This window comes from Lampetra fluviatilis, chromosome 53, assembly GCF_964198595.1.
Source record: "Lampetra fluviatilis chromosome 53, kcLamFluv1.1, whole genome shotgun sequence".
NCBI lineage: Eukaryota > Metazoa > Chordata > Hyperoartia > Petromyzontiformes > Petromyzontidae > Lampetra > Lampetra fluviatilis.
Window position 1 is genome coordinate 1,131,092 of NC_136327.1, and position 70,529 is coordinate 1,201,620.

General features: G+C 55.4%; 4 protein-coding genes and 1 non-coding gene across 5 annotated transcripts in view; 2 read left to right on the forward strand and 3 right to left on the reverse strand.

Moving 5' to 3' along the window:
• Positions 1-6,602: 6,602 nt before the first annotated feature.
• On the forward strand, positions 6,603-11,680 carry PPCDC (phosphopantothenoylcysteine decarboxylase). The gene is made up of 5 exons (XM_078879048.1): positions 6,603-6,729; positions 7,382-7,477; positions 8,706-8,834; positions 9,245-9,413; positions 11,026-11,680. Exons 1-5 carry the CDS (start codon positions 6,610-6,612, stop codon positions 11,505-11,507), a joined length of 996 nt encoding a protein of 331 aa, XP_078735174.1. The 5' UTR covers positions 6,603-6,609; the 3' UTR covers positions 11,508-11,680.
• Positions 11,681-12,882: 1,202 nt separating this feature from the next.
• LOC144949198 (uncharacterized) lies at positions 12,883-27,140 on the reverse strand. Its single transcript, XM_078879086.1, has 11 exons — positions 27,069-27,140; positions 26,528-26,602; positions 24,367-24,520; positions 23,079-23,242; positions 22,209-22,323; positions 20,821-20,926; positions 20,268-20,343; positions 19,513-19,533; positions 18,253-18,598; positions 13,530-13,763; positions 12,883-13,049 (listed from the first exon to the last, which is right to left on the reverse strand). The coding sequence occupies exons 1-11, from the start codon at positions 27,114-27,116 to the stop codon at positions 12,883-12,885; spliced, it is 1,506 nt and encodes a 501-aa protein (XP_078735212.1). The 5' UTR covers positions 27,117-27,140.
• Positions 27,141-30,014: 2,874 nt separating this feature from the next.
• On the reverse strand, positions 30,015-30,086 carry TRNAM-CAU (transfer RNA methionine (anticodon CAU)). The gene has a single exon. It is a non-coding gene; the product is annotated as a tRNA-Met (tRNA).
• An 873-nt stretch (positions 30,087-30,959) lies between these two features.
• On the forward strand, positions 30,960-37,232 carry SKA1 (spindle and kinetochore associated complex subunit 1). Its single transcript, XM_078879049.1, is given in 8 exon segments — positions 30,960-31,046; positions 32,368-32,478; positions 32,895-33,019; positions 33,670-33,770; positions 34,551-34,671; positions 34,673-34,731; positions 35,838-36,007; positions 37,057-37,232. Coding segments are annotated over 8 exon segments (843 nt in total). The 5' UTR covers positions 30,960-31,039; the 3' UTR covers positions 37,206-37,232.
• A 27,054-nt stretch (positions 37,233-64,286) lies between these two features.
• Positions 64,287-70,529, reverse strand: part of LOC144949243 (induced myeloid leukemia cell differentiation protein Mcl-1 homolog) — a 7,096-nt gene continuing 853 nt past the window's right edge. The window contains exon 2 of the mRNA XM_078879146.1: positions 64,287-66,636. Within this exon, the coding sequence (XP_078735272.1) occupies positions 66,499-66,636 (138 nt within the window). The 3' untranslated portion in view covers positions 64,287-66,498. The remainder of the gene's footprint in view (positions 66,637-70,529) is intronic.

Genomic DNA, 70,529 nt, shown 5'->3' on the forward strand with positions numbered 1-70,529 from the left:
CCATCATACACCATCATCCCATCACACACCCCAAACCCACAGCTCCCATCATACACCACCATCCCATCACACACCCCAAACCCACAGCTCCCATCATACACCACCATCCCATCACACACCCCAAACCCACAGCTCCCATCATACACCATCATCCCATCACACACCCCAAACCCACAGCTCCCACCATACACCATCATCCCATCACACACCCCAAACCCACAGCTCCCATCATACACAACCATCCCATCACACACCCCAAACCCACAGCGTCCATCATACACCATCATCCCATCACACACCCCAAACCCACAGCTCCCACCATACACCATCATCCCATCACACACCCCAAACCCACAGCTTCCATCATACACCACCATCCCATCACACACCCCAAACCCACAGCTCCCATCATACACCACCATCCCACACCCCAAACCCACAGCTCCCATCATACACGATCATCCCATCACACACCCCAAACCCACAGCTCCCATCATACACCATCATCCCATCACACACCCCAAACCCACAGCTCCCATCATACACCATCATCCCATCACACACCCCAAACCCACAGCTTCCATCATACACCACCATCCCATCACACACCCCAAACCCACAGCTCCCATCATACACCACCATCCCATCACACACCCCAAACCCACAGCTCCCATCATACACCATCATCCCATCACACACCCCAAACCCACAGCTCCCACCATACACCATCAGCCCATCACACACCCCAAACCCACAGCTCCTACATGGGGTGAGTGAGGGCGTGAATGAGAGGGTGGGTGAGTGGGTGAATTGATAAGTGGGCGAGTGAATGCGTGGTGAATGAGTAAGTGATATGAGCGAGTTAAGGCGAGACCTCAAGACAAAGGGATAGAGTCTCACTTGCAATCGGGACCTGGGCTGTCACCATAAATATCACGTACTGTACAGCAATTAAGCAAAACGAATTCAGAGCAGCAACAACAACGACGACTAAATAGTCGCCACCACGGGCCCAAGTGCGAGGGCCCCTCCTGGCCAATCTCCTCCCTCGCCTCGTAGTCCAGCGACTGGGCCCCTGCCGCCTGAGGGCCGCGATGCAGTTGCACCGCCTGCACCCTGGATAGTTGAGCAGCCGCTGTCACCCATCACCTGTTACACATCACCTGCCCTCACCCACCAATAACTCTCACCAATCATCTCCCCTCACCCATCATCCCACCCATCACCTGCCCTCACCCCTCACCCTTCACCCCTCACCCACCACCTCCCCTCACCCCTCATCCACCACCTCCCCTCACCCACCACCTCCCCTCACCCACCACCTCCCCTCACCCACCCTCACCCACCACCTCCCCTCACCCACCACCTCCCCTCACCCACCCTCATCCACCACCTCCCCTCACCCACCACCTCCCCTCACCCACCCTCACCCACCACCTCCCCTCACCCCTCACCCACCACCTCCCCTCACCCACCACCTCCCCTCACCCACCATCACCCACCACATCCCCTCACCCACCACCTCCCCTCACCCACCACCTCCCCTCACCCACCCTCACCCACCACCTCCCCTCACCCACCACCTCCCCTCACCCACCACCTCCCCTCACCCACCCTCACCCTCCACCTCCCCTCACCCACCACCCACCCTCACCTACCCTCACCCCTCACCCACCGTCTCCCGAGTCACAAGGACGAGTGTCTGCGATGGCCAATGGCTGCGAGGTGGCTTAATGAGAGGTGGAACAGCACGGAGCGAGGAGTGGTCGTGATGGAGGAGGAGGAGGGTTACAGGAGGGAGGAAAGGGAGGAGGGAGATATCCCCAGGATAAGAGGCCCTTGGAGATTTATTAAATGTCCATGAGGGAAGGCAGGGGCGTAGAGTGGGTGGTAGGCTGACACACTCACACACTGACACAACTCACACTCACACAACTTACATCCACACTGCACTGACGCATACTGAATCACTGACACGCCGATACAGACACTGATAGACTCAACAACAGCCGCAGTTCACCGCTAAGTGGCGGTGATGTCACAACGGCGCCTGTGCCAGGCTAGGTGCACACTCACGCACACACTGACACTCGTACTGACACTCGCAGACACATTAAAAACACAACACACTGACCACACACACACAACAACAACCGCCATTCGCCGCTAAGTGGTGGTGACGTCACCACGACGCCTGTGCCAGGCTATGTGCACCTTGACGCCACGTGAAGTGTCGAACGCCCGCTGGCAGGAGGTCACGGGGCAGACCCAGGTGCCACGGGTCGACTGAGATGACCGAGATGACTGGCTGATGCACCACCTGTGCCCCCTACTCTGCCAACTTGCTGTGCTTTAGCCACCCGGCGCTCCGGTCGTTGTTGTGAGCGTCGCTCCTCCACCCTCCGTTGTTGTTGGAGGGCGACTGCCTCCAACTGCCCAGTAGCGTCCTTCACGAGCCTCCTCCACAGAGGCCGATCTTGACACAGCTGGTACCGGTCATCGGCAAGTCCACTCAGCTCCACATTCTTCTGTACCATATCACTCCATCTCCTCTCTAGCCCGTACCGCACCCGTTTAGCCCCCTCTATCCGGCCGAACAAAAGCTGTTTAGGCATGCGGTGGCTGGGCATGCGGGCTACATGACCCAGCCAACGCAGCCTTGCCTGCCGGAGGAGCTCACCGATGGGGCTTTGCCCAGATCTTTCAAGGATATGTGAGCTTCTCACACAATCCAGCCTGGTTAAACCCAAGATGGATCGTAGGCAGGCCAGCCTAAATGTTTCTAACCGGCGAAGATGTTCCATTAGGGGGGTCCACGTTTCGCAAGCGTAGAGAAGGGAGGAAATTACTATGGCCGAGAAGACCTGAAGCTTCGTGCAGAGCGACAGACCAGGTAGCTTCCACACAGCGTTACACAACCAATTAAAAGATAATGCCGCTCGACTGATTCGGAGTGCGACCTCTGCTGTCAAACCGGAGCCGGTCATGAGCATACTGCCCAGGTATGGGAAACTCTCCACTCTCTCCACTACTGCCCCATCACCCATTGGGAGTTGTGGGGGTGGAGTGTCCGATGGTACAAAATACCCAGGCAGGCGCTTAGTTTTGGTGGGGCTGATGGTAAGTCCCCACCTCTTCGTGGCAAGCTCCAGGTTCAGCAGCAGCGTCTCCAACTCCTCCTCTGAGTAAGCAGCAATTGCCAAATCATCCGCATACATAACGTGATTGACCAATAGGGAGCCATCCCTTGACCGCACCCGGACATCGATCAGCCTCCCATTGTTTCTCTACCAGATGGAGATTCCCCCGGTACAGTTATTGAAGGCTTCACGAACTACGTGGTCAAAATAGATGTTAAATAATGTGGGAGCCAGAGAACATCCCTGTCGCACCCCAAGGTGTACAGGGAATGGCTCCGACTCCCGGCCACGTAGTTTTACCTGGGCCCGCTCACCATCATGAAGGTCCTTAATGATCGTGAGCAGAGGGTCAGGGACTCCGAAAGCACGAAGAACAACCCAGAGCCCAGGCCTACTGATGGTATCATAGACACTGACACACGCTGACACAACAACAACAACCGCCATTCGCCACTAAGTGGCAGTGACGTCACCACGACGCTTGTGCCAGGCAATGTGCACCTTGAGGCCACGTTAAGTGTCGAACGCCCGCTGGCAGGAGGTCACGGGTCAGACCCAGGTGCCACGGGTCGACTGACTGAGATGACCGAGATGACTGGCTGATGCACCACCTGTGCCCCCTACTCTGCCAACTTGTTGTGCTTTAGCCACCCGGCGCTCCGCTCGTTGTTGTGAGCGTCGCTCCTCCGCCCTAGGTTGCTGTTGGAGGGCGACTGCCTCCAACTGCCCAGTAGCGTCCTTCACGAGCCTCCTCCACAGAGGCCGATCGTGACACCGCTGGTACCGGTCATCGGCAAGTCCACTCAGCTCCACGTCCTCCTGTACCACATCACTCCATCTCTTCTCTAGCCCGTGCCGCGCCCGTTTAGCCCCCTCGATCCGGCTGAACAAAAGCTGTTTAGGCATGCGGTGGCTGGGCATGCGGGCTACATGGCCACACACACTGACACACACACTGACCACGCACACTGACACACACACTGACACACACGCTGACCCACACACAATGACCACGCACACTGACACACACGCTGACACACACACTGATACACACACTGACCACGCACACTGACACACACTGACACACACGCTGACACACACACTGACACACACACTGACACACACACTGACACACACGCTGACACACGTACTGACACACACGCTGACACACACACTGACATACACGCTGACACACACACTCAGCTCTTGTCACATACCCCGCGATGACGCAATGACACCGACACACAATGGCACGGAGATATAAGGAGATCACAATCACACTCACACGTCACTCAGAGACACGCGGACACGTTGACATTCACACAGCGACATAAACTTACACTCCTCACAAAAGACAAAGATCCCCCGTATATATTATAGCCTTAAAGGGCCGCTGGGGCAAGTGCTGTTATGGAGCAGCTGAAGGCCGACACGGCGCAGCATGGAAGGGGCAGGTGGCCAGCCCCACCCCCGGCCGCCTTTGTCTCCCCAACGCTGATGTTTACACCGCACCGAGTTTGACCTCGTGGAGGCCCGGGACGGGTTCAGATAGAATCAGTCAACGGTGTTGGCCGGGAGCGGGAATCGAATTCGGGTGGCCGGGTTCGTAGCGCAGCGTAGCGCTAACTGCTGCGCCACCGCTCCCCAAAGACCCCCCCCCCCCCGTGTCGCCTTAACAGACTGTTGGGGGGAGGGGCCCAAGTGCTGTGAGCGAGCAGCAAGCGGCACGTGCTGAAGGCCGGCACGGCACACGAAGGCCCGTGGGTGGCCAGCACCACAGCACGCCTCAACCCGTACCCATCCAGACTAACAAATACAATCCGTCCTGGGAGACGATCTTGAATCCATAGCTTGGATAGACACCCCCCAGGGGAGGGGTTTCGGGGGTCTCCGCACGGCGGCCCCGCGTGGAGGCGGCAGCAGCAGCAGCGACCCCTAGCGGCCGCCTCCCCTCACGCCTCACCCCAATCACTCTCTCCTCGTCGCTATTAGGGGACGTCCATAAATGACGTTACGCACCTAGGGGGGGGGGGGGGTCAGACATTTGTGACGATGTGTGACGAGGGGGGGGGTGAGAAATGTGACGTCACATCAAAATGCGCAACTTTAAATAAATATAGACAACACGTTCTACTTAATTATATAGACTTTTCAATAAATGTTTTCTCCTACAACACATTAAATACGCACTACAATGACAATAGTTTAAAGCAAAATGAAGCATGTTTTATTTGGGGGGGGCAGAGCTTTGTGACGTCATATTTGAAGGGGGGGTCTGACTTTTTGTGACGCCGTGTGACGAGAGGGGGGGGGGGGTCAAAATCGTCCAAAATCGCGTGACGTCATTTATGGACGGCCCCTTATAATCCCCCATCTCTCAACACAATGAGTACACCACCTGGACTCGAGTGTGGATGTAACACGGCGGCAGCAGGCTTACCGTACACTTCTACCAATGACTCGTGCCGTCTGTTGGTGGCATCTGTGCAAAAGAGCTTCATAGCTCATCGGATTCCTCCTGAAGTCTCAATGAAGACTCCGACTCCGCGGGGTTGCCCAGCCCCTCGGTTTGGCCGGGAGTCTCGATCGGAATTGGTGACCGATCTCCCGGTGACGATCGAAAGCAATCCGGGGCATTTTAAACGTAGAGGATATTTTAATGAAACTACTTGATGGCAATTTAGAACGTCTCCCGGAATAGCTGCAGCTGAGAGTTGTTGACAACCCGCCTCAAGCTCCTCCTCCTCCCCCCACGATGTTTGAAAAAGTGAAAGATTTTGTGTGGAGATCCTAGAATCAGAACGTGTAATGACGCTGGGTCAATCTTTTGAGCGGAGATCCCATTAGAGGGACACAGCTTTTCAAACCTATGATCTCTGTCTCTCTTCTGGGCCTCTCTGTTCACAGTGTGTGTGTGTGCCCATGCAGAAGGGACATTGCCCGAAACGTTGACCGGCGTCACGGTTTCTGCAACCCTGATGGAATCGCCGGGTGGGTGAATCGCGAGCGCGACTACCTGGTCGCGATTCCGCGATTCACGGAAAGTGTCCAGCACCCCGTTGAACGGCACGTTGAGAATCGACGAAATTAATCGCGAATGTGGATCGCCAGCAGCCGGATCGTTACATATTCCCGAACAGCCAGAATGATTACAACATCCGCTACAAAAACTATCGATCGATGTATCGAGTCGCAACTCAGACTTCCACCATGGTTCAACACGCCTCAACCACCAACACAAAACAACACGCGTAATGCCAATCGCGATGGGTGATTAGAATCGATCTGCAGTGAATCGGTATAACTTTAACGTCGCTCACGATTCGATTCTAAAGGGGACGCGTGCTCTGCACTGCAGCCCGACACGGGCGGACTCTGTGTGCCGCGACATCGGGGGGCTCTCAGGGGGAGCTCGAGGGGGGCTCGAGGGGGGTCCGAGGGGGGCCCGAGGGGGGCCCGAGGGGGGCCCATGGCGCAGGGAGGAGGGGGGGCGGGGAGGCGGCCCCGCGTGCTGCTGGGAGCCACCGGCAGCGTGGCGTCGGTGAAGCTGCCGCTGCTGGTGGCTCGCATCCTCGCTCTTCCACAGCAGGTGCAGCGGCAAGTCGTCATCGTCTCTGAAACTTTGTCATCACTGAGACTTCATCATCATCGCGCTTTGCTTGAGAGGGTGCACGATAAAGGTGCAGCCCTACAATCGTTCGTGGTGAAAGAGCCCCCCCCCCAACTATCTCACTATAGGGAGCTCTCGTCGAGGGGTATTTGGCCTACTCTTCCACTGGTCCTATCTGAGTCCATTGTAACGATGCAATTCTGACCCTTGTGTGCGTCTATGATTTCTGTGTTAGTCTACGGGTCATATGGTCGTCTATGAGTCCCTATGCGAGCCTAAACAGATAAAGGTGCAGCCCTGCAATTGCTCGCTTGCGCCCCTTGCTGGCAGATGGGCGCCACGTGTCTGAACCCCCGCCTGTGTGTGCGGCTGAAGGGGGGCGGTCGCGTAGCGGCCAACACCGGTGATGACTATCTGAACCGGTCCTTGGCTTTCCTTAGGTCGACTCAGCCTTAAATGAGTGCCTGGTCTGATGTGTAAAAACATCGCCACTCGGAAGACAAAGGCGGTCGGGCGTGGTGCTGGCCGCCCACCCCCTCGTGTGCCGTGCCGGCCTTCATAGGCGCTCGCTAACAGCACTTGCCCCTATATTCCTGTTAAAACTATACGGGGGATCTTTGTCTTTGTGTAGCCGGAGGTGCGTGTGGTGTGCACGGAGCACGCGAAGCACTTCTTCGCAGCCGAGTCGCTGCCCGTTCCCGTCTACAGCGACGCCGACGAGTGGCAGGTGAGAGTCCACGACGCCTGTGCCCGGCTAGGTGCACCGAGCGAGGAAGGCTCGCTGCTGGACGGTGACGGGACAGACCCCAGGTGTTACGGGGTCCACCACCTGTGCCCCCCACTGTGCCCCCCACTGTGCCCCCCACTGTGCCCCCCACTGTGCCCCCCACTGTGCCCCCCACTGTGCCCCCCACTGTGCCCCCCACTGTGCCGATTTGCTCGCTCCCCTGTCCTCCATTGTGGTTAGAGGGCGACTGCCTCCCAACTGCCCAGCAGCAGCATCCTTCACGAGCCTATTCCTCCACAGAGGCCGATCTTGACACCGCTGGTGCCACACACACACATATACACGCGCGCACTATACAAGGACAAAGATCCCATTTAGCATTTAACACCGACTGTTGGGAGCAAGTGCTATATTAGCGAGCACTGATGAAGGCAGGCACATGGCACGCGTAACCGTCTTTGTCTGCCCGGCGCTGATGTTTAAACACCGCAGCAGGTGCTCGCGTGAGGCAGGATACAACGTCAGTGTGACCGTCACGTGACAAGCGTTACTCCCATGTGGCAGAGCCGCCCTCTGCACTGTGCACAGAGCGGAGCTCGCTCGAAGAAGAGGAAGAAGGCCTCTCAGATGTAGCTCTGTGACATCCGCCTCCGCGGGCCGTTCTCTACGGAGCACGAAGGGGTCTCGCCGCCCTGCGAGTTTTCCGAAACGAACCTTGGCATCTCGAGACGCAACGCCGCCGATAATAGCGCAATCGGGATGGAACATTGGTGGGGGGGGGATATTTATTTCCTATGCTGACCCCACCCCATCCCCCACCCCCATCCCCCATCCCCCCCATCCCTCACCCCCACCCCTCACCCCCATCCCCCACCCCCCCCATCCCCCACCCCCCCCACATCCCCCCCCCATCCCCCCCCCATCCCCCCCCATCCCCCCCCCATCCCCCCCCATCCCCCCCCCATCCCCCACCCCATCCCCCCCACCCCTCCCATCCCCCATCCTCCACCCCCCCCATCCCCCACCCCCCCACATCCCCTCCCCATCCCCCCCCATCCCCCCCCCCATCCCCCACCCCATCCCCCCCATCCTCCACCCCCCCCATCCCCCCCCATCCCCCACCCCTACCCCCCCCATCCCCCATCCCCCACCCCTATCCCCCACCTCCCACCCCCATCCCCCACCCCCCACCTTCCATCCCCCACCCCCCACCCTGTGTGTCTCCCAGACATGGAGGCGTCTGGGTGACCCGGTGCTCCACGTGGAGCTGCGCCGCTGGGCCGACCTCCTGCTGCTCGCGCCGCTCGACGCCAACTCGCTCGCCAAGGTGGCCGGCGGCCTCTGTGACAACCTGCTGGTGAGCGGGCGGCGGTGACGTGTGGGGAGCTGCGGGCAGCGTGGGGGTGGGCGGGGGGGGGGGGTGGTGCGGGGGGGGCACAGGTGTGGATGTCTTTAGGATTCCCATTTTCACTTTTTGGTGTGTGTGAGAGACTCTGTGGGTCTCTATTGGTCTCTATGGGAGCCTGTGTTATCTTGATGTAAACCTCTGGGTTTCTACGTTAGCCTATGGGTCTTTGTGTGAGTCAGTGGGTCTCTACAATACCCTATGGGTCTCTCTGTGAGTCTATGGGTCTCTCTATAAGTCTATGAGTCCCTGTGCGAGTGTCTTTGTCTCTATGGGAAGCCATCTCACATATTCCCCTTGTGCACCTAACCCCCCTTCCATGTACACCTCCCACACCCCCCCCCCCTTCCCCGCACACGTAGATGTGTGTGGTGCGAGCCTGGGACCGAGACCGCCCGCTGCTCTTCTGCCCGGCGATGAACACGCACATGTGGGATCACCCGCTCACGGGCGCCCACACGCGCACGCTGCGCCAGCTCGGCTACGAGGAGGTGGCGTGCGTGAGCAAGACCCTCGCGTGCGGAGACACGGGTACGCTCGCGTGCAGAGACACGGGTACGCTCGCGTGCGGAGACACGGGTACGCTCGCGTGCGGAGACACGGGTACGCTCGCGTGCAGAGACACGGGTACGCTCGCGTGCGGAGAGACGGGTACGCTCGCGTGCGGAGACACGGGTACGCTCGCGTGCGGAGACACGGGTACGCTCGCGTGCAGAGACACGGGTACGCTCGCGTGCAGAGACACGGGTACGCTCGCGTGCAGAGACACGGGTACGCTCGCGTGCAGAGACACGGGTACGCTCGCGTGCGGAGACACGGGTACGCTCGCGTGCGGAGACACGGGTACGCTCGCGTGCGGAGACACGGGTACGCTCGCGTGCGGAGAGACGGGTACGCTTGCGTGCGGAGACACGGGTACGCTCGCGTGCGGAGAGACGGGAACGCTCGCGTGCAGAGACACGGGTACGCTCGCGTGCAGAGACACGGGTACGCTCGCGTGCAGAGACACGGGTACGCTCGCGTGCAGAGACACGGGTACGCTCGCGTGCAGAGACACGGGTACGCTCGCGTGCGGAGAGACGGGAACGCTCGCGTGCGGAGAGACGGGTACGCTCGCGTGCGGAGAGACGGGAACGCTCGCGTGCGGAGACACGGGTACGCTCGCGTGCGGAGAGACGGGAACGCTCGCGTGCGGAGAGACGGGTACGCTCGCGTGCGGAGAGACGGGAACGCTCGCGTGCGGAGAGACGGGTACGCTCGCGTGCGGAGAGACGGGAACGCTCGCGTGCGGAGACACGGGTACGCTCGCGTGCGGAGACACGGGTACGCTCGCGTGCAGAGACACGGGTACGCTCGCGTGCAGAGACACGGGTACGCTCGCGTGCAGAGACACGGGTACGCTCGCGTGCGGAGACACGGGTACGCTCGCGTGCGGAGACACGGGTACGCTCGCGTGCGGAGAGACGGGAACACTCGCGTGCAGAGACACGGGTACGCTCGCGTGCGGAGAGACGGGAACACTCGCGTGCGGAGACACGGGTACGCTCGCGTGCGGAGAGACGGGAACACTCGCGTGCGGAGACACGGGTACGCTCGCGTGCAGAGACACGGGTACGCTCGCGTGCAGAGACACGGGTACGCTCGCGTGCAGAGACACGGGTACGCTCGCGTGCGGAGACACGGGTACACTCGCGTGCGGAGAGACATCGCCACCCTGTGTTCAGCTAGCACCACATCGCAGGTCACGACAACGCTCACCCACCCACCAGCTCACTCATTCATTGACTCGCTCACCCTCTCAGCACTCCGCAGGTAACTACAACGCTCACCCACCCACCAGCTCACTCATTCATTGGCTCGCTCACCGCACTGCAGGTGACAACTCATTCATTCACAAATATATCCACTCACTAACTCAACTAACTCACCACACTGTAGGTCAACACAACAACACTCACCCACTCATTCCGATTGGTCCCAGCAATAGAACCGACCAGCGGTAATGGATGATTTCTAATCGCACTTCCCAGCTCGACTCACCACACTGCTCACCGACCCTCACCACCCCCCCCCAACCCCCCCTCACGACCCTCACCACCCCCCCTCACGACCCTCACCACCCCCCTCACGACCCTCACTGCAGGTCTGGGTGCCATGGCGGAGGTGGACACGATTGTGCGGGCAGTGCAGACTCACCTGAGAGCCTCCCTCACCACACCTGAGCCCAGCTCCACGCGGGAACCTGGGTCTGCACTGGAACCTGGATCCATACAGGAACCTGGGTCTACACGGGAACCTGGGTCTACACTGGAACTTGGGTCTACACAGGGACCTGGGTCTACACGGGAACCTGGGTCTACACATGAACCTGGGTCTGCACTGGAACCTGGGTCTACACAGGAACCTGGGTCTACAAGGGAACCTGGGTCTACACAGGAACCTGGCTCTACAAGGGAACCCAGCTCCACACGGGAACCTGGGTCTACACAGGAACTTGAGCCCAGCTCCACACGGGAACCTGGGTCTACACAGGAACCTGGGTCTACACAGGAACCTGGGTCTACACAGGAACCCAGCTCCACACGGGAACCTGGATCCATCCATGATTCTGTATCCAATACCTGAACTGCTTATAACCGAAGATTGCTTGTATCTTAAAATTAAAACTGATTAGGGATGAAACCTCTGATCCGCGTGGCAAAGACCCAACGCCTCATCTTCACGCAGCAGTCCCCTTCGTCAGCACGGCATTGTTTAATTAATAAACCAGCCATTACAGAAGGCAGCAGCCTTCAGGGCTAAACTGCGTGTGTTTGTTTGCACGTGGTTCATACTTGCTCTGGTCCAGTGTCCCAAATTTTGGTAAACTCCTTGCAATGAAATTGTCCGATTTTCTGGGCGAAGTGCCGAGCAGCGTCTTCACGGGCATTGCGATCACCCAATCCTCCACCCCCCACTCCACCATTCTTCTCTCGCAGGCTTCTTCTATGTCCACCCTCCCTCCTTAAATATATTAACGCACCGCCCCCCCCCTCGATGACGGTGGCAGCGGTGACTCCGCACTTGGCTGCCTGTAATCCAGCGCTGTGTTGGAGGCAGCAGCAGCAGCAGCAGCAGCGAGGGTTGGTGGATCGCGTGGAACTCTCTTCCCGTGGGCGTCGAGGAGGTGTCCCCTGCCTGGCTCGCCAGAAGGCAGAACAGCAAACGCGTGTTCTATCCGTATGGGATAGAGTGTTTCCCCCTCACATGCAGGCACACATGCTTGGGTTTTCTCCCCAATGCTCTGACTTCCACACATATAAACGCTCATAAATTGGGCCAATAACACCTTGATATATAGAGGACCGCAGAGCTGGGGCAATTGTTGGTAGCGCCGGCTCCTCGCAGCCCGGATGCCGCCCCGCGTCTCCGAGTCCGTCCGCTCTCTCTCCGACAGCGCCGAGCGAATACCGCGCGGAGCAGTGTCACAAGTTGACACCGTCGTTAATGAACTCTGCAGTATTCCAATGACGTCGAGGATTTTTACTTATTTATTTAGCAAAGACAAAGCCGCGTGTTTCACAGGGCCCGCCACCTGTCGTCACAGGCGCAAGTGCACGTACATTATAAATTACAACAACAACCACACCAACAACAAACGTCAACAACGACAAACGCAGTGCGGTCACGCCGAGCCGGCTCCGAGCTGATTGGCCGACGGCCGCGCGTCGGCAAGCGGCGGCGTCGGCAGCCGGAGGAGGAACGCGGTGCCCGGGCGCGCGTCCCGCCGCGGAGACGGAGCTACGAAATGGCCTCGTGTGCCAGGTGCCAGGTGCCAGGTAGATTGTTTTACGTCGCAGGGGAGGGGGTCTCCATCGTCCAGCAGTGGATCGATCACGGCTGACGGTGAGCGAGGGGGGTGCGAGCGTGACCCCCCCCCCCACCCCAGCTCCCCTCTCGCTATACCCCCCAATTCCCTTCTCTCCCAGCCTTGTAGCCCCCTCTGCCCCCCCCCCCCCCATCACGCGTGCCCGCAGGTTGCGCAGCGCCCCCGCGCGGCGTCGCCGCCCCCGCCGCGTAGCCGCATGTGCAGCGCGAGCCCCGTCAGCAGCAGCACGGCGAGCGCCGCGAGGCAGAGCGCCGGGGCGAACCACGGCGCCCGCACCACGTCCCTGGGGCCCAGCAGCACTGCGGGGGGGGTGCAGGGAGAGAGGAGAAGGGGAGAGAAGGGATCGGGGGGGGGGGGGATAGAAGGTGGTGGGGTCGAATAGGAGAGTGGGGGTATGGGGAAGGGAGGGGGTCAGAGAGAAAGGGGGGGGGGGGGGTGAAGAGGATTACAATGGTGATTTGTGCGTTGGTGTGGGGTGTGTGGGGTGTCCACTCGCCCAAGCACTCGCCCAGTCGCTCACCCACTCCCTCCAATCGCTCACTCATTTACTCCAAACGCCCACCTACCGACTCGCTCACCGGCTCTCACCCCATTCAACAATCACTCGCCCACTCCAACCTCAAAAACAAAACCTCGCTCCTGCTACGTGGCGACGGCGCGTGGTGACGGTGAGCGATGACGTGATGACCGTGGTAACCGCTCCTCGCGGCAGCGATGCGTGGCAGGTGGGATGACGGCACGCGCGCGATGCCCTCCGCCACCCAGCCTCGCCGACTCACCCTCGATGACCTGCTCCGTGATGTTGTCGACGCGCCGCGTGCTGGAGGCCGCGGCGGGCTCGTGCCCCCCGCGCTGCTGGTGCTCCCCGTCGGGGACGCACGCCAGCACGCGGGCGTCGTAGCGCGCGCCGGGCCGGGCGCAGCCCCCGCACACCGCGTCCCGCGCCCGCGAGCACCCCGCCAGCATCACGCGGCCCCCCCAGTGCGCAGTCCCGACACCGCCTGCAGTAGTACCTGTGGGGGGGGGGGGGGGGGGGGGGGGGGGGGGAACGGTGGCACGGTGGTGAGCGCTGCACTCGCGCGACGGAGACCGGCGACACCTCCAGGTTCGATTCCCCCTCGCGGCTGCCGGCCTCGGTGACGAGCAATCTGACCCGGTCCTGGCGCTCCGCTCGGGTTGACGCGGCCTTCCTAAACGGGTGGCGTGTGAACATCGCCTTTTGGGGAGACAAAGGCGGCCAGGTGTGGCGCTGGTCACGTCCACCCCGTCGTGTGCCATTCAAGCCCTAATAGGTGCTCGCAAACAGCACTTGCCCCAACAGTCTGTTCAAGGCTATACGGAGGATCTTTGGGAGCGTAACGAGCGCGGGGGCAGGCACGGGGCGCCTTGGCCCCCCGCTGGTGGCCAAAGCTACGAGTTGGGGCCCCCTTGACAATCACCATAGGATTTGTTTTTAACAACAGTGTCATAGAACAACAACATTTATGTAACGATGTGATCAAGCAAGAGGAGCCGCGATGTACAGGGTGCTTAAAAACACACATTCCTGCGGAGGGAGCTGGTAGGAACGTTGGGTTGCTCGGTCAATGGCCAGGGTCAACGACGGCGTGGTGTATTCCGCAAATATGCCCGACTGTGAGGGCGGGCACAAGCCGGCGTGAGTAGGTTAAACGTTGAGTTTTATAAGGGCACCACGGGGTGACCAGCCCCTCCCCACCCAGCCCCAGCCCTCCCACCCCCCACCCAGCCCCATCCTCCCCTCCCAGCCCCTCCCCATCCAGCCCCTCCCTACCCAACCCCTCTCCACCCAGCCCCTCCCCACCCTCCCCACTCAGCCCCTCCCCACCCTCCCCACCCAGCCCCTCCCCACCCAGCCCCTCGCTGCACGACGGACACAATAATCCGCTGTGGGCTGGTGTAACCAGGAGGTTCCTACCAGTAAAACGTGCAACAGCACCACGAGAAATGTGCCGCGCTCGGGGCTCTGGAGACCACCTGGAGAAGATCCCAGGCACGTGTCGCCAATGATGGTGAACAAGTGGAGACTTTGACTTTTTGAAGCTATTAACATTATCACGTTACAGTATACGTATTCGTTCGTTTTCCATTAAAAACGATAGTCTCATGTAAGTGTTAACATGGTTTGAAGCAGCCTGTGTGATAGCCTCGGTGCGACTGTGCGAGAAGAATCGAATATTGGGGCCCCATTACCGATTGCGGCCCTCCCTGAGCTGATGGTTTAAGATGATTTGATTTCACGGGGTGAGTCGGAGTGTTGGACGATGGTCACCAACAATGAATGACTTGTCTGGCGACGCTCAGGCACAGACGACAACAATTCAACGCGTTCCGCACGGCCTTCAAAGGGGACATACACACACATAGACGTATATACACGTAACAGGCAACGTTCTTGGCAATGCCCCTTCAGAGCGCGTACGATAATGAAATAGGGTCACAGCGCGAAACGTCGCCTAAGCAACGGGACGCGTCCGAGAGGAGCTTCCGTCGAGAAGATGGAGCGCTGACGAGATGGGTGACGAGCTGGGTGACGAGGTGGGTGACGTGATGGGTGACGAGGTGGGTGACGAGATGGGTGACGAGGTGGGTGACGAGCTGGGTGACGAGGTGGGTGACGAGGTGGGTGACGAGGTGGGTGACGAGACGGGTGACGATACGGGTGACGAGGTGGGTGACGAGGTGGGTGACGAGATGCGTGACGAGGTGGGTGATGAGATGGTAACAATGTTATAAACATAGCCGGCATCAGCCACCATCAATCCACTGCTGGATGAAGGCCTCTTCGATGTGGCTGCTGTGTCTCTCAGCTCTGCGATGTCGCTCTCTGTTCGCGAATAGCGCCTCTGAAGAATGCCGGTGGGGGGGGGGCAACACCACGCCCGGCTGCCTTCGTCTCCCCAGTGCTGATGTCTCAAACACCGCACAAGGTACTCGGGGAGACCCAGGACCGCTTCAAATAATCGCCACTGCCGTGAGCTGGAATCGAACTCAGGTGGCCGGGTTATGAGCGCAGTGCAGCGCCGAACACCCCCACTCCACGCGATCATACAGAGCAGCACTTATAGACTGTATGACATACAGTACTTATAGACTGTATGACATACAGTACTTATAGACTGTAGTGGCAAGCAAGGTCGACATGGTCTCCTTGCTCATATTAGCTGTGGGGTGGAGCTCACCTACCATTGGCTGCACTGAAACGAGCCTGGGAAATTCCACATTCCCATGGCGGGTGTCGGGTTTCCTTTACGGAACACCGCCGCCTTCCCACGGAGTTGACGGTGCCGAGTTTACCGGCCCCCAGGGGGATGATGGGACGCGCGGTCTCTGTCCGTGTGGGTAGCGACATGCGGTGACATCACGGTTATGAATAGCGTCGTGACGTGAGGGGGGGGGGCATTAGCTCATACAATGACAAAGAACCCCCGTATAGCATCAACAGGCTGTTAGGGCAAGTGCTGTTAGCGAGCACCTATGAAGACCGTCACGGCACGCGAGGGGTGGGTGGCCAGCAACCGCGCCCAACCGCCTTTGTCTCCCTAGTGGGGATGTTTTACACTGCGCACTCGTTTGAGGCTGAGTCGACCTAGGGGGTTTAGATAATCGGGTCACCGGGTTCGTAGCGCAGCGCGCTAACCACTACACTACCGCACACCACGCAAACACACTCACACATACACACACACACCACACACACCACACACCCACACACCACACACACCACACACACCACACACACCAAGGCCGTAGCCATGGTGTCAACATTGGGGGGGGGGCAAATCTTTCAGGGGGTCTGGGGGTCCCCCCCCAGAAAAAAATCTAAATTTGAAAACGATTTTCCTGCCTAATATATAAAAAAATTCACTAACACATGAGATTGACTTTTTATTTATTTTTCACAATGTCTAAGAGTGTATTGTATTATATTGCTATGTTTTTTTCTACCTTATTTCATTGTATGTAATGGCATACTGTAAGTACAACCATAACCACAATCATATAAACATAAATCTATTTCATAGCAATATATTGGGGGGACATTTTGAGCATATTTGAATATTATAATTACGGCCTTGCCAGACACACAAGTGCACACACCACACACACCAGACACACCAGACACACACACCACACTCACATTCACCACACACACACACGGACACACACGCACGTGCACACGCCACCGCGCCATTCATAAAGTGTGACTCAGTGAGTGACGTCACCGAGGTCCGTGTCCGCCCCCCCCGTAACCTGAGCCCCCGGGCCCCATCCCTGACCCCCCCCCACGTCACACCCCTAATTATAATTAGTGAGCTCATTATAATTAGTGAGCTAATTATAATTAGTTAGCTAATTATAATTAGTTAGCTAATTAAGCCAATTTCTCACGGCGAGGTGGGGGGGATGTCCCCTCCTCATCGGTCCCCACGCCCCCCCACCAGGTTGCCCATCGAGGATTTGCGCTAAAAAGTCTTCCGAAGCGAAGGCTCAAAACGTCAAGCGGCCAGCGACAAACAGCACCGTTAACGTTGTGAGCGATACCAGTTGCTAACACGTGTTTTTTATGCTTTGAGCGAGATGAGTATTATTGTTGTTGTTGTAAGAGCTTGGGGGATAGAGACGACGACGATGATGGTAGTGGTGGTGATGGGAGGAGGGAAATCGACAGTGGAACGATGCGAGGGAATAAGCGGAGAAGTGAGAGGGTGACTTGCGGCGTGGTGGGTGACGGTGTTGTTGTGATCTGCAGTGTGGCGAGTGGGTTGATGAGTGAGTGGGTGGGAGAGTCGGTGAGTGAGTAGATGGGTGAGTGAGTGGGTGAGTGCGTGGGTGAGTAGATGAGTGGGTGAGTACGTAGATGGGTGGGTGGGTGAGTGTGTGGGATAGTCGGTGAGTGTGTGGGATAGTCGGTGAGTGAGTGGTTGGGTGAGTGTGTTGGATAGTCGGTGAGTGAGTGGGATAGTTGGTGAGTGGGTGGGTGTGTTGTTGTGACCTGCAGTGCGATGCTTGAACACAGCAGGGTCGATGAGATTAAACCCTCGGTCTGGTGGTTCGAGTCCTCAACACGGACGTGGAGGGGGGCGGTGGGGGGGGTGCCCGGGCGGGGGGGTCTCGCCAGGGGGGCTGTGGGGGGGGGCTCGCTTCGCGACTCAAACTCTGATTTTATGAACTTTGCGCCTTCCCTGTAACTTTGGAACGGTGGAACGTGTCAACGTTGGGTCAACGTTGACATGCACACTGGTGCCCATATCCCCTTTTTGGGGTCCCCAATCTGCTTTGTTGAATGTTCCATTCTCTCCTTTCTGGGGGTCCCCGATTTGCTCAGTGAATGTCCCTCTGTGCCCCTATCTGATGATCCCCCTATCCCCTTGCTGGTGCGTGTGTCGCCCTATCCCCTGGCTGGGTGCGTGTGTCCCCCTATCCCCTTGCTGGGTGCGTGTGTCGCCCTATCCCCTTGCCGGGTGCGTGTGTCGCCCTTACCAGCCCCCGGCCTCGTCACGGTGGTACCCCTGCTCGCGGCGACTCGCGGGGTCCGCGGGGAGAATCTCCTCGGGCAGGGGTCGCGCGAACTCCACCCCGCAGCGGCACGCGGGGTAGCGGACCCCCTCGGCGGGGGTCTCCTCTCCAAGGGGGCAGCTCGGGTGGCCCCCCGCTTCCTGAGCCTCGGCCCGGCCCGAGGAGAGCGCAACGGCGCTCGCGGCGAGGAGGAGGAGCAGCAGAGGAGGTGGTGGAGGAAGAGGATGATGGTGGTGATGGTGGTGGTGATGATGAGGTCGGTGATGTGGCGATGGAGCTGGGCTGAGATGGAGAGCCATGACAACAACGACTACGACTCCGACTGCTACCAAACTACGAGGACTTCCCTGGTCCTCGACTCTTACTCGGAGAGAGAGCGACTTGTCGGAGATGCGGCCGCACGGGTGGGGCAGGAGAGAGGTATTGGGAGAGAGAGGAGAGAGAGATCGCCCGGGTGAGATGAGAGGGCAAAAATATGAGCAGACGAGATGGGCAGCTGAGAGATGGCGGACGAGATGATATTGCGATGTGTAAAGATTTTACGGAGTGGAATCGGACGACAGCTGGAGGTGTAGTAAAGTAGGGGGTGACCCGTTGAGAGACACGCGGCGTTGAGATGTGTGTTTGGAGGAGAGAGAGGGAGGTTGACGAGGAGGAGGTGGGACAGGCGGGAGATGTTCAGACTTGAGAGAAATCGGTGAGCGCCGCGAGAGACGCAAGCGATGGAGAAACGAGGAGGCGTACGGAGGGGCTCAGGGAGATGGCGACGAGAAGGTTTGAGAGCTCGTGCAAGTAATCAGTGGCGACGCATCTTCCGGAGATATCGTAACGGGAGATGGAAAGCAGAGAGACGCAGGGAAGATGAGAGGAGAGACGGGCGGATGGAGATGACAGCATTGGGAAATCGAGAGACGCACCGTGACGGTGATTTTGACGACGATGTGTCTCTTGAGGTGAAGATGAGAGATGGACTGTGAGCCGAGAGGTATGGAGACGATTGTTGAGAGGAGAACGTCGCTCAATCGACACGAGGGGTGGAGGAGACGGGCGAGGGAGTGAGGGAGATGACACGGAGAGAATGAATGGAGGGGGCGGAAAACTTCACGGACTGAGACGAGAGTTTGAGAGACGTCGCGGGCTATGGCTGCGCACGGGGACTTGAGGCGCCTCTCCTCTCACGTCCAGCCTCTTCTTCTCTCTCTCCGCTCAGTCGCGCGGGCTTACTTCGGGGGTCCCGGGCGGGGGCTGGAAACACGCGGAGCCGAAGAGTTTCGCGTCCAACCCACGTGGCGCATCCCGTACGCACGCACGTGCTGCTGATGCTGCTGATGCTGCTGCTGCTGCCGATGATGATGACGGCACCGATGCCGCTGATGCTGATGATGCTGATGATGATGCAGGGTGATATTAGTTTGTTTGTTTGTTTTTTCACACTGGGAAATAAAGTTCAGGGTGCCCGTGCAGGTCCGCGACGTGGAGTGGTGGAGATTTAGCGACGGTAGTGGAGTGGCGTGTCTGGGCATGTCCCGACTTTCTTCTCCCTCCCTCCCTCGCTCCGTCTCTCCTCCCCCAAAACCCACGCCCACCCTCATCCCACCTCCACCCTGTTCAATTCAGCGCCCCCTATGGGATGAGGTCCCCTGCGTCACTGCGCGGGGGGGGGGGTGTCCCTATTCGGGGCCCTCTCTTCAGTGGGGGTTATTGGTCAGTGCCCCCCTCCCCCTTCACCCCGTGTGCCCCCTAAATTCAGAGGCAGCTCCTTGTAATGGCTACGGTGGAAATCATCAGCAAGGGGAGGGGATGTCACAGATCAGGGCGTTGATGTCACCGCCACGCACACCCCGCCATCGCTACCTTCCTTCTGCCAGGCCCCACGGCGGTTGCATTCGACTGCCGAGAGACCTCGCAAGATCTAATCTTAGTCGATTTTTATTTGCCGAAATAACGGCCCGTGGAAGGAGCCTTCACTGAACTGCTACCGAGATCGCCGCCACGTGACCTCCGGCCCACACAGTGAAGAGTGCAGCGGCTCTTCGCCGCCCGCCCTGCAACGCGCTGGTGGCGCGAGTCAAACACGAGATGATTCTCCCTCCCCAGGATGGAATCGGGTCACATCAAGTGAATAATTACATCGAATTGCGTTGTGTGCAGTCATTGATTGGGTTACAATGGAACACCCGGTTTAATCACAACTTCAGATTACGCAAGTCTACGTGTGTGTGTCACAGAATACTGTGTATGGGGCGTCTGCTAGTCTATTGGACTCCAGGTCATTTATCAATGGGGGTTGTCAGCCTATAGATCTCTTCTAGGGCTCAATGTCCAACTATGCGTGTCTGGACGAGCCTATTGGTCACCGAGTCTCTCCATGCAAGATTATGGGTCTCTGTCGGAGGCTATGGACATCTGTCTCGATATAACACTATGCAGGGTGTCTTAGTCATTAGCCGACAGGACGAGACCAACTCGCGACACTTGAGAAATCGATTTGATTACAGGCAGCGGGCCAATCCCGGATAGGAACCCAGGAACCTCGGCGGCGCTGGCTCCGCGTTCGGATCGTCGAGCCACCTCGGGTCCTTGGGGCGCTCTTCTCCGTGACGGCGCGAGCCGCCGCTGAGTCGCATCTCGAGCACGGCTCGAGGGGGGGGGGGGGTCCATGGCTCGGAGCCGGCTCAAGCAAAGTGCATTGCTTCGAGCTGGCACGCTTGAATCCGAGCCACGACTTGGAACACGGGCCGATTAAATCTGCAGCGATGTACCCCAGTAACTGGCGGTTTGGGGGTGCATTTAAAAAAAGTTCAGAGCCCCATAGCCCCCCCCCCCCCCATCGCTGGAAAGTTAAACCCCCCTCCGACACAGACAAGGGGGGGGCGGGTTTGTGGAGGACACACGGAGACAGACACGAGAGGGATGGAGACACGGGGCCCGGTGAAGACCGAGCAGCGAGATTGTTCAGGCTCAGAGTAAACTTTATTCTCTCCCAATCACCACAAGCGCAGCAGCAAGCTCGTCACGCACAGCAGCAGGAGATTGTTATCAGACCGACGCAGGCACCCTTGGGTTCATTAGGCGGCTGGCACTCTCATAAATAAATATTCTGGATGTATAATTCACGCACTCAAAACAAAGCGGCGCGCACAGCAACACGCGGCACGCACCAGCAACACGCGGCGCGCACCAGCAACTCACTGGGGGTGAACGCCGCCCGCCTACATTGGGGCTTCGCAGTCACTCGCACGCTTTAAAAGGGGTAGGGGGTTCGCCAAGATTTTATTTTAGCGAACACCAAAATAATCCCTGCGAAATGTACTTGTATGTATTAAAAAAAAAGTTGGACTACAACTCGCGCACGCACCACGAGTCGCCAGACTCGTGGTGCCTCGACGGACTTGGCTGAGCGAGCGCCGATGAAGGCCGACACGGCGCAGAGGGAGAGACACGCGCACCACCACCACCAGTGCCGGATCATCTCAATAGCACGAGTAGCGACAAAGGCTACGGGCCCCGCACTAAATGCTTTCAAGCTATCGATTCCGGTTCAGTGAGTCTGCACTTTCTTTATTACTATAGTACTATACTGCCTACAATTTTTACGAACGACTGGGTGTTTAAGGTTAGCGATTTGTCGTATTATCTGGCTGTACAGCAAATGAAAAAATACTTTACTGTGCAAGTTAAACATTTGTGTTTTAATATGCGCGCGTTTTTTTAAATTTAGGGCCCCTTTATAACATTATGCTACACAGGCCCCGCAGTAGCTTCGTCCGACACTGAACACCACCACCCCCCCCAACAGCGCAAGGCGCACGATGGCGGTGCCCCCCAACCAAGACGCGAGCCCCTCAGCTCCCCACCGAGGCTCCCCCACCCCCCCCCAGCAGCTGTCCGCCCTAACCCCCCCCCCCCCCCCAGGTCACGGTGAAGGGAGAGGAGGGTTTTCCATACTCGCGGAACCCCATAACCGGGATCTCGCGGCCTCTGATCGGTGTCCCGCGCTCGCGTTGCTCCCCCCGGGGGTGGCCGCAGCTGCACCTGGGGGTGCAGGCGACCCCCAAGCGGCCTGGGTGAAGGGGTGGGGGGGGGGGTCAAGAGACAGGGTTACAACAAGGTTGGCAGAGAGAGGGGGGGTTAGGGGGTGCAGGGTTCGAGGCAAGGTTCAGGCGACGGCTGTGTAGAGACGGCAGATGCACACGTGTCACTACCCCCCACCCCGTACCGCGTGTCCACTGCAGAGGCACACGTGTCACTACCCCCCCACCACCCCGTACCGCGTGTCCACGTGCAGTGAGCGCGTGTCCACGTGCAGTGGCGCGCGTGTGATCAGCATCACAAAAGCCCCGCGCGCGTCTCCGTGCAAGTCCACGACCAGACGCCGTCTCCGCCTGGAGAGACGCCGCCAGACGTCCCCGCTGAGCCAGGGGGGTGGGTTCAGAAGGGCCGTCTCCCTCTCTCCACCCTCCCCCATGATGATGAGAATTCAATTGTGAAAAATCCGTTTCGTATCCAAGCTTTACACGTTATAGCCGACCTGTCCCGGCAGTGGGCGGGGCCACGAGGAGTGTCGTCGCGAGCCGCGTTACGCCAAGCGTGACTCGTACACGCTGCTGGTGGTGGTGTGGGTCGGGGAGCGGTTTCTGACTTTCGGCAGAGACGATGTGGGGGCGGCCATAAAAGGTGGTGCCCCAAGCAAGTCGACAAACGTGGCCTTCCGAGGCAGTACTACAGGAATCCTGAGGGAGTGAGGAGGGGGGGGGGGGTCACCTGAGGGAGCGAGGGGGGGCTCTCACCTGAGCGCTCTGCAGCCAAGGCGGAGCGAGACCCGGGTAGGAGAGCCCCGGCAAAGGGGTCCCGTGAAAGGACGAGTTCAGGTCCGTGGCAAACAGCTGGAAGGGGGGGAACGCTCCCCATGCATCCCTGGAGGCGGGGATCAGCGTGGGGCCCAGCAGCTCCTCTGGGGGGGGGGGGGGGGGCGCATAAGATGGGAGTCGGGGTCAGGGGGAGCAGGATGGGAGTTGGGGGGGGGGGGGGGGATCAGCAGAGGCTTCACGCAGGGCCATTGAGACCAGGGGAGGGGGCGCGTTAAATAAAACAGAACGGGGGCAGGTTAGGACCGCCAACCAAGGAGGTCAAAGTGTACCGGAATACAACGCCTACAATAGCTCTCGCGATGGCTGTGGCTACTCATTTAAACGGCGATGCCCCCGTGTAGCCTTAAAACACGGCCTATTGGGACAAGGGCTCAGAGAGCGCCCATTAAGGCAGACAGGTCGGCACGGCGTACGATGGGGGGAGGGGGGGGAAGATGCCACGCCACCCTTGTCTTTTCCCGGTGCCGGTGGTTACACACCACACCAGGTACCCGTTTAACCGGGCAGAGTTGACCTCGGAGAGAGGCCCAGGACCAGTTCAGATAGTCGTCACCGGTCGTTAGTCAGCAGGCCTCCAACTCGGGTACCGGGTTTGTAGCGCAGTGCGCCAAACCAGCAATAACACACAGGGGGTGCCAAGATGCTCAAGCACCTATTGCAAGACATCAAGTGTGCATCGTCTGCACGTGCTTGTGGAAGAACATGCAAACAGAAGTGTGCTCTGATAATGCTCCACTTTGAAGACAGCGCACGCGCACTGCACGTGTCACCTATTGCCTGCCATTCTCCAGTGACCCGGCAACCACTTCAGTGAGAAACCAAACTGTGGTGGGGCACTAAAAATACTGAACGCAACTTGTTTTAGTTAACCAGGTAAGGCCCATTGAGCTATATATATAGCACTTTTTTAAGACCTGGTCAAAAGATAGCAAAAAAATAGTGGCTCATCACGGGGACATTTAAAGGAGACCAATAATCTATAACACGCACGTTTCTAAAATGTGGAGGGAAAAACCGAAGAACCCAGGAGGAAACTCCACGCGACCACGGGGACAGTGAACATGCAAACTCCAATTATACAGCAGGCATGCGGGTTGGGGATCGAACCCAGGATCTTCTGTATACCAGGCGAGGTAGTTAATATCCGGCCACCGTGGTTCCCTGGGTAGAGGGGATGTGTGCTCTGGTGAGGTGGTGGGGGGGTTACGTGGGTCCCGCGTGAGGAATTGGGGTCCCAGCTGGATCGGCAGACGGAGCGCGAGAGGCCCTGGCGGGCTCAGCCGCTGCCTCGAGGTGCGCGTGTTCGCCTTGGCGAACTCCAGCCGCAGCGTGTGCTGGCTCTCTGGGTCAAAGCGCATGCCCTGGGGGGGGGGGGTAGTTGGGGTCAAGCCTGAGGTCAAGGGCATATTACTTAGGAGAGTAAAATGAGAAAATGACCTTTTCGATCGTGTTTTTGTATTGCGAGTTGTAGCGTTCTGAACCGCCCCTACTGGACACGTGACAAAGAGCTTTATAGCTCATCAGATTCCTCCTGCAGTATAAATATCCTGACCCCGCCCAACACTACCACCGATGCGCACGAACCCCCCCACCCGCCTCCCACAACCACCACCCAAGCCTCCGGGGGGGGGGGCGCTCTGCAAGGGGGGGCGCTCTGCAAGGGGGGGCGCTCTGCAAGGGGGGGCGCTCTGCAAGGGGGGGCGCTCTGCAAGGGGGGGCGCTCTGCAAGGGGGGGCGCTCTGCAAGGGGGGGCGCTCTGCAAGGGGGGGCGCTCTGCAAGGGGGGGCGCTCTGCAAGGGGGGGCGCTCTGCAAGGGGGGGCGCTCTGCAAGGGGGGGCGCTCTGCAAGGGGGGGCGCTCTGCAAGGGGGGGCGCTCTGCAAGGGGGGGCGCTCTGCAAGGGGGGGCGCTCTGCAAGGGGGGGCGCTCTGCAAGGGGGGGCGCTCTGCAAGGGGGGGCGCTCTGCAAGGGGGGGCGCTCTGCAAGGGGGGGCGCTCTGCAAGGGGGGGCGCTCTGCGGTCTTATGTCGACGGGAAGAGGCCTAATTAGGAAGGGGGTGGGGTCCACAGCGGTTGCACTTCCCTCTATGGTCAAGGTACTAATAGAAGCGTAGACTCGCACTGCTACACGTGCAGCAGGCAGCAGCAGCAGTAGGCGACTAATGTCTGTGGGCACGTGCCATCAGGAGACATCACTGGACAGCCGTGAAAACGCGACTTTGCACTTCAAAAGAGTCTCAAGGTAGATTTTTTTTTTTTAATCGACAACTCTTATTTGCCAAGATGAGTTTCGGAGGATTGCTTGGGAGACGACTCCGCAGTGGATTGATGACGATTATGATGGCGGCGAGGGATTTTGATAAGGGGGGGGGGGGAGGCAGGTTGGGGTTTTGGTGGATGACGAACGGACGAGTGATTGCGGGATGGATAAAGCGATGGCGGGACGACTGCGCTGGGGCACGTGGAGCGATGGCGATGTACTGTACGTTGCACTTCTTTCCCACCGTACGTAGCCAACCGTGCCGATCGGAGGTGGCAGCCACTCACGTGCAACTCGACCATGGCGGCCTCCGCGTTCTCTCGGTTGTCGAATATCACAAAACCCACGGGCTGCGGAATGCGCACACCACCACCAGCCACCTCCATCATTAACCGCCAACCACCACCGCCAACACCATCAACCACCACCATCATCATGCAAAATATAGCCTTACACAGACTGTTGGGGCACGAGCTGTTAGCGAGCACCTATTAAGGCCGGGACGGCACATGAAGGGTGTGGGTGGCCAGCACCACGCCCGGTCGCGTTTGTCTCCCCAGTGGCGAGGGTTTTACACACCGCACCAGGCACTCATTTGAGGCCGAGTCGACCCAGGGGAGGCCCAGGATCGGTTCAGATATTCGTCACCACTGGGTGTTGCAGGCCGTGAGCGGGAATAGAACTCGGGTGGTCACAATCAATAGCACACAACCACCACAACCACCACAACCACCACAACCACCACAACCACCACAACCACCACAACCACAACGCATCACAAAACCAAGTCCCACGGGTCCCCCTCAGCCCGTCGGGGTCGAGCACCGTCACCGAGCTCCTGTGAATGTCGCCACCGCGGGAGGAGTCGGGGTGGTGGGTGGCCAGCCGCCTTCGTCTCCCCAGCGCCGATGCTTACAGAGAACACCAATAAAGGGATCGCAGTGCTCATTTCATTTAAGGCCGAGTACACCTAGGGGAGGAAGGGACCCAACCCAGCAGCCGATTCAGAGCTCGTCTCGACACCGATGACAGCCGTGGCCGCGGAACAGAAACGAGGGGGGTGTGGGGGGGGTCAACTTGACAATGACCCCCCCCACACATCCCTCCCTACCCCGGCACATCTCCGGTCCAGCGCAGGTGACCTCACCTGCTTGGTTGTGGGCTTCATGAGGGACCCCTCGTATCCCTGGCAACGGGGGGGGGGGGGGGGGGGAGACAGACGGGGTCATGTGGGACGCCGGCAAGCGACCCCCTTGTTCACTCACTAAAGCTAAAGATCCCCCGTAAAACCTCTAACATACTGTTGGGGCAAGTGTTGTTCGCGAGTCGCATCTATGAAAGCCGGCACGGAACACAAGGGGGTGGGGGGGGCTATCGGTAACCACGCACCGGCCGCCTTTGTCTCCCCAATGGCGGTGTATACACCGCACTCGGTACTTCATTTACGGCCGAGTCGAGATAGGGTGAGAGGTGCAGGTCGACTCGACCTTGACAAATGGGCGGGGGCGGGAGTCTAACTGGGATAGCGCTGGGTTCGTAGGGCAGCGCGCCGCTAACCACTGCGCCACCGCTCCCCATCCGCCGCGTCCCCCCTCCCCTCCCCCCACGGAGCGCACCTCACCGCCACCGCACCCTCACCACCACCACCTCACCTTGAAGGGTCTGAAGAGCAGGTAGAGTTCGCGAGGGTGCGTGTCCATGGGGAGACCGCTCACGAACAGGGTTCGAACCTGCGTGGGGTCAGGCGCGAGCGGCGTTATAGGGAAACACACCGAGACAAAGATGCTCTGTGTATAAATATATATATACACACACCTTTAAATTCAGAATATGAAGTTACACCGAGAGGAATCTGAGCTACAAAGCTCTTTTTCCACCGATGTCGAGTAGGGGCGGGTCAGAACGGTTTAACACCACAAACGCAGTTCACATTACGATGATCATCGCTTGTGTAGTGATCGAAACGTCGGAGTTCAGTTATTTTTTTAAATTTGAACCTACGCGACTTTACCTAAAGACCCAAAGAATCTGAATTCCTGCAGTCACGAAAGCGTTAAGTCAACATTGCATCGCTAAATCTAAAAAAATAACATTTACAAATCACATTTGCAAATGTGAGCTGTATCCAGTACTAATCTTCTGCTACAGAATTTTATTTTTGAAGGAAGATTTATGGTGTTAAGGGAGGAAACACGGTTGTTCAAAAACTCTGGCGCTGCAAAGGCTTCGTCACCCTATTCCAAGTCTTCTTCTTGGGGCATTGCTCCGAGCGAGCCCCCGAGGAGGCCGCTGGGGCACGCGACGAGTGGCTGGCCAGCAGCACCACGCAGAGCCGCCAGTGGCGATGTTCACACACATACACCTGTACCCCCACACACACACACCTATACCCACACACCTGCACCTGTATCCACACACACACGCACGCACCTGTACCCGCGTCCACAATAACCGCCATTCGCCACCAAGTGGCGGTGACGTCACCACGACGCTTGTGCCAGGCAATGTTCACCTTGAGGCCACGTGAAGTGTCGAACGCCCGCTGGCAGGAGGTCACGGGGCAGACCCAAGTGCCACGGGTCGACTGACCGAGATGACTGGCTGATGCACTACCTGTGCCCCCTACTGTACCAACTTGCTGTGCTTTAGCCACCCGGCGCTCCGCTCGTTGTTGTGAGCGTCGCTCCTCCGCCCTCCGTTGTTGTTGGAGGGCGACTGCCTTCAACTGCCCAGTAGCGTCCTTCACGAGCCTCCTCCACAGAGGCCGATCTTGACACCGCTGGTACCAGTCATCGGCAAGTCCACTCAGCTCCACATCACTCCATCTCTTCTCTAGCCCGTGCCGCGCCCGTTTAGCCCCCTCGATCCGGCCGAACAAAAGCTGTTTAGGCATGCGGTGGCTGGGCATGCGGGCTACATGACCCAGCCAACGCAGCCTTGCCTGCCGGAGGAGCTCACCAATGGGACTTTGCCCAGATCTTTCAAGGATTTGTGAGCTCCTCACACAATCCAGCCTGGTTAAACCCAGGATGGATCGTAGGCAGGCCAGCCTAAATGTTTCCCACCGGCGAAGATGGTTGGAAATATTTAGGCACACACCCACACATACACCTGTACCCACACACACACACCTGTACCTGCGTCTGCACACACGCACCTTTACACACACACACACACCTGTACCTGCACACACGCACTCGCCTGTCCTTCGTCTTTGGAGAGGCCATCAAATGCCCCATCGCTTTTCAAGTTCATATCGCCCCGCCGAGCCAGCGGCTGCAGCAGCCGGCAAGCAGCGCCAGGTGGTGCAACAGCGGCAGCAGCAGCAGGCGGCAAGCCCACAGGTGCAAGGTTCCAGTGCAACTTTGCTCAACACTCTCGTATCTGGGGTCGCGTCTCCTCCTCCGTGCCCCAAGTGCCGTGCTCCCGTGCCCACCCACCCCGTGCCCCCCCTTGTGCCCACGTGCTCAGTGCCCCCCAGGAGGAGTGACCACCCCGTGACCTCGGCGCGCGCCGCGGACCCCTCGCAGTGCGACTGCGACTGGAGCAGGCGGCACGCGCGAGTCGCGTTTATAGCGGGTGGGTCACGTGATGCAATCACCCCCCCCCACCCCGACATTCCCATCCCTCCCTTTCCCCTTGTCCCGATTCTCCCTTCCCCTCCATCCCCCTCCCCCCAATCCCTCGTTACGCAATCGCATGTCACACACAAAGACACCCCAAATAGCCTCAGCAGACTGTTGGGGCAAGTGCTGTTAGCGAGCGCCTATGAAGGCCGGCACGGCACACGAGGGGGTGGGTGTCCAGGACCACGCCCGACCGCCTTTGTCTCCCCCAGTGGCGATGTTTACACATCACACCAGGTACCCATTTGATGCGGAGACACACCTACACACACCTACACACACACACCTACACACACACACCTACACACACACACCTACACACCTACACACACACACCTACACACACCAGGCAAGCTCACCCTCATCACTCGAGATACATCGACCCGTGCTGTGACGTCATTAATTGTGCACCCTCCGCGTGCAGGATTCACGAGGGACACGTGACCCTGGCACGTGCCGACGAGAACAAAGGACGACGACGATTCGCGCTCCACCGTCACCCGCTCCACGAATGAGCTCGGCTCATAATTTATTGTAATCATGGCTTAATTGAGATGCGGGGAGCGGAGAAAACCACTTAATTGTACTGCATTGTCCACGTGATGAGAGGCACTACCCCCGTTTCTCCACAATGTCGTATCTTACAATGCGGTAGGTGTGTGCGTGAGCAGGTTTGTGGGGAGCGGTGGTATAGTGGTGAGCGCACTCCGCCACGAACCCCGGCGAATCAAGTTCCATGGTGGTCACCGGCTGCCGAAACGAGTGCTCGATGACCAACCCTAATCATGATAGCAAATACGAATATAGAGTACAGCAAATATATAATTTGTTGAAAAATCATTGAAATACACGTTTATATACATATTAACTAAATAATAAAAGACGCTTCAATGTAGTTTTTTCCCACAATGAAAAATGTAACGTTGATGACAATAAAAAAGTGATTGTTGATTAAAATAAAATAAAAACTGCTAGCAGAGGATGGTTTCGATCCATCGACCTCTGGGTTATGGGCCCAGCACGCTTCCGCTGCGCCACTCTGCTTGGCGAGAAATACCGCCGCACAAGTGCTATATGTTACTGACCACATTATCACAAATCGAATGACTTCACGGTATTCTCTTGAAAGAGCACTCAGAATAGGAATTATCTTCACAGTCGGTGAATAAATCGTTACACCGTGGGACAGTGAAAGATTTCGATTTAAAGCTTTCGTGACTGCAGGGATTCATCTTCTTGGTTCTTTCGGTAAAGTCACGTAGAAGGGAAGTAATAAAATAATAAAAATAAAACATAATAAAACAATTCTCACGACGTTTCGGCCACAACGCAAGCAGCCGTCATCAGGCGACGAATGAAGCCAATTTTTATTATTTTATTACTTCCCTTCTACGTGACTTTACCGAAAGAACCAAGAAGACAGTGAAAGATGTCAACGGCTTGTGTGGTGAAGTGAACCCTTCAACAAACAGAGATTGATCGTGCTGACTATCTTAATGCCGCGTGAATGATCATTGTGTAGCGAGTGTAACTTGTTTTGTTCCATTTTCATTAACTAAATTAACTTTATTTTAACTTAACTCCCTTTGTCGGTAGTGGCGTCACCGCCCAGCCCAATTTGGCGGGAATCCGTTTGAAATTCGTCACGACCGATTCTCGATTCATAATCTTCAAACAATAAATTAGCGATTCGATTCCATCATATGATTATTCGTTTTATGTCATTTATAGTCTGCACGTCGTGTTTGTGCGGATAAAAACAAAAACTACTGAATGTACCTCATACATTTTCTAATTGCATTGATATATGAATTGTACACGCGCGGTTGGGTGCATAGGTGAGGTATGGAATCGATTCTCTTTATTCGACACTGAATTGATTCGCGTTGAATTTGTTCAAACCCGAGAGTGGCGTGGAGAGCTGGGCCCGGCGTTAAAGACCTCAACCGAGATTATATATTAAAGACCTCAACTCTTGGGGAAATAAACTGGAAGCGATGTCGGGTGAGTGACTTATCCCTTCGTTCGCCTCGTCTGAGGAGATTTTAAATGCTCGAAAGATGTAATTTGATTACGGCGCCCTTGGGACAAGGCCTTCATCCAGCAGTGGACTGACTGGCCGATGATGATGATGGCTTTAGTGTGAACCTACAATCGGCAACAACAACAACAGCCGCCGACAAGTGGCGATGAGGTTCCCACGGCGCCTGTGCCAGGCTAGGTGCACTTTGAGGCCACGTGAAGTGTCGACCTTTTGTGCCAACTTTGCTGCGTTTTATCCTCCCGGCGCTCCGCTCGTTGTTGTGAGCGTCGCTCCTCCGCCCTCCGTTGTTGTTGGAGGGCGACTGCCTCCAACTTCCCAGTAGCCTCACAGTGCACCTAGCCTGGCACTGCCCAGTAGCGTCCATCACGAGCCTCCTCCACAGAGGTCGATCTTGACACCGCTGGTACCGGTCAACAGCAAGTCCACTCAGCTCCACGTCCTCCTGTAACCACATCGCTCCATCTCTTGTCCAGGCCGTACCCGTCTAGCCCCCTCGATCCGGCCAGACAGACTCGACAGCACCTCACAGCATCCCTCCTCACAGCTCACAACTCATCGCGTTTCATGTTGATGATGTCTCTAACTTGCTTATGTTCTCTTATCCACGTGTTGAACACCTGAGAGTTGTAATAGCTTGGAGAGGAGTCCTTCATCCAGCAGTGGCTGCCGATGAAAATGATGGCCTCAATGTGGATCCACAGTCAACTCGGAGTTCGCACATCGGGTTCATTCCGCCAAATTTGTTCAATTAAATTCGGCTCGTTTGTTTCGCGGAGCCGTGTTGACACTGCTGCTGTTGTGACCGAGACTGCTGTGTGATGAGTGCCTGCAGGTGACGCTGTGCCCCCCTGTGGTGGTCTCTATGTCGGTGTTCTTCACTGGTTTTTAGAGGGGGGGCCACGTTCTCCGATAAGACAATCCGTGTGAGGGCCGCCACACACTTGAAACCATTGGGGTTTGACAGCACGGTAGTGGTGGGGGGTGTTTTTCGAGGGCCGCACTAAAGGCCACCAGGGACCGCCAGTGGCCCGCGGGCCTTGCAATGAGGAACCCTGCCCTGTGCTGTGCTACTGTGAGATGGTTTTGCTTGCAGGTGAAGCTGTGATGTTGGAACTGGTCTACGCTGTTGGGTGCTGTGCTGCTGTTCGTTGTTGTTTTTGCCCGCAGGTGGAGGCTGTGATGATAGTGATCGTCTGTGCTGGCCATTATGTTTGGTTGCTGTTTGAGTTGTTCGGTGCAACTTTCTCGAATTGCCGTCTCACTTCCAATGTCGCCTTGCAGGAGAGGCCGTGTCGGCAGTGGTGTTGGTGGAGAGCGTGGAGGACCTGGAGCTGCTGGTGAGGACCAAGGTGGACGCGCTGAGGCTGGCGCTGCAGATCCGAGATGTGGACGGTGAAGAAATACACAATCGCAGCTCGCCTCCTCGCAACACACCACCTCCTCACAACTCACCTCTCAGCTCCCACCTCAGCTCCCACCTCACCTCTCAGCTCCCACCTCAGCTCACGTCTCTGCACCAAATGTCTCTTTACAGCTCTTCCTCAAACCTTGCAGCACGCCACACAACTGCTTACACCTCACTGCTCATTTGACCTCCTCACAGCTCATTGCTGCTCCTCACACTTGTTTACACCTTACAGGTCCTTACCTTCCCACAGCTCCTTACACTTCAGCTCCTCACGCCTCCACCTCAAGGAGCTCTTCGCAGCTCCGTTCACCTCCTCGCAGCTCTGTACACCTTACACAGCTCCTTACACCTCCCAGCTTTTCAACACGTCATCACAGCGTTCCTCGTTGTGTGCCCACAGCGGATGACGAGTGGCTAGTGCGCATGCTACACACCGTGGAGTCCGAGCTGCAGGAAGCTGAGGCACTTGTGCAGGAGATGCAGCAGCTTCAGAAGCAGCGAAACCAGGTTGCGCTCGAAGTGCAGGTGAGAGCTCTTGTTGCTGGCCCTCTAGTATTCACGAACAGCACTTGCTGTGTGGCTGTACAGGAGACCTTCATGTGTAGGGCAGCGGTAGTGCAGTGGTTGGCACACTCCGCTACGAACCCAGTGACCCGAGTTCGATTCTTGTTTACGGCCAACATCGGTCCTCACAACCTCCCCTTGGTCGACTTGGCCTTAACATCTTGCCGTGGTGATGAGATGTTAACTACCTCGCCTGGTGTACAGGAGGTTTTGGGTTCGATCCCAACCCTGACGCCTGCTGTATATTTGGAGTTTGCGTGTTCTCCCCATGGTCGCGTTCTCCGGTTTTTCCCTCCACATTTTTGAAACATGCGTTTAGAGTATTTGACTTCTATACATGTCCACATGATAAGCCACATTGTTGAGCTATTATTTGTGGCCAGGTTGCTTCTGAAACAGAGCTATATAGCTCATTGGGCTTTACTTGGTGAAATAAAAATAGTACTATAGTAAATAGACTCGGCTTTAAATGAGTACCTGCTGCGGTGTGTAAAGACCAGCATTGCGCTATGTTGGCCTTCAAAGCTGCTCGCTTACAACACTTTCCGCAACGTTTTGCTACAACTATAGGGGGGGGGGTCTTTGTGTGCATGTGTGTGTGTGGTCACAAGGCGGTGATGGCGCAAATCACCAGGAATAACGAATCGCTGCAGCACATGCTTGAGAACTTGCCAAGGCACCTGCCCGGGAAGCAGCCTCCGCTAGTGGCCAGGTGAGGGAGACACCTGCGTGAGGGTTAGCTCTGTACACGTGGGAGACGCATGACCCTTTGCCTACACTTGTGTATGCAAGTATGTATGTGCCTTGCTGATCTCGTCAAGGAGCATAAACCATCACGCAAACTCCGGTCATCATCGCAACAGCTTTTGGCTAACTATCGAACAAAGACGGTTATTGCATGACGCACTTTCAGATGTGCTTCTGCGGCCGTCTGGAACGTTCTTGCAATATTAGGAAGCCACTGGAGCTATGCACTTTGAATCTAGATTTTAATTAATGTCGTTATAACTGCTTTATGTATTTAGTTTGTTGTCCTTCACCCGCACCTCCGATTGAGCACGGTTGGCTACGTACAGTGCGAAAGAAGTTCAGCATACACATCCAGACAGCCCTTTGTCAATCCATTGCTATTTGAGGGCCTCCCCGTGTCGTGTCGGTCGTGGTGATTGTTTGACCATACTTCAACCACGCTGCTCAGTGCTCTTCTGTCACCGCAAGCGTCACTCACATTGTTTACATTTCTCATGGATCGGAGAACGTAAGCAAGTTATAGACAGCAGTTCGATGAAAGTTGCTTCGCAAGACTGAGCAGATATAACGAGGCCTTCATCCAGCAGTGAAAAGATAATCATGGCGGATGATGATGATGATGACATTTTGATTTAGGGACACACCAAACAGTGAGTGGCTTGCATCATCCATTCAGTGACACTCTGATTTCTGAAAGCCACTAACGCACGTTTTACCTCGCCGTGACTCATGGCACTATCAGCATGCAGGCCAGTGGTGATCTCCATGTCGCTGGGGCCCAAGGGGGACCCCAAGCGGGGGTCCAGGCGACCGCTGTGGCCCCGTTGCAACCCGCACAGCCTCCCAAGAAGGAGCGACCGGCGCCCCCCCCCGATCCCCGCAATCAGCATCCTCACCGTGAGCGAGTTCGAGGCAGTGCCAGCGTGAGTTTCCCCACCTCCCCCTCACCCCTGCTCAGGTTCCTCTGGATCCCTCGGGGTCCCCAGGAACCTCGCAGGCAGCCCTAGACTGCGAATCCTTGCGGGGGCCCCCCTGCGTGAGAGTGCAACTGTTGTCTGTGACATTATCGAGAAGTAGCTGGTCGCCTAAAAAGTATTGACACGACTGCGTACAAGAAGAGTGCCATTCAAAACAAATTACTGTTGTCGATGTGAATGAAGAGCGTACGGTCGTCTTGGTCAGTTAACCGCCAACACCTGGGTCTTACCCGTGCGCTACAAGCAAGCCTTCAACACTTCACGTGACCTCAAAGCGCACCCAGCCTGGCACAAGCGTCGTGCTGATGTGTCACCATCACTTCGTGTCGCACAGCGGCTGTAGTTGTGTGTAGACATTCGTGTGTGTGGTTTTTATCCTCGCCTGTAGTAATAAGATTAGGAGCAATGCCAATGTCTGAGGTCTGTTAGCCACAAGAAGGCTTCAGGAGAGAGTTTGTGAAGTTTTTCTATTCCTCTTCCGCATACTCTCGTGGTTTACTACAGTGCGTGTGGTACGACTGTGGTACAACTGGAGTAACAGCCACCTGTGTATTTGTTGTCTATCTGTGCGTGTGCTATGTTTGTGCAGTGGCAAATGACAGCTGTTGTTTGCTCATCATTTATTCCTCGATCTCTTGCATCACACGAGAATGGAACGAGTCCCGAAGCACCGGCGTTATTCAGAAGCAGGATTGAACGAATCACTGCACGTGGGTAGTAGCAATCGTGAACTGAGGCCCTTTATTGTTAGTGATGACTCGGTTTCGGGCTTTGCTCTGGTTCAACTGAGCCGGTTCAAATCATGCGTTTATCTTGACTGCTCCGTGCATGATCTCAGCCACGATCGGGATTTCCATGAGCGGAGTGAGCCCAAGCCGTGGCTGAGCGCGAGCGTTGGAGATCAAACCAGAGGCGAGCCACGGCCAAGAACACAGCCCCTTTAGAATCACGGCAGGTTAATTCGAGGTGACGAATTGCATTGTATACACCGGATAAACAACACACAGAACAACAACAACGCATGCACAATGACGTCATCGTGTGTGCCGCAGGTACCTGAAGGGCCGCATGGCGTACGAGCAGGTGAACGGCACCGTGCACGAGATAAACTGCGCGCTCGCCTCCAAGTACACGCTGCTGCGGCAACCGAAGCGCTCGCTTGGGGAGGCTGCCGTCAAGCGGCATCGTGTCTACCGCGAGCAGGAGACCACGCACACCAAAGGTGGCTTGGCCAGCGTACCCATACCCCTCCCCCCACCTCCACACCCCCCCCGCCCCACTGCTGCTCTTCACCGCCGGCCTACTGGCGCCACGCATAACCAGAAAGGCGGTAGCTCAGGAAGTACATTTTCAACCGGATTGGGGCACCAGCACACGCTATCCGACTACATTTTTCGAAGGTCGCTTCATCTGCAACGTCCACTTTGAGGCAGGCACCGCGTCTTCATGGTTAATGCCCCACGTCTTCATGGTTAATGCCCCCGCGTCTTCATAGTTAATGCCCCCCGCGTCTTCATGGTTAATGCCCCCGCGAGTATGAACGTGGGCGACCGCGGGGCACGAACTGCGAGCAAATGCAACGAGTGGCACGAGCGCCGCTGATTGGTGACGCCGCGGCCCAATCATCAAGTCGCGTGTTCTCTTTGCCAGAAACGCTTGCTCCACACTTCTATTTGGCTGCTATAAATTTTCACAAGATAAGCCACTTGATTGAGCTATCATTCGTGATAGCCAGGTCGCTTGTAACAAATAGCTATAATAAACGTTTGTTGGGTTAGATCGCGTTATTTATAAATGTGTCGTAACCCTCCACCACCCGACACGGCCAATCAGCAAAAAAAGTGTCACGTTGACAAAAGTGACAAATAGTTCACTACTTTAGCCCACCGGTGTGTTGAAGAGTGAATCCACAACATTTCCAATTTTTGAGTACGACGTTTCGCTGGTAATTACATCCAGCATCATCGGGCAATTCGCCAGAATAATATTGGTCGCGAAAGCCTACGTGTTAATTCTAGATTTGAACTTGATGCAGTAATTTTAGCTGTGACGGTCCCACCTGATGACGGAGACTTGTGTTGCCTCCGAAACGTCGTGATTTATTATTTTATTTCTATTATTACTTCTATTAATTTTATTAAAATTTTTAACCTACGTGACTTTACCGAAAAAGCCTAAGAGTACCTACGTGTTAAGTTTAGTTTTTGCTTGACGAATTGTCGGAAAGTTGACGGTAGTGACAACCATGCAACGATGCCCCCCCCCCACCAGGCCACAGCTTCTTCGTGGAGGACGACCTGCGCGAGAACTCGAAGCTGCGCGTGGACAAGCGCCTCTTCAACCTGCTGGGCGTGCTGCGCCACTGCCAGCGTCTGCGCGAGGTGCGCGGGGGCGGGCTCACGCGCTACGTGGTGCTCTGAGCACCGCCGGCGCCACCGCCGCTTGTCCCGAACCCCCACACGCTCGCCCCCAAGGTGGTCGGGCCTTTGTCGTGCTGGCGCCGGTGGAGGTTTCGCGATTGCCGAGGTGGCTGCCTCGTGCGAGCTGCCGCTGTGTTCGTGCCTCCTGTGAGATTATTGCTGTCCCTTTGATCGTCCCTCTTATCTGCTGCGTCCTAAAAAAATATATTGTGCGAATAACGTGGTGGTTGGGCGTCCTGATTTATCTTGGCTTAAGCGTCGTACTTGTCCAACACGTCGTTGGAAAAAAAACGAGTGACCATCTTCTCTATTGTTTGAATTCGGGCGTCCTTCCAAACCTCCACATACAATTCACAACAGGGAGAGGTTAATTAATATGTGCCCCCCCCCCCTCCAATTTTTGGTGTGGCCCAAAATCACAGATTTCGTTTTTTTAAAGATAAGATCTGAAGCCATTTTGAAACCCTGAAACCCTGAGAACCTGTGCGGTCCTTTAAAAAAACGAAAACAGCTATTTTTGTTTTTAGATTGTGTTCAATTTTAATCAAGAACATTAAAAAAAACAATATACTTTCGTGCCAAATTTAATCTCTAGCTCTTTATATAAAACATCAAAAATCATTTGTGATCTGTCACTAGATCACAACCGACTACATACACACACGCGTTACATGTCAAGCCAAGGGCAGGACGTCAACACAGCTCGCATCGTTGGTGCCACTACACCTCGCCATTTTCTTCTTTCCTCGTGCTAGTAGAGCCTTCAATTGTTGCACTTCCGAACTCTGCCCTCGCCTTCAAAAGCACCGTCCGTCCGGCTTTGTCTATAGTTGTGAATCGCATTTGAGACGTCCTTTTCAAGGACAGTTTTGACCCGATTTTTTTGCTCAATCTGCATCTCGTCATTCCTCTCAGTGTCCTACCCGAGTGTCTACTCCTGTACGCATTTACATCCACTGCTGGATGAGGGCATGGGGGTTATTGTATCGCACTTTGTCAGCGTGGGTTGGTGAAGGCAGGGATCCACAGGGGTGTGCGCATGGAGGTCCAATGCAGCAATGGCTGTTGTTGCACTGCCCTCTGCTGACGACAAAGCCCGCATCTATATCTATAAAAGGGACATTTGTGAATGTGTGTTCGAAATCTTGAGCATACTTCCCGACATGCATCAAACTTGAAATTTGGTATGTGGGTAGCTTCCAGACTGTACACAATGCAAAAAGTATGAAAATAGACTTTTGTATTTTGGGGGGCGGGGGGAGGGCGCAATAATGGATATATTTTGCACGGCAAGTGAGTGGTGACGTCACATCCGTGATGTCACCCGCATGCGGCAGCGTCACGCGGCGTACCTGCTGACGTCACACATCCCCCCCCACCCTCCACGTAGGCCGTGTATTAATCCAAGACAAGAATCCAAGTCTCGGGCGAAGCCGGGTAGTAAAGCTAGTTTTGTATATAATGTAAGTTTGTGTATTAATAAACTTGAATGTTGGTTTTGTGAAAGTTAGGTCCTTGTGTGTGGTGTGGTGATAATGATGGTGGCGAGGCGAGAACAGTTCAGGCATAATTTTTGTTGATGGTGATACGAGTGATAACCATGAAGTGGAGATCTGTCTGTTGAATATTTGTTTTGCACCTTACGCAGCCAGCAGCCAACTGTGGTGGTGGTGGTGGGATCGGGCGCATTCCCGATGATTTGGACAAATGCAACAGTCGCCCTCGTCTCTAATCTAAATACGAATGTAGCCATCCCCTTCAACTGCAATGAACAAGAAGCCCGACGCCTTTACCGCACGCGGTGCGCCGTCTTCCACTCTGTCCACGCGGTGGCGCCGCGCGCCTGAGCCCAGTCCCCGGGTCACGGCAGCTCCCACGTGACTTGTCAAGCCCCAGACCCTTCGCGACCCACCGCAGTCCCGTCTATCCATCATCAGCCACAGTCCAGTCCACTGTTGGGTGAAGGCCTCATCCAAGCTGCAGCCACCCCTCGTGATCAGACGATGTAACCACCCTGCACAGGAGCCGGATTCATCGCTCTCTCCGCATTAGGTGTTCTGTCAAGTTGGATGTGTTTGACAATCATCAGGCGTGTGCAACGTGCAATGACGATCGAGACTGCCTCGCTGAGTATTTTCCAGGTTTGCTGGTAAAGTGGAGTCTGGTAAACGACTTTTCAGCCGAAGGAGCATATCTATTATTTCTGGAAAGACCAGCGTGAAATGAAACCCGAGATTTAATTTACATGAGAACAGATTGCACACACGGATCCATTTCCCCGAAACGTCGTTGAATATTTATTTTCCTTTCATTGCAGTGTTATTGGAAAACATGTTATTGGGTCCTTGTTCGCTCTACCTATGCCCCACGACCGACACAACATCACACTTTTCACGTGTGCTCCAACGGAGAAGACCAACACGTGCTGTGTGGCTCGTCAGAAATGGAGATTGAGGACATTTTATACCGAGGAATAACCCCCATTTCAGGCCGAGTGGACCTAGGGGTGTTCTTGTTGCCGTGTGATGGCCCTCGAGTAACGCGCGCGTGTGTGCACTGCAGTTCTAAAAATGCTGTTAGCGAGCACCTATGGGTGGCTAACACCACGCCCGGCCGCCTTTGCCTTCCGAGTGGCGATGCTTACACAGGTACTGATTTGAGGCTCTTGCCCGAGGGGAGGCCCATGACTGGTTGAGGTAGTCGGCATCGGTGTTGGTCGTGAGCGGGAATCAAACTCGAGTCGCCGGGTTCGTAGTGGAGAGCGCTAACCGCTGCACCACCGCTCCCCACTGCACCGCAGTCCACTATCCACGCACAGAGCAGATGCCCCCTGGCCTGGTGTCACCTGGCATCGCGGTAAGCCGTGTGTGTGTGCACAAACACAGGTGCGTTGGCTTATCGTCGTGTGTACACAGGTGTGTTATTCCTGTGCGTCTGTGTTCTACATACTCGGGTGTGCGGCGTGAAATAACAGACGAGCGTTGTCCGGCATCTCCACGTGAAACACCAACGAGGCTTTAGGGGCCATGTAACCCAGCAAGCCATTGTCAACTAAAGGTCTTTTTTCCCTCTTCATCCCAACAGCGTCTGTTTCAAAGTAAACCCTGAACCGGTTTCCACTTCTGCGAGTCTCATCAAATTAAGTGTGATAAACGTATCGGCTGTTCGAGGTGGCCCAAATGATAAATAATGTTCACGCATGTTTTTTTGTTTTACATGGGGTTCACTGACATGTTCAAGCCACTGCTGGATGAGGGCCTTCCCACGCCGCGGTGCGGTTCGTGATTATGTATTTGACCATACTTCACCGCTCTGGTTAGCGGGGCGTGGTGAAGGCGTGGGGCATAGGACGCGAGAAGCATAGCAGTGTGCAGTACAACAATGGAACGCTGTGCACGTGCCCACAACGACGATGTCCAGAACCTGTCCAGGATCAAGCTCCGCTTGGCCTCCTGAGTTGCGACGAGTTTGGGGGGCGCTTTCCGGGTTATTTGGTCATAGGGGCCGTCCATAAATTACGTCACGCACCTGGGGGGGGGGTGTAGACGATGTGTGACGAGGGGGGGGGGGTGAGAAATGTGACGTCACATCAAAATGCGCAACTTTAAATAAATATAGACAACACGTTCTACTTAATTAAATAGACTTTTTAATAAATGTTTTCTCCTACAACATCAGAGTGCAGCGCCACATTAAATACGCACTACAATGACAATAGTTTAAAGCGATTTGAAGCATGTTTTATTTGGGGGGGGGGGGGCAGAGCTTTGTGACGTCATATTTGAGGGGGGGTCTGACTTTTTGTGACGATGGGGAGGGGGGGGTAAAAAATCTCGTGACGTCATTTATGGACGGCCCCACAGGCTGAGAACCCCCTTCAACCCCCCTCCTTCCCTGCCTACCCCGTAACTCCGTTGCCGAAGAACTCACCCCAATTCACCTCCCCCGTGGACTCCCCACGACCACTTCTTATCGTGTCGCGTGGCTGTCGGCTCCAGGTACAGCTGTGTCACGTGACCCCCCCCCCCCCACGTCTCTCACCTTCCCCAACCCCACCGCCCCGCGTGGGTCTCAGGGTCACGTGGCGAGACCCCCCGGCGCGTGAAGAGGGAGAGGCGTGGGAAGGTGACGACTGCTCCGCGTGGGAAACCACTGAGACAATGAGAGTCGCGCCTGCGTTGGGTGCCCTGGGCTCAGACTCATTGCCCACCCACGCTCATTGACTGTTACCTGCTCACAATGCGCTGCCCAACATCAGCAGCAGCAGCAGCAACAGCAGCAAGTATTTGTTTAAAGCACGCGCACTCTGGGCCGGTTTCTACGTTTGGGTCTCATCAATGGCCAGGGTCAACGGCGGCGTGGTGGATTTCCGCAAATATGCCCGACTGTGAGGGCGGGCACACGCCGGCGTGAGTAGGTTAAACGTTGAGTTTTATAAGAGCACCACCAGCCCCACCCCTCCAATCCCTCACCCAGCCCCACCCTCCCCACCCAGCCCGTCCCCACCCTCCCCACCCAGCCCCTCCCCACCCTCCTCACCCCTCCCCACCCTCCTCACCCAGCCCCCCCCTGCCCCACCCTCCCCACCCAGCCCCTCCCCACCCTCCCCGCCCAGCCCCCTCCCCACCCAGCCCCTCCCTGCACGACGGACGGACCCAGTAATCCCTGTGGGCTGGTGTAACCAGGAGGTTCCTACCAGTACAGTATCATCCAGCTGTGTGTGTAGCAGCAGGACAACTCTGCAGCGCTTCGACCCTCAGGTGTTTCTGCTGATGCTGACGAGACCCAGATTATTGCCAAGTCAGCGACACGTCCGCGGTCTCTTACTGAAGAGGCCCAGAATGTGAAAACCAGCAAAAATGTGCTTCTAGAGACATGCTGATGGACAATATTGGTCCGGAGAGACCGATAGACCGATGAGCTGAAGCGCACCGCGTTGATCAATGTGCAGGCGGAGGAGCTCTCGAGATTGGGACTCGGGGAGAGGACGAGAGATGAAAGGGGAGAATCGGAGAGACGAGGAAACGCACGGAGAGAGGCTGGGGAAGAGGCAGGGACGTGGGAATGCGTGAGGACACAGGGGAGGGAGAGACACGCGGAGTTGAAAGAGTCAGAGAGACATGAGTGGGGAGAGACAGACACAGACACATCGGGTCGTAAATTAACACGCGCGTGCGTGTGCGTGCGTGTTGAAAACACGCGCTGGGAATGTTAAAGGCTGCTTCTGCTGCTGGGCACTTTACGTCATCATAATTTACGTGTGTGTGTGCCCGTGTGTGTGTATGCCCGTGTGTGTGTGTGTCCGTGTGTGTGTGTGTGTATGCCCGTGTGTGTGTGTCAGTGTGTGTGTGTGTGCCCGTGTGTGTGTCCATGTGTGGGAAGCGGTAGTGTAGTGGTTGAGCGCCCTATGCAACGAGCCCTGCGACGCGAGTTCGATTCCCGCGCACGGCCAACACCAGTGACGATTATGTGAACCGGTCCTGGGCCTCCCCTAGGTCTACTCAGCCTCAAATGAGTACCTGGTGGTGATGTGTAAAAACATCGCCACTAGGGAAACAAAGGCGGTCGGACGTGGTGCTGGCCCACCCACCCCCTCGTGTGCCGTTCCGGCCTTCATAGCTGCTCGCTAACAGCACTTTCCCCAACAGTCTGTTAAGGCTACACGGGCTGGCTTTGTATGTTGTGTGCGTGTTAAACTCTTGCGAGTGCGGAGTTGGTTTTTTCCCTCCAGGAACCTCTTAAAAACGTCACCCAAGCGACGCGGTCCGCTTCTAAACAAATACAACCCCAAGCCAAGGCGCCCCCCCCCCTCCTCCAGGAAACGAATCTTGAGGCCAGGTGAACATTTCCGCACGAAACAAATGCAGCCGATTGTCGACATCACAAGAAGAGACGGCAGGAGATTGGGAAGGCATTCGCCAAGTAGCAGGGGAGTGGCCCTGGCTGATCCTGATGATTGTTGTGCGGAGCACAATTCACCGCTGTATGAAAGTGACGACGTTTTAACTCAACGGCCGTGTGTGTGATAGGTGTTGCCGTGTGTGTGATGGGTGTTGCCGTGTGTGTGATGGGTGTTTCCGAGTGTGTGTGTGTTTCCGTGTGTGTGATAGGTGTTGCCGTGTGTGTGATGGGTGTTGCCGTGTGTGTGATGGGTGTTTCCGAGTGTGTGTGTGTTTCCGTGTGTGTGTGTGTTGCCGTGTGTGTGATAGGTGTTGCCGTGTGTGTGATAGGTGTTGCCGTGTGTGTGATAGGTGTTTCCGAGTGTGTGTGTGTTTCCGTGTGTGTGTGTAAGACTCTGTGTGGGGGGGGGGGGGCACAGTCAGTGCGCTGCGCTACAAACCTGGCCACCTGAGTTCGATTTCCGGCCACGGCTAGCATAGGTGGCGAATTTTTGTGTTTGAAGCCGGTCACTGGGTCACACCCTAGGTCGACTCAGCCTTCAAATGAGCACTACTGTACTCAGAGTACAGCGTCAACATGAGCATCGTGGTGTGGGGGGGACACGTGGTTGTGGCAACAAGGACGCCGGGCAGGCTGCAGGCCAACAAGTCTCGAGGGCACCACGCGCTTGCTGCTCCAAGAATGTTTGTCCATAATGCGGGTTTGTGTGGTTGTTGTTGTGTGGGTTAGATCGCGTAAATATTTAACATGTTTGCACGTTTTTATCACAAACACGCGTGTGTGTGTGGCTAATGCAGACGTGATGCGTTGTGATGTCTCCTTTTGGCTTTTCAACATTTTAGCGGCTTCATTCTTTCCGGAAAGGGGTAAGGCCAATGCTTTGTTATATTTAATGGCATGTCGAGGTGTGTCCGATTAGCACGGTCGGCTACGTACGGTGCGTAAGAATGCCAACATACAGGACAGACGTGTCCGCCTGTGTGCAGCCTCCACAGGGGATCTGTGTCTTTAATGAGCGTGTTCTTTGTGTACATCTGGCACGCACGTACGTAGCCAACCGCGATAGTCGGATGTTGCCGGGGAAGAACAACACACGAACACACAAAAAGCCGTTTTAAAGAAACGAGTTTGCCGATCTAGATGATGATGATATAAAAGTGCATACCTCCCAGTGCCTTCCGAACATCGAAAGGAGGAACGTTCCAGACGGCCGCAGAAGCGCATCCGAAAACGTCGCGTCGCTCAGTGGGTCCCACTGCAGGCGTGGGTGCTCCTGCCTGGCCATCTCGGGCAGTCAGCCCATCGCACATTAATGAGTCTGGCCCGTAACCTTAGGGGCCGTCCATAAATGACGTCACGCACCTATGGGGGGGAGTCAGATATTTGTGATTATGTGTGACGAGGGGGGGGGTTAGATAAATGTGACGTCACATCAAAATGCAAAACTTTAAATAAATATAGACAACACGTTCTACTTAATTAAATATACTTTTTAATAAATGGTTCCTCCTATAACATCAGAGTGCAGCGCCACATTAAATACGCACTACAATGACAATAGCTTAAAGCGATTTGAAGCATGTTTAAAAAACATTTGGGTGGGGGGGCAGAGCTTTGTGACGTCATATTTGAGGGGGGGGGGTCTGACTTTTTGTGACGCCGTGTGACGAAGAGGGGGGGGTCAAAAATCGTCCAAAATCGCGTGACGTCATTTATGGACGGCCCCTTAATCCTGACAGCGGCGAGAGAGCGAGATCGCCCTCCACACTAGGAGTGCACCCACGAAGCGCAGTGCTGTGACTGGCGGCTGTTGTTATTGTTTGTAGTGTGTGCCCGTGTGGTATTCGTGCCGTGTGACTGTGTTGAGTATTCATGCCGTGTGACTGTGTTGAGTATTCGTGCCGTGTGACTGTGTTGAGTATTCGTGCCGTGTGACTGTGTTGAGTATTCGTGCCGTGTGACTGTGTTGAGTATTCGTGCCGTGTGACTGTGTTGAGTATTCGTGCCGTGTGACTGTGTTGAGTATTCGTGCCGTGTGACTGTGTTGAGTATTCGTGCCGTGTGACTGTGTTGAGTATTCGTGCCGTGTGACTGTGTTGAGTATTCGTGCCGTGTGACTGTGTTGAGTATTCGTGCCGTGTGACTGTGTTGAGTATTCGTGCCGTGTGACTGTGTTGAGTATTCGTGCCGTGTGACTGTGTTGAGTATTCGTGCCTTGCCTGCCACGTGCGTCATTGAGGGGAATGACGCGTGGGCTCACGTGTGTGTACACGCATGCCCAGCAGGGGTATTTATGCGTAATAATCTACACTGGTACGCAATGATCACAGCAAGAGTGTGTGTTCGTGTATGCCTGCGATTGTATGAATGGGATGTGCCAGCATTTCTACTGCGCTGGGTCTCATAGAGCACATTGTTATCGCCTGCACTGGGGATCTTTGTGTCTGTTGCGCGTGTGCTCACAGAGTGCGTTTTCTTACTCGGGGGGGGGGGGGGTATGTTGTCTCTGGCTGTGTTTGGTGTCTACCCAGTGGCATTTTCCGCGACGATTTCCGGATAAACCGACCGAGCGCAGTGCAGGGTTCGTGCCCTCCCCCCCCTGTTCTCACCTGGTCCGGCTGGCAAACGGGGGTGGTGGCGGGGGGGGTGACCAACACCACACCCTCCCGCCTTTGTCTCCCCAATTGGGCGATTCACACACCGCACCAGGGACTCATCTCGGCCGGAATCGTCAGGGATGTTGGTCGTGAGCGGGCAATGCACTCGCAGCGCGCTAACCACTGCGCCACCGCTCCGTGCGAACACGAACGCCCCAACGCCGTGTTTCCGCGATGCCTTGGAATTCAAAACCAGAGAAAATGTCATGCCGATTCAAGCAAACAACAGCAAAAAAAAACCCAAACCCCCACGGGTAACAACAGAGACGTGAATCCCGCGCCGAGTTGAGAACCTCGACAAAAATATCCGAGTTTCCGAGAACCCGGAACCAGGAACCGTCCCCTCTCTCTCTCATCTGGGCACGCTCCGCTGCTTGCAGAGACGCGGCCATCTGGAGGGAGGAGGCCGGGGCTGATGGGGGCTGATGGGGGGGCCCTGGTATCCCCAATTGCCCCTTGCACCTGCGGGCACAGGCATGAATATGTATTCATTGCTACGCGATGGTTATGACTTATGAAGTGGGCGTGATATAGAGTTGTGTGGAGCAGCTGTAGGACGCAGCAGAGGGCGGTGACCTTGCCGATATCATTGGCTGAAGCAAGTCTGACCTTGCTGTTGATAAGACCCTTCATGTCGAAACCAGTCCTCGCCCATAGCATCGCGTAGTTCAGCAGCATTGCTTCAAGCAAAGCCTCACGCCGATGCTGCTGCTGATGATGATGCACTGAATGTTGAAACCACTCCAGAGTTTCGTTTGTTATGAACCGCTGCTACTGGAACATATTCACTCCCAGGAGGAAGGCCATTGCGGCTGATGGCATGTGTAGGAACAAAATACTGTACCTGTATTTTGTTTCATGTAGAGAGACATACGGGAAGGTGTCGACTTGTCTGACGCAGCAACACACACTTACTAGACATCTGTCGAAAAGAGCTTTATAGCTAATCGGATTCCTCCTCCAGTGTAAACACACATTCTGATTACGCGTGTTCACCCAGGGAGCCTCACCGAGCCTCACAGCGATTTGGCAGGCGGCGGGGGACTCGGAAACGCTTCAAGTCCTCAGGAATGCAGCCCCCCCACCGTCCCCACGCACCCCCCTCCCCCCACCGTCCCCACGCACCCCCTCCCCCCACCGTCCCCACGCACCCCCTCCCCCCACCGTCCCCCCCACCGTCCCCACGCACCCCCCCTCCCCCCACCGTCCCCACGCACCCCCTCCCCCCACCGTCCCCCCCACCGTCCCCACGCACCCCCTCCCCCCACCGTCCCCCCCACCGTCCCCACGCACCCCCTCCCCCCACCGTCCCCACGCACCCCCTCCCCCCACCGTCCCCCCCACCGTCCCCACGCACCCCCCTCCCCCCACCGTCCCCACGCACCCCCTCCCCCCACCGTCCCCCCCACCGTCCCCACGCACCCCCCACCGTCCCCACGCACCCCCTCCCCCCACCGTCCCCCCCACCGTCCCCACGCACCCCCTCCCCCCACCGTCCCCACGCACCCCCTCCCCCCACCGTCCCCCCCACCGTCCCCACGCACCCCCCCACCGTCCCCACGCACCCCCTCCCCCCACCGTCCCCCCCACCGTCCCCACGCACCCCCCTCCCCCCACCGTCCCCACGCACCCCCTCCCCCCACCGTCCCCACGCACCCCCTCCCCCCACCGTCCCCACGCACCCCCTCCCCCCACCGTCCCCACGCACCCCCTCCCCCCACCGTCCCCCCCACCGTCCCCACGCACCCCCCCATGTTGTCCGGACTGTACTATTGACGTCATGCCACTAGCATCTGTTCCGAGTGCAGCCCTCCTGTTGTGTTGGAGACCCGGCCCACGGAAGCAGGTAGCACGGAGCTACCTCTGAGACCCCTTCAGCAAGGTGACACTGGTTCACGATGAATGGAAGCAGCTATGACGGAGCTAGCTGTGATGGATGACCCGACTTCAAGCGACCTCTCTCTGGTCCACGAGAGTAAACTTACACACACACAAGGCCCGTGTGGCTGATGAGATGTGTACAAACACGCGGATGGCTGTGTGAAGTGCGGTGGTACACCGTGCAGGGCCGCCTCACTCTGCCGTCATAATCGCAGCCGCCACGTCTTTAGTGTGCTCACGTGATCACATTTCTGCGTTTTTAGTATCGACTCTCACAGCGAGCAGTGCACCGCCTTGAGCAGCTGGCGCGCCGTGACTTGGCGCGAGACTCTAAATGGATCTCCCCCCCCCTCTCTAAAGCCCCCCACCCCCACCTCGTTAGCTTCACATGAGAACCCGGCTTCACCACAACTCGAGTCTGCCCGAGTCTACGGGTCTCCGAGCGAGGATCGTGGCCATTGTCGTCGGCCACGATCCATCCACTGCTGGATGATTCAGGCCACCACCAATCCGTCGACAAGTCGCACGATCCCGATGACCACCACAGTCGGTGCACCTCTACGCACGCCGACGTCTAGGGTTTGTCTTGGCACATGTTAACCCATGGGGCAATACATAACTCACTCATGATGGGGACACAAGAACCTGGTTCCAGAAGGAAAAAAAACAATAAAAATTGGGTCTCTATGTACGTCTATGGGTCTCTGTGTAAATTTATGGGTCTCTGTGTATGTCTGTGTGTATCTGTGTATGCCTATGGGTCTCTATGTAAGTTTATGGGTCTCTGCGTAAGTCTGTACCTCCACGTGAGTTTATGGGTCTCAATGAGGTATGTGGTTTCTCTGTTAAGTACAGTAATGTATATATATAGGCCTCTGTGTCTTTGGGTCTCTCATGCGAGACTTTTGTGACCAGGCTGAGGTCATTCATCCGTGCACTGCACTAAAGAGTCAACGTGAGTCACGCGGGTTGATGGGCGGCAGATACCGGAATCGAACCCGGGACCCTCCGCGTGCCTTTGACCCGGGCCACATGTCGGCTCCGAGTATCCTGACAATCTGACTTATGTCACCTTGCGTAAGCTCAGGTCGTGAACTGTGCGTGACATGTGCCTTTGCGTAACTTATGAGGCCATCAGCAAGGTAGTGATGACGATGGGAATGATGATCCATGAGTGGATGATGATGGCTGTGTTTTGACGATGGTGATGTTTGATGGTGATGAGTGGAGAAGGGTCGCTATGATGAGCGGATGATGATTATGGACAGTGGCTGTAAAGTGGATATGATGATAAGCAGTGATGGTTTATGATTATGCAAATCCTCTATGAGATTGTGGGTATCTTTATAACTATGGACATACATGCGTTTATGGGTCTCAACATGAGTCTCTGCGTATCGAGGTCTTGATGTATGTGGGTCTTTATGCGTGCCTCTGGCGTTACCTTAGAGGAGGGAGACAGGGGTGAGGTTTAGAGAATGTGGCCGCTACACATTTCCACATGATGATGAACGACTTCGTTGAGCTATCATTGTGGCCAGCTCGCTTCTGAAATCAGAGCTACGTAGCCCTGTGGGCCTTACCTGGTAAGATTTAAAAAAAACATGGTTTAGGTTACTTGAGCTTCCAGTTAAATGTGAGTCTCTCGTTCTGTGTCAATGATAGTGGGGGAGCGGTGGTGCAGTGGTTAGCAACACGAGTTGCATTCCCGCTCACACATAAACATCGGTGATGAATATCTGAACCGGTGCTGGGCCTCCCCTAGGTCGACTCAGCCACAAATGAGTACCTGGTGCGGTGTGTAAACATCGCCACTGGGGAGACAAAGACGGTCGGGCGTGGTGCTGACCACCCTCTCGTGTGCCGTGCCGGCCTTCATAGATACTCGCTAACAGCACTTGCCCCAACAGTCTGCGAAAGACTATACGGGGGATCTTTGTCTTTGTTGTATCTGGAACAGTGGGGGGGGGTACAGATGGTGCAGATGCCGCTAATCTTAAGTTCACTAACCCATGGCACCTTCTGGGTCTGTCCCGTGAATTCCTGCCAGCGAGCCTTCGACACTTCACGTGATGGCCTCAAGGTGCACCTAGCCTGGCACATGCGCCGTGGGGACGTCACCGCCACTTTGTGGCGAACGGCGGCTGTTGTTTTGTCGTATCTCGGTGCGTGCGGTGTCTGCGGTCTATCTGTGTGTGTGTCGGTGTGTGTGTGTCAGTGCGTGTGTGTCGGTGTGTGTGTCGGTGTGTGTGTCGGTGTGTGTGTCGGTGTGTGTCTTTGTCGACTCAGCCTCAAATGAGTACCTGGTGCGAGGTGTAAACATCGCCACTGGGGAGACAAAGGCGGCCAGGCGTGGTGCTAGCCAACGTGGTCCGTTCCGGCCTTCATTAGATGCTCGCTAACCGCACTTGCCCCAACATTCCATTAAAGGCGACACGGGGGGTCCGCCTTTGTCTTTTGTTGTGTTTGTGTGCCCCCCCCCTTCCCGTGCCCCTCCCCCACCGCCATCCCCTGAATGCGAGACCCCGCATGGCTCCGCTCTTATCAGACCACGTGCACGCCGGCTCAACTGACGGCTCCAGTCGATGTTTTGAAAGCGGCGTAAACATGTTTATTCCTGGAGCCCCCTACTCAACCACAAGCATCCCCCCCCCACCGCCGCCACCACCACAGTCCCCAATCCCACGCTCGCCCCAACCCGCTTTACCCAATCCTGACTCTAACCCGCGGCCATAGCCCAAACCCAAGTCTAGCCCCTAAACTTATCCCCAAATCATTTCTCTCACCCCCAGACATCGCCCTCAAACCCTAGCCAGCCATAACCCAAACCCCAACCTCTCACCCAAGTCTAGCCCCTAAACTTATCCCCAAATGCTTTCTCTCACCCCCAGATATCGCCCTCAACTTCCAATCCCGAGCACTTACCCCAACTCGAGTCCTAACCCTGACTCCAACCCCTACCCGAGTTAGAGCCCAAACCCGAGCTCGAGCCTTAACTCTTAACTCTAAACTTTACACCTAAACTCTAACCCTAGCCCCTGTTGTATACCCAACCGTAGGCCGAAACCGAACCCAACAAAGGTCACGGGGGACTGTTAGGGGCCGTCCATAAATGACGTCACGCGATTTTGGACGCTTTTTGCCCCCCCCCCCTTCGTCACACGGCGTCACAAAAAGTCAGACCCCCCCCCCTCAAATATGACGTCACAAAGCTCTGCCCCCCCCCCCAAAAAAAATAAAACATGCTTCAAATCGCTTTAAACTATTGTCATTGTTATGCGTATTTAATGTGGCGCTGCACTCTGATGTTGTAGGAGAAAACATTTATTAAAAAGTTTGTTTAATTAAGTAGAACGTGTTGTCTATATTTATTTAAAGTTTCGCATTTTGATGTGACGTCACATTTCTCACCCCCCCCCCCTCTCGTCACACATCGTCACAAATGTCTGACCCCCCCCCCAGGTGCGTGACGTCATTTATGGCCGGCCCCTTAGCCCTGACAGATGAGTCTTTGAGTCAGGGCACGTGTCACTCCTATTGGTATCGGGGCGAAGCTGGTTGTGAGTCAGGGCCAGTGCTATTGCTCCCCAGTGTCAGGGCTGTTGTTAGCGTCGTGAACGCCACGTTGGGGGGCGACTGCGATTATCTCTCTCCTCCTTCTGAGTCACCCCCCCCACCGCGCCGCGTGGCAACGGTGACCCGGAGTGGAACCTCCGGGGTCAGTGTGCACATCGGTCACGGCACATCCACACGTGACTCACCCAGACACCTCCGTCTCGTCATCCACACGCCACGTGACTCCCCGCTGTGCACAAAGGTTGTTGCGCAAGCGCGGCTCGCGCTGCCGAGCTGCTGCTGTCCCCGTCTGGGGGGGGGGGCAGATCTCCCTCCCGACCTCTTCTCAGAGACCTCCTGCGTGCCATTGTCTGGGACTCCTCCGCGGGGGGGGGGGGAAGGTGGAGGAGGGTGAGGAGTGAGCGGAGGGGTAAGCAGGCAATTCAGTCAAGAACCACCCCCACCAGATTATAAACCCCCAGCCCCCCACACCCAAAACAGCTAATTGTTGGGGACTATTAAAAAACATTGGGAGTGGAGCGGTGGCGCAACGGTTAGCGCACTGTGTTCTAAATCCGGCAACCTGAAGCTCGGTTATCATGAGTGGCAGCAGCGAGTGATTATTGTCACTCGTCCTGGGGACACCGGCGTTGGTGGACCGTGAGCGGGTAATCGATCACTGCGCCACCGCTCATCTGATCGTTCGTAATATCAACGATCACAATGCCCTCTTGATTTACCCAAGGAAGGAGGCGGGGGGGGAACCGAACCGAGCCCCACGGCTCCTTCGGGAGGCTCCTCCTCCTCTGCGGTGCTTTGGCTGTTCTGAATTTAGAGTGCGAGATTGTGTGGTCGGGAGATAGGGATGGGCGGGGGGGTTGGCGAGAGTGTGGTTAAGGCGGGGGGGCGGGACTAAGAGCCCCCCACCACCCATGCCCCACTCAATCCAGACAAATATTTGCCTGGGCTATGAGGTCACATCTTTGAGTTGGGATTTTGCCAAAGTCACATGACGAATCGCAACGCACAACACCATTGCTCTTCTCGCGCGCTGTCATCGCAGAAGCGGCGGCGGAGGCAGCGATGAGATTCCGGCCACGGCGAGAGGGCCTTTCACTCAAGTGCTGCTCGTGTCAGAATCTTAATTTGGAATCGGAATATTATTTAGAAATCCGATGAGCTATGAAGCTCTTTTTCACAGATGTCCAGTTGGGGCACGGGGAAGAAAGTTCCAACAATAAACAATACACAAACAACCGCCATAGGAGTGCAAAGTACGGTATAGGTAAGGTGAGCAAATCACAAAAAATAAATACGTAATCTTCTTGGTTCTTTCGGTAAAGTCACGTAGAAGGGAAATAATAAAATAATAAAAATAAAACATAATAAAATAAGTTTACAATGTTTTATTTTTATTATTTTATAATAAAAATTAAACATAATAAAAAAATTGTATTGTTTTATTTTTATTTTTATTATTATTATTATTATGTTTATATCTACGTGACTTTACCGAAAGAACCAAGAAGATGAATCCCTGCAGTCACGAAAGCTTTAAATCGAAAAATAAATACGTAAAATAGATTAAGTATAAGTTCAAATTGCATAAGTACGAGTTTTGCCGACTTCCATTGAAGGAGCGTAGACCACAGTGGATTACGATACGATCTTTAGTTTGTTTTGCATTGCCACAATCACACGTCTGTGGCTTGCTGTAAATGTATCTCCATGGGTCCCTATGAGTCTGTGTGTCTCTATGAGTTGACTATACGACGATTCACAGTTTGGGTTTCATGGCCACACTCACACTACTCTGGAATGTGTCTTTAATGTCCCACTCGTGAAGGAGCTGTGCCCATCGGCTTGCCGTTGATGATTTGCAGACAACAGTGACGCCACCTCATCCACACCACCATCATCATCATCGCCGGATGAAGGCTTCCTCATGCCATGTCGGTCGTGGGGGGTTGTTGGGCCATACTTCACCACGCAGGTCAGTGCGGGGTGGGTGAAGGTGGAGGGGGGGCTCAGACACCGGTTCCGATACCCACTCCCCACGCACGCCAGCCGTGGCCTGGGATCGAACTCGGGTCGCTGGGCTACCCGCCGCACCTTGTCACTCGGCAACAGATTTTAATGTCTGAGCGTGACTGAGCGTGCGTGGCAAAGCACACGAGCGGGGTTTGTGTGGAGACAGGATCAGCTGACACAGGTGAGCGCCACGGCCAAGCAGATCAAACGCACACGGCGGGCGATCAAAGGGGGGGGGGTGGGGCAGTGATCTCAGAGGAGACGACAATCACGAAGGATTTACCGCAGCGACGCGACGAAAAACACTGCCCACGTGTCGCCGCGCCCGTCACGCAGACGTGCGCCCGTCTGCGCCTGGGCATCGATCCTTCGCCAACAAGCCGGCCGCATTGCCCTCGGCGGCTGTCGATGGAAATTTCAGAGCCGAGTCAAAAGATTCAGTCTCCTTCTGACCCAAGACGGCTCTCAAAAGTGGACAGCCGAGGTATCTCGCAGATTTACTGACCTCCCTTCCCCCCCGCCCCCAATGTGTGCCCATCATCCCGAAGGCTTTCTGCTCTTCGATGGCTGGTGGCCGCCGCGCATTTCCCCAGACGCGGCTCCTCCCCCCCTCCTCCTCCGCACTCCGGGTGGCAGCGGCCACCGCTGCTGCTGCTGCTGCCGCGCTGCTCCACGGCTGTGCAGCGAGCGCCCAGGTGCCCTGGCTGGTGCCGCTCGCGATTTTGCGGGAAGCGCCAGCGTGGCTTTTAAAATGCGGCGTCAGGACGCGTCGGCTCTCTCGATTGCAGCTCCTCAATGCCGCTTCGTTTTCCCTCCGCCTTGGCCCAGCGATCGTTTCGTTTCTTTACCGAGTGCGATGGAAAGCACCGTGTGTACACCTCGTACAAAGACTCTTTTTTTTTATAAATGTGATTCATTATTATTATTACTGAACAGGTGACCGGGGCGATGGAGGACGGTGCCCCAAGGAGGCCCAAGGTCACTCACTCGCACTGTGCCGTTTTAATGAATGAATGCAGCTCAGAAAAAAAAACCGAATTATCCCCGCCGCCCCCACCCCTCCTCCTGTAGCGAGCTCCTGCTGGTAGCGGTGTGTGCGGTGAGCTCGTGCGATGCATCGTCACCTGATGACGGCGTGCACAGGGCCGAGACATCCCGGCCGGCTGCGGGCGGCTGGGCGGCTCTAGAGGTCGGGGCTCGGAGGCTGCCACCGCTGAGGTCGCGGGCGCCGATGCGGATTTCAGCTGCTGCCTGTGGTCAAACCGAGTTCTCTCGGGTGTCGTGGGTTGATGGTCTCAGTCGTGTAACTCGTGGTTTACATAGAGACACATGGGCTCACGTCGAGTCCCAAAGGGTAACCTAGAGACCCATAGGCTATTGACCATAGGCTAACGTAGAGACCCAGAGGTTTACATAGAGATCCATTGACGCGCATGGAGACCTAAAAGAAAACTCAAAACGGACTTCGCAGAAGTTTCTGGCCGTGCTGTTATCCACCGCACGCATTGACGGTAAAATTATTTGAACTTTGTGAACGCGTCTCCGCGCTGTGCCTCCGCTCACCGAGGTGGAGCCACAGACGAGCAGCGTGCAGCAGCAGCCTGCAGGCAGCAGCAGCAGCCTGCAGCAGCAGCAGCCTGCAGGCAGCAGCAGCCTGCAGGCAGTCAACCCGCGCTGCCAACAGCTGCACAAAGATCTGCGGTCCTCGACATTAGAGCTGTAATCTTGATATCGACTGGAGGGATCCGATGAGCTAGGAAGCTCTTTTTCGCAGATGACCAGCAGCAGGTCGAGCTGCAAGTGCTCTGATACGCGTGGCATTGCCCTTGTGCTGTCCGCCGTTTGGCATTCTCTGGTCTGACACCGGTGGTGAGACAAGGCTATAAAGAAGGCTGCCGTCTCTTGTGTAGGCGAGTCAGTTTCAAAGACAACGCAGATATTATCGGAGCATGTTTCTTTGCATGTTTTGCCACAAGTGCGTGTGGTTAATGCCGACTTGATGCCTTGAAAAAGGTATCGATTTGGTGTTCGTACATCTGAACACCTCCTGTTTAATTGCCAGAAAAGGTAGAAGCTATTCTTGTTTTCCATCAGGCCCAGTATATGAAAGTGCCGTCAACCATTCACACCCCCACCCACACGCACACGGAGTGCGCCACGTGGCATACCCAGGCAAGCCCCTACCTGCATCCTGTCGCAGTCCTGGCTGAGGCTTCTCAGGGGCTTTAACCTCCATTATTTGAGCGCGCAGATATTATTAGCCGGTGTTGTTTGGACTGGCTTAATTACCCATTGTCAGTGGCGCATAAGCTGCAAGTCAGACGCAAATGAGTGATCTGTGGACTGACCTCCAGTTACGCATTAACAGCAGTTACATTGTTTCAGCAACGTTCTACGGGACCATGAGCAAGCACAAATAATCGCCATCGTCATCATCAGCGATGCGCGTGACACCGACACGTCCAGGCTTGGCTCCACGTGGGCAAAGCTAACCAACCGTGGCTGCCTGCATCTACTTTCTGTTGCAATCCAGCTGACGGACCGGTCGCTAATGGGGTTTGTAGACCATAGACAAACTGGTCACTGACGGGGTCTTGAGATCATCGACAGACTGGTCCCTAACGGGGTCTCTAGACCACAGACCGAGCGGTCTCTGGCCGGGTTGCGGTGGCCCCCATCTCCCCTGCTCTCCGCTGGGCTCCCAGCCCCTGCCTCGCACCCCAAACGTCACTCCGATTCGGGGCCGAGAGCGCGGCAGCGAGAGCCGTTGGCACACGCAGCGAGCTCAGCTGATGCGTGGTTGAGAGTAAAAACGGCTCGCGCTGCACCACACGGTTAGCTACGTACGGTGCGGAAGAAGTTCAAGATACATACATACAGCAGGCACGCTCGTGCAGTGACGCACCTATCATGGTGTGTGTGTGCAGGCGGTGCAACTGCACCGGCGCCCCACGGCCTGGAGAAGGGTGCCCGGGCGCCAAGCCACATCGAGAAAGGGGGAGAAATTTGACAAGAGGAGGGGGGCGGGGGGAAGGGACAGGGAGGGGGATTTCATAGCATGCACCAGGACCCACGCCAAGCACATTTCGCGACCCTCTACGGATCCATGCTCGAGTCGTGCACGGCTCTCCGTGTGAGTCCACGGGCCTCTGCAGATGCATGGGTCTCTCTCTTGGGTGGGTCTATGGAGGTCTCGATGCGAGTCTATGGTCAGTGGCGTAGCTCTGCAGTGTGCAGGCGGTGCAACTGCGTCGAGGGTTCGCAGGCTGGTGGGGCCCAGGCTCCGAGCCGACGAAAATGGGAGGGGTGGGTCGGGTTTGGGCATGGGGATGCTCATGCTCAAGACATTCCTGGCACCAGAGCTGCGCCCTCTGTTTACGCCTGAATCTACGATCTCCCCTCGGAAACGCATGGCACTTTAAATTAAATAATCTAAACCTTTGCCAGATGGCGGCGTGGGCGGAATGTGTGAGATCGCAATAATTGCAACGAAACCGCGTGGCACCAGGCGCCTGAGTCACCAAGCGAGGGGATGTCAACAGCCTCCCTCTCCCGCGAGAGGCCCGAGTTTGATTCCAGCTCCCACGCCCTCCCGCGCACCATCGCCAAAGTTCACGGCGGAAAAAATGAAATTCCCCGTTGTTTTGGCGGCCCGGCGGTCGCGGATCTGCCGCTTGCTTGCAGAGGTTCGCGGTTCGAATCCCGCGGGCCGCCCTGGCAATTGCCGCTGGGTTATTCAGCGTAAAATACTCCCGACTGCGCACCATACGCTTCACTCACGGTGGACGTTAAGAGATCCGCCGCGTCGTCGTTGAACGAGTAGGAGGCCATCGCGGGCCGGCGTCACGCTCCAAATTTGAGCAAATGACACCGCAAAAGCACTCACTTTGGGACCACGTGGCAGCGACATCGTCCCGTACTGTGAAACTAGGGCAGCCTGCACCTGCAAAGCAGAGCGGCGCCTCCCTTCGCGATGATCGCCCTGCGATATAAGAACAGCAGCGCCAATACCACACGTACTGAATTATTCATTATTTGCGCAAGTCCGATAAGAGGGCACAGGAACGAGGCTTCCAATTGGAATCGAGAGCTGCGGTTGGATTCTCGGTAAAGGCTGGGCCTCCGTCACTCAAGGTCAGGATGCTCCACGGAAATCTTGGGCCGTGTTCACCAGCAGTAGGGGTGGCAGGGTGGCACTGCGTTGGTAATGCTTGTGGCCCACAGCAGGAAGTGCCTGGGTTCGATTCCCGACTCAGGCGTCTGTCTGCGTGGAGTTTGTATGTTCTCCCCTTGGTTCTGCGTGAGCTTCCTCTGGGTTCTACGGTTCCCTCCAAAACCCACACACAGACACAGTGTAACTAGTACAGTATTGGTCAAAGATCCCCAATTCTGAAAAGTGACATGCAAATCATTCAATTGGAACCACACGCAGCAGCAGTGGCAGCGGCGGCATCGCCTCCCCGACTGCACAAACCCGGCGTGACCCTCCTGACCAACGGTTCTCGAGACTCGGTGAGGCCTTCCCCGGGCAAACTGGCGGGATGAATAATTAAATAAAGTGGCTACTGCGCTATTGTGGACGTAATCGAGCCTCTCTCTGCCGCTGCCTCCCGCGTTGCCGTCGTGGCACCGCGCGGGAGTTTCCATGGTCGTTGCCGATTTCTCGGACGTTCATGCTTGGCGCGCTCCTGAAGATGCTCCCGGCGGCACACGGAGCGAAACGTCGGACATCGTCGCGCCGAACAACAACAGCAGCAATGCACGGCAGCAGGCACAATGCGGACACCACATCGGAGGAGACGTAGCATGCCACTGTTGCATCGCGCGCTTTCAAATCCTGCGGCCGTCTGGAACGCTTTTCCCATATTAGGAAGCAACTTTTAAATCTAGATTGAATTTCTTTTGTAAACAGCTTTTTGCACATGGTTTGTTTTCCTTCCCCCGCACCTCCGATTAGCACGGTTGGCTACGTACGGTGCAAAAGAAGTTCAACGCACACACACACAGAGCTGCTCGGGATAACACGCCGTGCCTTGGCATCGTCCGGGTGTACGATGACCTGCCCGCAGCGGCGTGGCCTTAGTAGGCATTCGGCTCCGGTGTAATGAAGTCAATAATGGGCCGCCTCACCCCCCTCCTCCGTGACCCAGTTTCCTCACGAACCCCCCCCCCCAACTGGGCCCCCTCCAGCCGGTGAGTTGCGATGCCGTTTCACCGCCTGCACGTTGTCTCTCTGGGCCACAGGAGGTCTGTGAGCTCGCCGCCACGTCTGGGACACCTCCACTGCCCCAGGTGGGCCCTCGGTGACAACTTGACCTCTCTCTGCCACGTCGTAGCCCTCTCTGCCACAGTTGGTCGACTCTTGTTGTTGGAGGCTTCTTTGTCCACTGCACAGTTGGGCCGCCCCCCCCACCCTCCCACTCCACCTCTGCGTACGACTGTCGGGAATTTCCGCCACGGCTGCTGCCGCTGCTGTCTGCGTGACGGTCGGGACGGTTGGGACGGCGACTGCTTCCCCTCTGCCGCCTGCGCCGTTGGGGCCCAGACCACAGCCCCCCAGATCCGCCGCGACGCTCGTCGCTGCTGATTGGTCGGCGCGATGCCAAGAGTTACTCACAGGAAATCGATTGCCTCAGTGGAATGTGGCCGGGGTCATGTGACCGGCATGGTCAGCCCATTTCGCCGAAAAGACGTTTCTCCGAAAAACCAAAAACCAACCCCTCACCCCCCACAACACCCCCCAACACGCAAACTCCAACATTCAGCATCACTCACCCACGCTCACCCCCCTCCCCCCCCTTCAGCACCGCTCACCACCAATAATCACGACCTACATTTCCTACCGTTCACCACCACCTCCCACGCACACCATTCCCCCTCACTCACCCTGCCACAACTCGCCACCCTCACTCACCACCCTCACTCACTCGCTCGCACGCACTCTCACTTACCCTCACTCACCACCGACAACACTCACCACCACCCCCAATCACACTCACCACCACCACTCACCACCACTCACCCTCTTTCACCACCACCTAAGCTCACAACTCACCCGGACATCACTGCACTCCTGCAATCTGCGGGCTCCCCTCAAACACATCGTGTCACCGGGGTGAGACTCGTGGGAAGGCACCGTGCGGGGTGGAGGTGCCACCGTGCCCTGCCGTCCGCTGCCCTGCTCGCTGCTCGCTGCTGCTGCTGCTGCCCTTCACCACACCCCCTCTACTGCCCGGTCTGCTGGCACCGTCGTGCAGCTGCAGACAAGGGCAGGCAACGCACCGTCACAACGGCGTGTGTCGCGCATTCAGGATGGCTGACACGGGCAGGTTCCCTGAACGGACGCAGGATGTGAATGAATACGAATGTGTGTATGTATGCGTGTTGAACTTCTTTTGCACCGTACGTAGCCAGCCGTGCTAATCGGAGGTGCGGCGAAAGGACAACAAACTAAGCGCAAAAAGCTGTTTTAAAGAAACGAGTCTTCAACCGACATATCGGAGGAAAGAGCGTCCCAGAAGGCCGCAGAAGCGCATTTGAAAGCAGTGACCGTCTTGGTTCGATGTGAAAGGGGCCGTGCTCATTGCCTGTGTTCTGGACACAGGGCGGCTGGGTGGTCGTGGCGGCAGCGGGTTTCCTCACACCTGTATTGGGAGAGCGGTGGCGCAGTGGATAGTGCATTGCCCGAGTTTGATTCCCGCTCACGGCCAACACCGGTGACGATTATCTGAACCATGCCGCGCCGGACCTTCGCAGGTGCTCGCGAACAGCACTTGCCCCGACAGCCCGTGTAGGCTACACGGGGGAATCTTTTTGTCTTTGTGTGCATCGGCGGATAGCCAATGGGAATCTCTTCTCCTTCGGTTGTCCCAGAGGCCAAAGGTGCCCCAACACGGCGCGGTAACGGCCGCTGCTGGCTCGGCACCCCCCCCCCCCGTTGCTACGAGATGCGGAAGTGGGCCCCTTCCTCTTCGTGGGGTGGCTGTTTTGGTTCGTGGGTGGTGGTGGCGGCGGCTTCGTTTTTTGCACACGGTCGACCATTCCGGCTCTGTGCATGCAGCGATAAATACTCAAAATGCGCGTCTCCCATCGCCCACTCCGCATATCCCCCCCCCCACCTTGCAATGCATCAGTCGTCGGCCGTGGACTGTCTACTGCTGGACGAAAGGAAATCTCCCCCACTCCCCCCTCCCCCCGAACCTGAGAAGAATTTGCAACAACATCCCGAGACGTTTCACGAGGGACTGGGGGGGTTGCGTCGTGGAGGGTGTTGGAAGTTTCATGATGAGGTTGGAGTTGGTTGAGGGTGCAGACGGTGCACCAATAGCCAGGGGGGGCGAAGGGTTTCCCGCCTTCATCGCGGTGGACGGCCAGCTTTGTTAAAGGGGCCCTGCGTCACCGACCGCAGAGCAACGTGTTGTTGACGACAGTTTGCGGCCAGTTCAACGACTTCATCCATTGATTGACCAATCGGATGGACGTGTAATAGCGCGCGCCCGGGCGGTGCAGCACAATGACAAGCGGAGCGGGCAAGGCGCCCGCAAGTCACAAGGCGCCCGCAAGTCACAAGGCGCCCGCAAGTCACAAGGCGCCCGCAAGTCACAAGACTCGTGGAGAAGTTGGAAATGGAGTTTTTCGGTTGGAGTCAACGACAGCCGCCCAACTCGGAGACTCATGTAATTGTTTTCTTCGAATGTCAGAAAATAGAAGGCTGTGTTTTCCCCACACAGAACGAGCGTGGCTGGGGGGGGGCTGTTTACAGTCCGGAGCCCTTTGTTGTAAACTCCACATTGATATGGTGGGAGCCGGTCTACGCATTCGACCGCCACTCTTGGTTTTTCGGCCACAGGGCGGTGACTCAATTTATTGCAGGAGATCGGAACGGCTGAATTAGACCCTGACAAGAGATTTGAACTTATAACCACTTCAAGCCAGATCTCAGAAGCTTAAGCGGACAATTGTGCCTGAATAGTGCCTGGATGGGCAACCACCATGCAGAAAACAGGGTGCTGGGGGCTACTGCAGGGGCTACGTTGTGGGCAGCATCAGAGGGCAATGCAGCAATATCTAGAGTTGGACTATACTTCTAGGGTCCGCTCTGCATTCACTAAGTGGCACCGACCGGCGTGGTGAACTATGGCCCGATAACCGCCACGACCCAGCCCGGCAAATCTCCTTGAAAATAGGCAGTGCAGAATGACCGTAGGGGGCCGTGTGTAGACACGTAAACATGGTGTTGTGCATCATCACCGTGTGTGCGTCCTTGGAGTAAGGTACACACCCTGTGTTTTGTGTAAACAAAGTGCAGCTGAGTGTCTCCGTGTAAAGACAGCCTGCCCCCAGACAGCCTGGAGGCCATAGCAACAGAAGGGAGTGGCTGTGGTCCGAGTGTTGAGACAGGCCGACAAATACCGCACGGCTATTGTCATAGTCCTGGGGCGAAGTCCCCACTGAACCATCCAGTTTGCAGTTCGACTCCAGCTCTGGGCCTGCCCCGGCTATGCAAATAATGGATTTCTAAATTGACTAATTGGATTACACAAAAATAGTTGTGGGGGTCGTTGGTGGGGCGGGGGGGGCAAGTCTAAACCCTCCTTTCCCATGCGTGCCGCTGGGCAGGAGATGATGGGTCCGGTGCGAGGTGGCAACGTGGGCATTGTAAGCCGTGCCACGCTGCTGAGGATCGCATATTTAGGGGCAGCTGCCGTAATTTTAAAAGGGGCCCCACGTAAAAAACCACAACAGATGTCGTTGGCCGTCACTGTTTATGCGAAGTCGAGATTCGAACGACTCACCGTCTCGGCTCTATTTAGTTTTTCGACTCTCAGCAGGCTGCTGGTCCCCGCGGGTTGCTTACTCACGTTTGCTGAAAAGTAATGATCCTACGGATGTACTGGCCCCTGCCATGCAAACGTCGAATGTATAACTACTGCCAGTTTGGAGCTGAGCAAACGTGGAGGAAAGCACAGCCCTGTTACTCATTTGTTGACATTTCAACTTTTAAGGTGTTTGCAGTTATCTGATGTATGTCAGTGAGGCGTACTATTTGATCATTCTTGAGTTGGCCATTGTGTGGCAGATTTACAATACCCCCCCCACACCCTCTGTGGATGAGCGGCTCAGAGGTCAGAGTATTGAGCTGACACTGCTGAGACCCTGGGTTCAAATCCTGGCAGCCACCTGCGAATAAACTGTGTTCTCAAATACAGTGGAGTTGATGGTCTCCAACAGTCTCATTACATTTGGTTCTGCATTTAATTTTACTAAATTGCAGCTCTGAGAATAAAAAAATGGTCAGTTAACTAGAATCAATGTTTTATTTTACCAGACAAGGCTCACCGAGCTAGGTAGCTCTTTTGCAGAAGCGACCTGGTCACAAATGGAAGCTCAACAAAGGAGCGTATCATCATGTGGAAATTTAAAGCAGCCAAAAATTTGCATGTTTCTAAAAGTGGAGGAAAAAACCGGAGGACCCTGAGAAAAGTCCACACAACCACGGGGAGAGAGCCATGCAAACTCCAAATATACAGCAGGTGTCAGGGTCGGGGATCGAACCTACGACCTCCTGTATACTGAGCAAGGTAGTTAATATATTTACACCGTGACAGCCTTCATCGCCATGAAAACCTTACTCTTGGCCATTTTTTTAAAATTCAGAGGTAGGGGTTGCGCATTGCTCCGTGAGTTTCTAATTGATTCTGTCTCATGTTTGTCGGTGGGCTACACAAGTATTATACCAGCTCACCACCGCCTGCAGACTTGCAACACACGGGGCAGCAGCAGTTTTGGTGGGGGGGTATTTATCCCGCAGTGACGATGGTGATGACGAAAGGAATTACAAATTGGCAACAGTCCCGACTACGTCTCTGCAGAGCGTTGCGAAATCCCCCGTTCATGGATCTCGGCGGCCTCATCCAGTACCGTGTGCAAGGGACGTGGCGCGTGCAATAAGTACACCGATGCACTAATCGTCCTGCACTAATGACACCGACACCACAACGCCTGCGCGTGCACTACGTGACTTATAGTCGCCCTCGGCTCAGCGGAGAGACGGGGGTGGGGTAAAAGACCCTCCCAGCCCACGCGGTTTCATCACTTGTTTACAGGCCGTGGTGCAAAGGGCACCGACCCTGTTGATGCTGCTGCTGCTGCTGCAGCCAACGATGTACACTCGCTGTGTGCTCCTTTAATAATGCGCAGGAGTACACAGTCCCTTTTGTATTATAGATTAGAAGCTTTCGTGACTGTATGGAATCATTTATATAATTAATAAAATAATAGAAATAAAATAACATTTCTTATTTATATTACATTTATAAATTTTAATTTTATTTTTTACCTACGTGACTTTACCGAAAAAAACCTGAGAGTATGATCCCTTTTGTATTATCTGCTGCTGGATGAGAGCGTCCCTACCTTCCCTCGTATGAAGGTCATGGGTTCGATCCCAACGCCTGTATATTTGGAGTTTGCATGCGTCTCCACCCGTGGCGACATGGAATTTTTCCTCCAGGTCCTCCGGTTTTCCCCTCCATATTTAGAATCAACATGCGTTTTAGAGTATTTGGCTGCAAGAAATATCCAAGTGACAAGCCACTTCGTTGGGATATCATGTGGACAGATTGCTTCGAAAAAAAGCGCTATATAACTCAGTGGGCCTTATATAGTAAAATACAATTTTTTGAGTTGTGGAAGGTTAAGGCGTACTTCACCACACTGGTCAGCGAATGTTGGTTATGGTGGGGAGCATAGACGTGGGACCATTTAAGTACAGCATAACGGATTTTGCTGCACTGGTGATATAAGCACACAGCCGATAACACTTCTTATCGTGGACATTCCTGCAAGTAATATCGAGGCTCGATAACCTACCACAAGCGATAGCATGGGGAGGTCCTCATTCAGCAGTGGATTGACCAAGGCTGGCGATTACGATAAACAAGCCACACAATCTAAAAAAACGCATACATAAACTGAACGCCTTTCTTGGCATCAATTCCACTTCAGCTACGATCGAATCAGCACTGGCAGAATAAAAAAACACGTGTCGAGCAAATAAACAAGATACTCTTTTATTGTTGTTTTGAGAGGCGGAGCGGGAACTGAAAGCACCAATAAGATCTGAAGAATGTGGAGCATGCACAAGCAATAATGGCCCTGGGGGGGGGGGGCGCCTACCACCCCAGTGCCTTCACAGGCACCCCCCCCCCCACAGTGTCACCCAAATGCCTCTTTTTTTTCCCCACTCGCAAAAACAGAGCCGCGCCCAGGGCTGAACAAGCCGTGGCCGCGGCTCAGGAGACGTCAGGTTGTTTTCTTTCCTCGCTGCACAACTCTGAGCTGTGCCGCCGGCGCCGTCACACCGCTACGGCCGGCTCGAACTGCACACCGGTGACAGCGGCGTGTTGCCACGATGGTGCCCGCGTCCTGCAGTGACCAAGGCGCATTTGCAGGAGGATGCAACTAATCCTGGCCCTGCTTGGCCCCCCGAGCCAAGACTTTGATTTTGCGAGGGTCTGCGTTTCAGTTTGGTTGCGGCATAGGCAGTGGGAAAAAAACACCCATACTGTGAAGGACCCTACGCTGGCTTGGCACAAACGTGCCAGTGGATAAGGGATTATGAGCGATCACAAAGCCCCAGTGTGGTCTCACACTCATACATACATACACTCACTCGCCCATGCACACACACACGTCATACACCACCGTCACATCGTTCAAAAGCCAGATTTAAAATAAACTAAAACAAAATGTGCTTCAGTAACAGCCGCTCCAGATGACGCACATGTGGGCAGCAAGGAAATTTCTCTCGATAATCCCTGGTAAGCAAAAATCCACCCAGGTAGAACTGCCACCTCTTACCGCCGCCGCCCCCTCCCCCCCCCATGGCAATCAACACACCGTTGATTTGCCTTAGGAAAATATGCAAGATCTATCCTGAACCAAGTAATTATTATTGCATGGTAAGGGTACACTACAATCTAATCCAGGACAGGGCAATGGGTAAAGGTTACCCAGAGTCCATTTTAAACAGGGGGGGGTGGGTTCTCTGTTTTCAATCAAGAATCTACACCCCCCCCCTCCCCCCACCGGGCCAGCTACATCGCAACTCCAAAATGTGTTTTTTAGTCGCACACGTTGCAAGGCTACTTTTTGGGGTAGGCCAATGCCAATTAACAGCATGCTTAAACCAGGCTTGTCGTTTCTAGATGCGGCTTTAAAATCAGACTGCCGTGCACCATAGGGCCCCACCCCGCCCATCCAAGCTGCCTATCGTGTTCACCTGGACACGCACAGGGAGGAGGCTCCTGATGGGTTTTGGAACCCTCTCCTCAGTCTACCTTCTAGGCCTGTACTCATAAATGGGTACAATCGTTGCACCCACAGTCCTGATATTACATCATATGACCAAAAAAAAGTTAAACCTTTTGTGTTGCAAGTTGAGGCTTTCCTACCCTGCAACTTTCATGCAAGGGGCTGCTGCGGCTGTTGCTGCCCGCTGCCAAATGCAACTCTCGCTTCCTCGAGTTGCGTAAAGACCAAAACAATCAGAACAAATTATTCTGTTTCTGGCCAAAACACTGCCACGAAGGCAAGAGTTATTCAATTCCTCGCCGTGTTTGAGGTAGCAATATAACACACATTAACACGTTTCTAATCTTTTACCTTTTCTGAAATTTTATTTTAAGAAAATAATAATTAAAATTATAAGTGCTTCTGAAATGCTCAATTTTACCAACACTTACAATGCTGCCTCATCGAGCCAGATTTAAATGAATTTAACGACTCTTTAAAAGCAAATAGTTGCCATCCAACAAGAGCCTGTGCGTCAATTTCCATTCGACTTTCGGGTTTTTCTCGGTAGGAAGACGCAAACACCTTGCTCACACAGAGGTTTAAAATATTAACAAAGCATTACAGGCCCCACGGAATGCAACCAACGATTTGGCACCATGCACCCCAGTCGCCAACGCTCCCATGCGGCAGGTTTAGCAAAACGGAAACGAACGAACAGCGAAAATCAGAATGTAAAAAAAAATGTATTTACAGCTGCATCTTTGCCAAAACTCTACCGCCATGGAAACGTTGAGCACCACAATTTAACGTTGCAGGGGTGGGTGATGCGTGCCACGTCTGTTCAGAGTCTCGATGTTTTTCCGCGGTTGTGGTAGTGGTGCTTCGTTTAGCTCAGCTGGAGGTGACGAGGCTGGGGCACACCGTGCGCGGGAGCCAGATAAGATTGGGGCCTCGTGTGCCACTTGGAAGGTTCAGCAGAAACCGCTGAGGATCTTGCGAACGCCCAACGCGGCCAGAGCCGTCATGGCTCCGAACCCCGCGACGGCCATCAGCGTGTTTTTGAGCATGCTGTCGGGCGTCTCCCGCTCAAACTCCCGCACGAACCCATCCTGCACCAGAGGAACACAAGCGCAATCTACGTCAGTACAGTTCGTGCATGTACACACACACATACGGCATCGGTCCTGAAAACAGCGGTGGAATAGCGATCGAATGTACAGGCGGTGCAACTGGGCGCTCAAGAGCCAGAGGGGCCCAGCTGCCGAGTTACAAAGAGAGGGGAAATTTGCTCTCCAATGATGTTTTCACAAACTTAATGCAGGTCTTGGAGAAAATGTTGGCCCACCAAAAAAATAATGGAAGGGCCATACAGCATAACAGGAAAAACACACACTCGTGGGGGAATTGGCAGAAAGGGCCAGTCACATTTCATTTCTTCCATCAGGGCCCACACCAAGCACACTACGATTCAGACTTAAATGTGTGACGGGGCTTTGTCCACTGGCCTTATGCGCACATGCACGTATGGACGCAAACACGCGAGATTACAAAAACACAGCTCTTTCATGTTTTATACAAAGATCCGTGAGAGAGGGGGTGGTTGTGGTGGAGGCATGGTGGCGGAAAGCCAGAATAGGAAGCTGCAGAGAGGCGGGTGTGGGGGCGGGGTGGAGGAGCTCATGATCAATAGCGGGCTTTACGCACCCACACATTTGGAAAAATAAATCTTTCCTGCCACGTCACAAACATTCCCCTTACAATTGACGAAACAAAAAACCCCAATTCTGTCTCCCACCAGTGCCACAGCCAGATGGGAATGGGCCCAATAGCTCGCCCGCCCTCCCTCCCTCCCTCACCAGTTGGTAACAACAACATGCAAAGGTATACTGCTCACAAACAGCAAGAAGGCACGTCTCCCATGTCTTGCATGCGTGTCGTGACGACATTGCAAGTACTTTCAATGCTCTCAGCCCTATCTAGATCACCAAGCTCAATGTAAAAAGGGCCCAACATGTGGCTGTAGTATTGTTCAGACCAACTCAACTGTGGCCATCCCATCAGGCTGAGCAGTGAAGTGCCTGGAGCAGCTGTGAGATGTTTGGTCCGAGCCACTATCTATCAAAACCTTTATTTTCAAACAATGCAGTCGTCGTCAGCAGAGCTGAACTTTTCCAGCAATAAGGTTTTGTTACTCTCTCGCATTGTGAACGAAAGCCAATGAATGAAGGCCACAGCGAGTGGCAATCTAATTCCGGGGCGTCAGCGCCTCTTTAAAATGTTGAAGTCCATATCTCGTTTTGCATGTGCGCACGCAATCCGAGTCCAATGGACAACAGTTCTGTTTACGCAACTGCCGGCGCGGTAGCTGGCGATGACTGTGAGCATGTTGCTGCACAGGGAGCGCAGCGGTCTGCCTCCGTTGTTAAGAAAAATACAAAGCAGTGTCCACCAACACGCCACGGTGGCTAGGAGATGTTAACTACCTCGCCTGGTATACAGGAGGTCGTGGGTTCGATCCCGACCCCAACACCCAGAGGTCGCAAACGGGTTTTGATTCCTTACCCGTACCCGGCCACACCAGCGGGTACCCGTACCCTACCCGTACCCTATCCGATACCCAGCGGGGTACGGGTAGCCGGGTATCGGGTAGGGTACCCGATTGCGAAATCTGGGATGAAGCCATGTTGCAGGCGCGGGTGGGTTGATTCTAGGAACTTGAATTGTGAGAAGAGACAAGACGTTGGGAAATGAGTGACAAACGGCTACTCACCAGTGACTCACGGCCTACCCGTACCCGGCTGCACCAGGGTCGCAAACGGGTACCCGTACCCAGCTAGGTACGGATAGCCGGGTATCGGGTACCCGATTGCGACCTCTGCCAACGCCTGTCCCTCCGGTTTTTCCCTCCACAAATGTCCACATAAGCCACTTCAATGGGCTATCACATGTGGCTCGGTCTCTTAAGAAAAAGAGCTATATAGCTCAGTTGGCCTTGCCTTGTCCAATAAAAAAATATTCAAAGATTAAATAAGGAAATGTTTACAGTTTCGTAGAGAGATTGTATTTAAATGTTAAAGAGGGCGAGGCCCGCACAAGCCATAACCAAATCGCGGAATGCACCCGATCTTGTTAGACCTCAAAGCCAAGCAGCTGGGCATTTGCATTGTTTGCAAGCTTGTTTGTAATACATGGGCTGCATGGGGTATGCAGCACAAAAAGACCAATTATTGTACTTGTATGAGTCCACATCTCGACTCCCTGCTTTTACCAATTCGCACTGGCCAGGCGTGGCAAAGTATGAATGTGGCGGCTCTCATCCAGCAGTGGATTGATAAAACGGCGCTGAGGATCCGTACGAGGCTCACAGAGAACAACAAATACTCAGTTTGAAAGCCCTAAAAAAAGCTGCCGCGGCGGAAGTTTTAGTTCCACAATTTACGCCTCTATAAAGGAGGCATTTGCACTGTTTCGTTTGACATCACAGCATTTTTGCCCACACACGTACACACACACCAGGGGCCGCACCTTATTTGCTCAGTGGTTTTGAGTTCCCAGAAATGGTTGTTGAGGGGGGTCCACGAAACATGACAGTCACATTTTCCTAGGGGTTTCTGATTTCCACGTTTTTGCTTCGCAGTCTTCCGTTGGTGCGGCAAAGGCCCCCCCCCCCCCCTTAAGAGTTGAGAGATAAAGCGTGGCTCGCTCGCTTGATTGTTGGCAAGATTCGTGTTGAAAATTTTTCTCAGGTAAGAAAAATCCCCCGTTGTAAATTCTAGAAAACGGCAGCTACCCCCCCCCCTGCACGAATATGAGTTTCCATTGTTCAGTGTCCCAGCTATCGCTCACGTTACAGTGCAAATAAAGATCCTTTGTTGTTGAACCGAGTAAGAACCAAGGTAGTCTATTTTTGTCACAATGGGCCCCCTTACGAATCAGAGAATGACCATATAACTCTTAAAAAGCAAGAACCTCGTGCAAATGAGTTGAGACTCGGAGACTTAATCCAGGTTATAAAGCAGGCAATTATGAGACTCAAAAGTGAATGTGTACCGTCTGAAATATTAAGTGCTGTTTTACAAGCCCAAGATTATCACCAAGTGGATGCAGAAATTACCGACAATTTTAAGTACCCAATTTAGGACGTGGATAATTAGGCACGTAGTCAATGCGTCGTTTCTGTAATAAATACATTTTGAATGCGATGACTAATTTGGAGAATAAAACCCGTTGTACAATTATGGTAATGTTAATTATTAACGTTGAAAAACGCCACGTCTCTCTGGGTCACATGCCGTAGAAGGCGAGGTGCGCGTGAACTGTCGACTACTTCTGCAGGTCTCTCCCCCTCGTAAACTCAAACCCACAGCTGTTTAATGGGCTGCTACACTTTGCTATTGAAACTGTGACTGCAGAAATCGGTACAGAATTTGTTTTTACACATTTGACTGCTTTAAACAAATGCTTCTCGAAAACATGGACGCTGAAGAGCCGATAGGCAATGGAGCGAAAATATGCAGATGGTAATGCAGATGGTATGAAAACAGGACGAATGCTGTCTAAGAGAGGAAACGTGTCTCCCGATTTACAAACACACACACAAGCTGCCCCTGGAGTCGCTCAATACTCTACACAAGCGCTAAGGTGTCGCCGCCGACATTTTTCAGCAACTTGGCAAACTCAAATAGAAACCCAAATAAATTGCTCTTCCGTCTCGCGTTGTAAAAAAAAACCCGTCTGAACACATCGCCACCAAAAATCACAATTTCTACCATCTCCACTATCACCTTCTCCACCACCACCACGACGATCAGTGTCCACCATCAATCAATTACAACCACGTCGCATATCACCACCACCTTCTCCACCACCACCATCAGTGTCCACCACCAATCAATCACAACCACGTCGCACATCACTATCACCACCACCACCATCAGTGTCCACCACCAATCAATCACAACCACGTCGCATATCACCACCACCTTCTCCACCACCACCATCA

Excerpts from the sequence above, each read along its gene's own strand:
- PPCDC (XM_078879048.1), top strand. The coding sequence starts at position 6,610 with ATGGCGCAGGGAGGAGGGGGGGCGGGGAGGCGGCCCCGCGTGCTGCTG. Across the intron at positions 6,730-7,381 it reads TCCTCGCTCTTCCACAGCAG|CCGGAGGTGCGTGTGGTGTG; the intron begins GTGCAGCGGCAA and ends GTCTTTGTGTAG. Across the intron at positions 8,835-9,244 it reads GCCTCTGTGACAACCTGCTG|ATGTGTGTGGTGCGAGCCTG; the intron begins GTGAGCGGGCGG and ends CCGCACACGTAG.
- LOC144949198 (XM_078879086.1), bottom strand. The coding sequence starts at position 27,116 with ATGGACACGCACCCTCGCGAACTCTACCTGCTCTTCAGACCCTTCAAG. Across the intron at positions 24,521-26,527 it reads TGGACCGGAGATGTGCCGGG|GGCATGCGCTTTGACCCAGA; the intron begins GTAGGGAGGGAT and ends CCCCCCCCCCAG. Across the intron at positions 18,599-19,512 it reads CCCCGCCCGGGACCCCCGAA|TCGTTGTTGTCATGGCTCTC; the intron begins GTAAGCCCGCGC and ends TCGGAGTCGTAG.